The 71480-nt window shown below is 44.5% G+C and overlaps 1 protein-coding gene, 2 long non-coding RNA genes and 1 other non-coding gene across 5 annotated transcripts in view; 2 read left to right on the top strand and 2 right to left on the bottom strand.

The window, feature by feature from the left end:
* LOC139030212 (uncharacterized) overlaps window positions 1-1291 on the bottom strand; it is a 5952-nt gene extending 4661 nt beyond the window's left edge. For both annotated transcript variants that reach the window (XR_011482496.1, XR_011482497.1), the window contains exons 1-2: window positions 1203-1291; window positions 310-470 (exon numbers count right to left, since the gene is read on the bottom strand). This is a non-coding gene — a long non-coding RNA (uncharacterized lncRNA). The remainder of the gene's footprint in view (window positions 1-309; window positions 471-1202) is intronic.
* A 32603-nt stretch (window positions 1292-33894) lies between these two features.
* Window positions 33895-36142, bottom strand: LOC139030211 (uncharacterized). The gene is made up of 2 exons (XR_011482495.1): window positions 35747-36142; window positions 33895-35020 (listed from the first exon to the last, which is right to left on the bottom strand). It is a non-coding gene; the product is annotated as an uncharacterized lncRNA (long non-coding RNA).
* Window positions 36143-36296: 154 nt separating this feature from the next.
* SMIM20 (small integral membrane protein 20) lies at window positions 36297-48382 on the top strand. The gene is made up of 3 exons (XM_020897617.2): window positions 36297-36518; window positions 46900-46956; window positions 47708-48382. The coding sequence occupies exons 1-3, from the start codon at window positions 36410-36412 to the stop codon at window positions 47743-47745; spliced, it is 204 nt and encodes a 67-aa protein (XP_020753276.1). The 5' UTR covers window positions 36297-36409; the 3' UTR covers window positions 47746-48382.
* Window positions 48383-69483: 21101 nt separating this feature from the next.
* Window positions 69484-69558, top strand: TRNAA-UGC (transfer RNA alanine (anticodon UGC)). Its single transcript has one exon. It is a non-coding gene; the product is annotated as a tRNA-Ala (tRNA).
* Window positions 69559-71480: the final 1922 nt, after the last annotated feature.

Raw genomic sequence — 71480 nt, 5'->3', positions numbered from 1 at the left:
GTGAGCATGGCTGCAGAATGAGCCGGGTAGCCATGTGCCTCCATGGGCTAAGACCTCTTGGTCAATTACAGGAACAGACTTCAGTTCACTGAATCCTACAACTGATAAGCTGGAACCCATACACATAGAAGAAGAGGTATGGTCCTTAGAGAGATCAAAGTGATTAAAACCACAACATGTAATCGTTCACTTACATATCACCCAGGGACACACAGCCCAGCAGCTAATGTTGAGATTTGGCCAATTAGCCTACAGAAAGTCTCAGTGTGGGAGAGAGATGGTAATGAACAAGAAGACAGGTTTTCTTACCTCCTTAAAATGAAAGATGACCTTACCCTAAGTCCATTGGCAGGAAATTCAAATAAAAAGGAAACGGTGGTGAGTTGCAGGGGAAGACACACTTTTAAAAAGTCATTCTATGGATCCCCAACTCCATCTGGAATCTTGACTGCTTTCAATTTTTATTTTACCTTTAAAAAACAAACAAACAGGGATTTATCTTCCTTGGTATGTGGGATAGAACTGGTTCTCCACCAACTCCCAATCAAGGACCTTTGAGCAAGTCCCTTCATCCTCCTGAGCAGGCTTTACCCATTGAAAAAGATGCCAGCCACCCTCAGGATTGTTCCTAGGATTAAAGGACATGGTGGCTGAGAAGTGCTTCGCAAACTACACAGATGTGGGGTTATTTGTATCATTCTGGACAGGGATCAAAGTCTTACTATTCAGGACACACACATCTGAGCATCAGGAACGAAACCTCAGAGGTCTCTGCCTCCCACCTTTTTCCATAGACCAACATCCCACGCTACTACTACTGAAATATTCCAACATCATGCTCCGGTTTCAAAGATGTTGTCTCGTTTTAATTGCTTGCTTTCCCTGTGGACTCATCCCAGTTTACCCGGTGAAGTTCAGCCTTAGTCAGGGAGCAGTTTTCAGCCTTCACATAAATGGACCAGCATCTTCCTACCTAACCTTCCTCCTTCCATCAGCACAGATCACAAAACAAAACCAAACAAGCCCTGTCCCTGTATTCTTTCAGGGACTGTAGATAAATTCTCCTTCCCCCAGATAAACACAGGCCTGCCTATTGGTCTTCCCTGGTGGTTCAGTCAGTGAAGAATCCGCCTGCACTGCAGGAGACCTGCGTTCCATCCCTGGGTCGGTAAGATCCCCCAGAGAAGGGAATAGTTACCCACTCCAGTATTCTTGCCTGGAGAATCCTCATGGACCGAGGAGACTGTTGGGCTGCAGTCCATAGGATCACAAAGAATCAGACACAGCTGAAGCAACTGGGTACACACACACACAAGCTCTATTATTAAGGCACTATTAATATTTTAGGTAATATTTTATTATCATTTACATGAGGACTCTATTCAGGGAGATTTGCTATATCTATAGTTTGAATCTATTTTATATATTACATATAGAAAGCAAACAACTATATATTAGAGATTCAGATTAAACTTATTTAATCTTATTATACAAAATAAGATTAAATTTATTGTATATATATAAGTTTATATATTTTATATATACACAAAATTCATTTAAATTTGTCTATACCTAATCTCAACTCACCAGATTTAAAGTTAGGATGGTTGACAGGTACTTCCCTGACATTTCTAAATCCTGCATCTCCAATTATACAGAAGAAACACCTGCCTACCTAGCCAATTTAACAAAAATAGGCAAAATAAGGGGAAAGCTCTGGCAGCCTCAAGGTGAGAAGCAACACTCCTTAAATGATAACGCCAGATCCCCCAACTGTGATCTCATTAAACCTCACCACACTAAGATGAAGGATTCACTCACTGCTTTTATTTTTATTCTCAGGGAAAAAGACAGTGGAGGTCCAAGGAGATTGAGCCAATTTTCAAGGTCACTCACGTACAGCACAGTAAAGAAGCTGAAAGCCAAATATCTTCAGTCTGCCTGGCTGCGGCAGCCCCCGCTGGACACCAATGCCTGTCCCAGCAGAGGATGGGAGCACTGGGCCCCAGTCAGGGCACCTCACCCTCTTGGGAAATTTCACAAAGCTTTTCCAGCTCCTCCGGACTATGGGTAAGCATCCAACTGATTGTATTACAGCATTTAATATCCTCCCATTTCCCACCCAAACTGAGAAATATTCAAAGGCTTAAGAGCACAGAACATGAACAACCAGTTATTTTTCAGTGCTGCTGTTCTTCAGCGAAGGAAGAAATGGCAAAACCGTCTTTGCACTTCCAACTTAAAATTAAAAAGTGGACTTGCAAAATCAAAAGTTCAACTTCCCTCAGTGAAGAGAAAGGGGTTTGCCCCTTAGCTGGGAGTTTCAAGTAGTCATTTTCACACACGTGCTGTGTGTCTAAATAGTTTGAGAAGTAAAACTGATTTCAGGTTGAAAAACCTCTGGCCACATTCCATAGAAAAATTCAAACATTGTTACATGGAACAATCTTCAGATTGTTGACAATGCATACTTTTATTTCACAACAGTCTCTACACCATGTATATCAATTATGGATCCTCTAGTACAGGGTTTCAAAAGTGGGGGGTGAACTTTTTCCTCCAGGGGACATTTGGCAATGTCTGGAGACATTTTTGCTGATCACAACCAGAAGAGGGGATGTTGCGCTATCGGCATCGAATGAGGGGAGGGCAGGATGCTGTTAAATATGCTATTCACCCAATGCATAGGACAAGCCCCACAACAAAGAATGACCCAGCCCCAAATGTCAACAGTGCCGAGGTTGAGAAACTCTGCTCTATGACCATCACATCCAACATTCAGGAAATAGGTGCCCCTTCCCTTCTGTCCCCGCCCAGAACTCTGCTCGAATTCTTATTGTTGTTACTGTTGTCTTAGCAGGCTCCACATTAGAATAGCTTGAACCAAAAATCTTTTTTCAGATCATTTGCATCTCCAAATGTTGAATACCTGGAGTCTGAAAATGCCATTTGCGATGTACTTTATGATTTGTATTATAAATGGAGTCAAGAACGTTTATATTCTGCATTTGTCTATATTTAATCTAGGTTGTAAATGGAAGCTCCAGCACACAAAGGCCACACGTTACCTTTCTGGGGAGAGATTATGTCAGTCGGTTGGGTGCACTGTGTTCTATTAAAGTTGAAACCAGGCTTCCCTGTCAGACTCTTACAGCTCAATTTGTTTGGGTCTCCCAGCAGAAAGCACAGGAGTCCTGCAAATGGCTCCTTTTGCACAGAGGAGAGAGCGGATCCAGACCACTGGAGCGTGGCCTGCCACCACCCCTTAGCATCCTCCCGATTACCCACTCAGGCCTGGGAGAGCAGCCTGCCTGACAGCTATCAGGGGACATCTGCAATTGAGTCAAGTAAACACCCTGGAGCTGTGTAAGGCAAGAACAAGAGGTTCTGAAACCCTCTTCCTTGCACACCTCTGAGTCCCACAACTCACACTGTGCCATTGGATCTCTTCCTGTCCTCCACCTATTCTTCGCAGGATGTCAACTTTGCTCTTAAGATAAAGACAAAGCTCCTTTAGTGCCTGCAAGGTCCTGCCCACTGCCTTTATTCTCTCTGCTCCTGCCACACAGACCTAATCTTCACATAAGGCACTGTCCCACCGCAGGGCCTTTGCACAAGCCATTCCCATTTCCTCAAGCTCCCCTCCACTCCCCCCACTTTACCTAATTAATTCACTTGCTGGTTTAACAGACATCAGCTCAGCCCATCACTTCCTTAAGAACACTTCCCAGACCTCCCTAAATCAAAGCCTTCAAATACACATCTCCATCTTGCTCTTCCTTCAGAGAGTGCACACTGATGCAGGTTTACAATCATTTGTGTAATTATTTGAATAATGTCTGGCTAGGACATATTATTGTAATCTGAACAACAAGCACGATACCATGTCACAGATGCTGGGTAAGTATTTGTTATTTGACCATTTAATTAGACATTAAACATAAAATGAATGAAACAACATGATTGAATGAATGAAACTTTCTAAAATGTAAAATCACCAGCCAAGATATAGGTGTGAAACTGTGTGTGTGCTTAGGTCCAGGTAACCATTTGGATTGTCAGTCTTTGGCATTTAGATTATTAAAAGGAGCAGAAGAGAAACCTTGCCTACAAAACAACTGAGAAAAAAATTGTATACCTCACTTAGAGCATCATTAAGTTAGAGAACAACTCCCACACTGTGCTTTAGGATGAAGCCAACATCCAGATTCTCATTGCAAATTTGGCTCCCCTAGAATTCTCTTCTTCTCTTCCCTGGTCCTGCTGCTTCCTAAACGTGAAATAGTCACAGCTGCACCATTCCTTTGCTTTTTTTCTCTTTTTTTGGCGTGGCTAAACTTCCTTCTTTAGTTGTATGTTGTGAAGTACCCAAGAAGCCAAGAACACCATTTGAGATATTTAAATACGAATTTGAGAAATGATTCTGACTTAGACATAAAGCCTACAGTCACCATGATGAACATGACTGCAATGTTTAAAATCCCTAAATAAAGAGTTGCAGCACTTTCTGCATATTCATTGCTGAAATGAATATTATATATGATTTCTGATTTTGTAAGCATTCAAACCAGGCAAGAGGGGAATGAGGACTTGCTTGTTTTTATCAATGAAAACAGACTGCACTTGACCGAAGAAAGAACTGTTTCCTCTAGGATAAAGAGTGATGTGTACATGGAAAGCAGTTCTGTGTATTAGTCTCTGAGCAAAGCTTTATTTTTATATTATTGTGTCATTTTATGCACAGTCCCCAAATGCCTTGTCAGTGACAGCCACTCATTAAATCACTTAAACTATCATATAAAAATAAAGATGGAATTTAAGCTACACTAAGCCAGGCAGTCCATTAGCAAATACTGATGGCTCCCCATGGGGTCCCAAGAATTCCTGCAGGTGATGGAGGTATATATTAAAGGAGTATATGGTCCGTTTCCTTGAAAGGACTTGGAGGCAAATCTAAGTGACAGAGAGATGAACATGTGATCAAAATAAGATTATTCAGATAAGAACTGTCTTGGAAAAACAAATTGAAGGTCAGCAGCGGGTCCTCCTTACAGACAGAGGAGGGAAGCTGGGCTCTGAATAAGACAGTTGGTGAAAGGCTAGAAGGTAATGACTCTGGTTAAAGAACCTCTAAGAGGTCAGTTTGGTTAAGCTCCTCCTCTTTGGGATGCGTAGAGCCACAGGATAAACTTGGTACATCTTCCAGAAAGGTCAATATTCCCTTTCTGGAAAAAAATGTATAATATTTTTCAACATGGAAACAAACATGGCTATATCATGGGGGATAATTTTTTTAAAAACGTAAGAAAATGTGGAGCCACAAGAACTTTTGCAGACTGACAGTGGGTGCACAAATGGGTTCAGTCACTCTGGAAAACTATTAGGGAGTTTCAATTAAGCTGAAATATACAAAACCCATCATCTAGAGGTCTACTTCTAGATATGAAAGTGAAAGTAAAGTCGCTCAGTTGTGTCCGACTCTTTGTGACCCCATGGACTGTAGCCTACCAGGCTCCTCTGTCCATGGGATTTTCCAGGCAAGAGTACTAGAGTAGGTTGCCATTTCCTTCTCCAAGGGATCTTCCTGACCCAGGGATCGAACCCAGGTCTCCTGCAGATTCTTTTACCATCTGAGCCACCGGGGAAGCCCATAAGCAGATCATGGAGTCCTCACATAATGCACACATGGCAATGAAAATGGATGAACTACAACCACACGTGGCATCACAGCCAAATCTCACAAATATATTGAGTGAAAGAAGCCATACACAAAGGAATAAACAGTGCATGATTCCATTTACATAAAATCTCAAAATAGGCAAAGTGGACAATAGTGGCTGCTTTCCTTCAGGGAGAAGAGAGTGTAGTACAAAAGGGTGACATCTTATGGGGCATTTGTTTACCGGTGGTCATAAGCCTTGTGATAATTCATTATGCTGTTTATGCTTTGTGTACTTTCTAGAATGTATGTTATACATATTTAATCATATTCTAAAGATTAATTTTTTTTCCTTAAAACGTGTGACCCTTTGAAAATAAAAACACTAGCTTTTGGAGACGTATGTTGCTTGTAGGTGGGACTACCTCCCACCCTCCCTACCCTAAATTTGCTGAAGTATGTGCTCATCCTTTGTGATTAAGTTCAAGAGATATTGACAAGGCAGAGGGGTTATCATGGAAGACCTGGGAGCTAGGAAGTGGATGGGAGTTGGCCAGGTTGTTTCCTAGCTCTGGTGGGGGAGTCCATCAAGGACATAATTTCCTGGGGATTGCCAAATATAAGTCCTAGACCAGGGTTACCTGAAGAGACTGAAACAAATTAACCCACAATGCAAGAGGAATTGGGTTTAAGTATAAAAGTCAGAGGAAAGAGCCAGATAAATGATACCAAGTGACAGATACAAGCAATGAGACAGTAAAGAGGAAACAAGTTGCTGGAAAGAAGTTGCTGAGGAGTCCAAGTAAGGTCAGAAAATAGAAAGATGGGTTCATCTCCCAGAAAGCTGAAACCCAGGGGACTAGGACTGTTTCCCATGCTGCCTGTTTTCCAGCATTAACACTCTGAGGACTCAGAGAAATTGAATTTGAATCTAGGCTTCCAGGTGGCGTCAAGGTTGGAAGAAAGAACACACTTTGTCTGAAAGTTTGTTAGACTGATTTATAATTTCAAAGTCTTTGGCTGTATGGAATGCTGGTCTGCATTTGTACTTTCGCCCCAGGGCCCAGGAACGTTAGGGGTGGATGTTCAGGAGTCTCACATTTATCCCTTAGTAAAGTACCACTCTAGCTTATCAAGAACTTTCTGAAACAGTGATGCTGACAGATCAATGCCCATTACTAGCTATCCCCTATCCCCCAGCTATGGGCAAACTTCACATTGATAGCATGACTTCTGAATTATTTGTGCCAATAAAAATGCTGAGCAGGGCAGGAGTTAAGTCCGGAGAGTCTTGTGAGAACTTGTTAGAGACCTCCAAGATTGATGTCAGCCCATTCATCTGTACATTGTGTGGGCCATTATCTGGCCATCAACACAACCACCTAATCAGTTCCATCCTACCTATATGGTGGAAGGTTTTTGAACTCTGATGCAATCAATATACTTGGCAGGCTGCTCATCTCATGCTCGGGTACTCCTGCTGAGAAGAAATGAAGTGGTTTGACCAGACTTGCCTGGTTCCTGGTGTTCAACCTCCTTTGTACGTGATACTTTTCACTCTGTTTCCTGCTACTGACTTAAACAGCACAATTGAGTTTGGCCACTTGTTAAAGGCAAAGGTGAGCCGTACACAAGGTAATGAGACAAACCTTCAAGATGATCTCCAAAGTTTCTAGTCTGATGGGATAATTGGCATAAACTTCAGAGAACCAAAGGGCAAGGGTCAACACACTTTTTCTGTAAATCATCAAATCATGAACATCTCAGACCTTGCAAGTCATACAGTCTATACTGCAACTACTCAACTCCACTTTGAGATCAGCCACAATGAGAAAGCCACAGTGGAGAGCACAAAGAAATGAAAAGACTGTGTTCTTTATTGATAAAACAGGTGGGAGACCAGATATGGCCAGTGGGTCATAGTCTGCAGACCTCTGTCCTAGGGTAAACACTCCCTGAGAATAAGCAAAGAATTTTAGGAAGTGGATTAATTTTCTGAATCAGTAAAAAACAAACAAACAAACACACACACACACACAAAAACAGCACCATGTATCACCTTTAAGGTGAATCTCACTGAGAGGCTCTGCTCTGCAGATCAAAGACTGTTTAAAACACCAATCTGCTTCTGCCTTTCTCAGCCTGAAAAATCTCCAGGATTCATATCCACACAGAGCCGGCCCAGCTACCCTGCCCTCTTTTCCAGCTTCACACACACCATCAGCCATGCAAATCTCTTCCTGTTCCCTGGTTAGTTGTGCAGAGTCACGTCCCCAAACCTTTGCCCACACTGTCACCCAGCAGAGAAGACTCCCCAGGCTGTTTTCAAACTCTTATTCATCCTTCAAGACACTGTTCAAAAGTCTCTGTCTTGATGTTTCCCTGGCACCCCTGGGTTGGGTTAATTTTCACCTCTTCTGTGTCCCCAGCACACTCTGTATATAATCTATACTTCAGTGCAGCTTCAGACTGATCCCTTCCAATTGATGTCTAATGGTTTAAACTCATCTTGTACAGTATTTTTAAAACCTGTTCTCGCCTCCCCCCCTGGGTTGTGAACACGCTCAGACATGGCAGTGCCGTGTGAATCATCCTTCACCTGGAGATAGCACTGGATCTGCCATGGAAAGGGGCTGAGTTCATGTTTGCGCAACTGTTTAACTCAGTGCCAAATCCAGTCTGGGCCACCAGGGGTTCGTGGAATGATTCACAGTTTACACTGTCTGTTATTTTTATACTTTCAGTGGCTTAATAAGCCACCCTTTTTGACAAGGCACTTGGGAACTGTTCATCAATGACAGAATGACATGAAAATCAGGTTCAGAGGTAAATACAGAAATCTCTCCAACATTATATGTTCCCTTCAAATCAGGAGAGATAATGGTTTGGGTTTATCCATGTTATTTCTGCACATGCATTTTTCTTTTTGGAAGATAGCTCATGAAAATCTCATTCCTGTGTTAGATATGGGAATGTGTTGCCTTTTCTTTTATTAATGGCTTTCCCAGATCTTGTTGTCTTGCTCTCCGCTTCCATTTAAAACACTAGAATGATCACTTCTTCAGTTGAACCCTAGCAACTCAAAAGTGTGGCTGCAGTTTTCCAGAGTGCCTCCTGGATGATCTCTTACAGAATTAAATCCAGGGGAGAATAGAGCCCACAAAATGCTAGGTGTTCCCGGGCCTACTGTTACATTATTTGTCCAAGGAAAAGATCAATATTTAAGATGGACATACATTAAGTACTTAATTTAACCTCCCCCGCACCATGTCATCCAGCTTTCTGCAACACCCATTTTCCAGATGTTGCTTTTTCTGCAAATTAATGTAGAGGGCAGTCTTCCCAAGTGGCTCAGTGCAGGGGAAAAAAAAAAACTGCCCGCTATACAGGAGACCTAGGTTCAATCCCTGGGTCTGGAAGAACCACTGGAGAAGGAGATGGCAACCTACTCCAGTATTCTTGCCTGGGAAATGCCATGGACAGAGGAGTCTGGTCAGGCTACATCCATGGGGTTGCAGAAAGAGTTGGACACGACTTAGTGACTAAACAACAACAACGAATGAGGCACACACGCCTGGGGTCGGGGGTCGGGGGGTGGGGGTCGGAGGCAGGGGTCAGATATGCAGGTGTGCTCTGCCTCCAGGCTCTCTGAAGGGGGAAAGTGGGGGGCTGCTCACTCTGCTCTACCATTAGTCCTAGCCTCGGGCTGCCCGGAGGGCTGGGGGGAGAGGGGAGCCAGGGACAATGGGTCATATTTTTATAACTTACACGCAAGAACCTTACAGTCCAGGACTGACCCCAAGGAAAATCGAGGCAAAAATTTCAGACTAGGCATACCCCAAACCTCGATAAACCCTTGCTCTTGCTCCCTGTAAGCTTTTGGACAGCCTCACACTTTCCCCGTTACTTGCCCTGAGAGTTCTTGGGGAAACAGTAGGTCTAGGAGAATCGAGCCCCTCAGCTAGCAAGTTGACTCATCCTCCTCCCAGTTAGGTGGTGGCATCGTCACCTCTCTCTCTTCCTCCCAGTCTCTCCCTCCCTAGCACCCCCTTTCCCATAAAGAACCAGCCCTGCCTGGAGCCCCACGCCAGCAGGAAGCCCATGCAGGCTAGTTCCTCAAGGTTACAGAGACCACGAACAAGAACAAGGAAAAGGAGAAGTGCTGGAAATCAGTTTCTTTCAGGCTTGTCTGATATCCTCTGGGCTCTGAGTTTGGCAGGGCATAAATAGATAATCAAAGATTTTTACTTTCCCAGGTTGGAATTGTGTAACCAGGAGCGGCTTCTATCCTTTGTTTTCCTGAAACTTCTCTGGAAGGAAATTCCCCTTTCGTTCTCAATCACAACAAGTGTTTTGCCTTGCGCTTTTACTTGGAGGTCTTCAAGTCAGCAGCCTCTGAAGCTAATCAGATAATTCTGTGTGAATTAATGCACACACTGGAGTCTTAAAAATATATCCTTCATGATCCTTGGGAGTGCGTGTGTGCGTGTGTGTGTGTGTGTGTATGTGTGAAGAAATATCATATACTGATATGGATAACCCTTTCCAAAAATAGCCCTGATTCCTTTCTCCAGATCTACTGATCCAACTTGGTCCCACTCCCCTCCTTCTCACCCCCTAAAGGCTTCAAAGATGAGTAAGTGTTCTACCCCTGCTCTCATTCTGAAAAGGTGAACTGTTCAACTCCTGTTGACAGAGGGAATAATCTCTGCCCTTGGTACACGAATTCGGATTCTCCGAGGTTTCAGCCCCCACTCCTACTCACTCTAAACTCTGTCCTTGGCTCTGAAGACCCACCCTCCTCCTGGACATCTCCACATAGTTATCCCCCGTGCTGTCTCCAGCTCCACCTGTCTGTCCCACCTTTGGTCCACCAGACCTGCACTTCCTCTGGCATCTCCAGCAGCACTGGGAATATACCTGGTTATCCAAGGGAGAAACACACTGCCCCTGGCCAGGAATTCTTTTCTGGGAAACGAGCCTTACTCTCTTTGTGCCCCAGGCCCGAGCCCAGGTCCACACACATCAGGACAGCCAGGGGAGCCTCTTTCCCTTCCTGCTTGTCTCCGAGTCCCGGCAGTTTTCTCTTCATTCCTTGTCACGTTGCTATGGCTCAGGTCCTCAGCTTCTTCCCTAGACCTCCTTAAATTAGAATGATGCCTCATGGGCATTTGGAAAGGACAAGGGTTGGCAGGCTTTCCCCATAAAGGGCCAGGTAGCATTTCCAGTTTTGTAGGTCAAGATGCAAAATTAAGGCTATGATATGGGTACTTATATAACTAGAGAGAGAATAAATTTCCACAACATATTTTACTGATAAAATTCAAAATATAATAATAATTGAGGATTGAAGACTTTTTTTTAATAATAATACAGGTCTGCTAATGAGAACAATGGAATTCTTTTGGGGGAAAAGATAATACTTTGCTTAATTAGGTTCAGTCTTAGTATTTCCTATCATCAAAATCTTTTGCAAATATTCGTCTGTGAAAAATCATGCTTAGCTTAGCTCTTAGGCTAAAAACAAAAATAGGTGGTAGACTAGATTTGGCCTGTAGTTTGCCGACTTCAGGGAAAGAATAAGAGATAGCAGAGAGTACTTAACATGCTATGGGTATTCAGAGGATGTTGGTTATGATAATTATTTCTTATCTTCCTATCTACGTTCACCCTTAGCTTCAGACATGTAAATACTTGGGGTTTCCTGGAGCTGTTTCATCCCTCTGAACTTTGCTCATCCTGTTTCTCTCCCTTCTTCCATATCTTTCCATCCAACTTCCCCCTCAAGGTCCTGCTCAGAGTGACTCTTTACAGAGGTCCCTCCCTGCCACGTAGCATTCAATGGTTTACTTCCTCCACTTCAAACTGTTAATAGAAGCCATGCATTACTCATAAGGTCCCCAGCTCTGTGCCCAATCATAGTATGTGTTCAACAAATATTGGCTGAAGAAATATAAAAAGCTCCTCCCACGAATGGAAGACAGCAGAAAACTTCCTTGACTGCCCCAGCTCCCTGGGAGCTCTGTTCTCTGCATACCTAAAGCCCTTGAGGATTTTCTTATAGGGAACCTGGGCTCTGGGTACAAACCCCAGTTCCGTTATTTCCTAGCTCTGTGGTTTTGTATAAAATATCACTTAACTTCTCTGAGACTCCACTTCCTTACTGATAAAACAAGGATAACACTGGTGCCCGTCTCACATGTTGTTTGCAGACTAGATGAAATAGAGCATACAAAACACTCAGCACGGCAAATACTCTACAAATGATTGTTGCTTGGTCATGTTTATTGAGTAATGACCATGGTTTAAGCCCTCTTGTTAATATGTTTACTCCTCACAATGACCCTATGAGGTAGGTACTGTTGTTATCCCCATCTTACAGATTTGAAAACTTGAGGTTTTAGAGGTTGTATAATTTGCCTAAGGTCACATAGCCAGTGTGGTAGAGCCAGGATGCAAAACCCAGGCTGTCTGACTTCAAAGTTGTGCTGCTAACCCTGGTTAGAAGAGATGTACCTCTTCTGCAAGATTGTAAACTCTTTAAGGGTCAGAAATGTGTTCCAGAATTTTCTGTACCTTTCCTAGCTTCCAGCACAGCATCTTGCATGAGATGAAGCTCCATAGACACCTCTCATTCATTTACCCATCTCTCCTCCACCATGATCCAGAGGAGGGATCAGAGTGTTCTAGAGACATTTCTTACTGTCTGGGATTGACCACCAATAACCACCTTTGTGTCTCAGAGATGGTGCTAGGAAGGGATGCAGAAAAGAATAGTGTAACTAAGGAAGCAGTGCAGGTGGGTTCTGGAGAGAATTTCACCTGTTCAGAAGGTGACGGTGGGCTTTCAGCCTATCTCACAGAATTCATATTCCCCGTGGGAGCCCCAAGGCCACCATCAGTAAGCCATTCTAAGGACACTGACCAATGGAAACGAACTTCACTGATTGTCTGTAACGTGACTGTTCCTCTTAATCAAAGTGATGTCATCCTTTGATTTCAGAAAGTGAAGGATAGCAAAATTAACGATGGCTTCAGTGGGCTTCTGACGGCCAAGGCCGCCGAGGGGCCGTAGGGCTGCAAAGCCTGCTGCATTTCAATGATGTGCACCGGGATTTCTTCACTAACGAGGGTGCTGTAAGTCTTAATTACCCAGAACCGAAGCCTCACCTTGCTGCCTGTCCCCCGGGAGCACTCTGTGAAGTCAGTGGGAGCTCTGCCTGCAGTTCAGCCTGGTGAAAACTTGCCTGAAAATATTTGCAAATTACCTTGAGCACCTCAGTTAGAAACGGGAGAGAACTATTTCTTTTTAAGATGTTGGCATAGCCCAGTCCCTGCCTTACCTGACACTGCAATGCTACTTCAATCCCACTCCCTTTTATCTGATTAATTTGGGACTATGGGCCTCTTTTCTTTGTGGTTGATGACCCACCTCTTTGGTCTCACCCTCAGCCAAACCGCTGGTAATCTCCCGTTGTTCTCACCCTTCACTTAGCTGCTCTTTCTAAACAGCCTAATGCATTTTCCATTAGAGAAACCGATTTGCCCTTTTGTTTCCAGCAACAACAAGCTGCAATCTTCCCCCTTGGAAGAGGTCAAGACCCCCTACATGGCTCTTCCTTCCCTCTTGGAGTAGATGCTCTTGGTACCCCACCCATGTCCCCCTGACCAGTGGCTACTAACAGCTCACAGCTGCTCCCTTCTCAGAGACTTGCCCTGGGAGAAATGCACCAGGCATTTTTGTGGGAAATGAGTGGAGGTTTTGCCGGGACAGCCTGATAACAAGGCACAAGGCCCCCATACCCAGAGCTCCACCGGGGATCAGGCTGGGGCTAGACCTATCTCTGCCTGCCCTATTCATGCTTCCCACACACATGCTTCCCACTTCTTCCAGAAACTGCTTGCCCAGAAAGCCAGTCTCAGGCTCAACTTCTTGGCATCCCAGCCTAGGACACCTCTCTATGCCACCCTCCCCATTGCAAGCAAAGTAGTCTTTAGAACCTCAGCCTGATCTTGTCATTTCCTTTCTTAAAATTGGCCGTGACTCCCATCTGCCAAACTCCACCCCATGGGTCTATATCCCGCAGACCTGGTGCTGTTTAACCCTCCTGCCTCACCTCTCATCACATCTTCTGCCTCACCTGAGAAGTCACTTCCTCCAGAGGGACTCCCCCAGACCCCCTTCTGTTAGGCCTGAGACATCCGTGCATGTCCACACAGCCCTTTGGGCTGACCCCACCCCCACCCCATAAATCCTGTTGTATTGAAACTACCTGCCTCCTTGTCTTTCTCCTGCTCTAGTCCACACCCCCCTCCGGTATTCCCAAAGCCCACCATGCACCCAGCCCACATGAGACTTTCAATAATTATTAATGTTTGTTGGTTGATGAAATGAACTGATGAATGAATAAACTAGATACTGCATAAAGGTTTACTAATGACAGCTAAATTCCCACTTCAAGTTAATATGTCAGCACTTGCCTACTTGTGGGTTTTCTAAAGTCTTCCTAAATAGAAGAATTCACTGGAAACATATTAAAAGAATTCAATGCCTTCAATACTTACAGGTATATGCAGTCTGGTTAGGGTGTCTAGTCTAACTGAGCTATGACTAGGCCCAGATGTTTCAGAAGGTTTGTTTCTTTCAGATTCTGAGCCTGACAATCAAAGATTTCCCAGCCCTACCAGCCTCTGACTCTCGGTGATCCTCTGCTGAATTTTAAATCCCCTTGCCTTCCCTGTCTGCTCCCAATAATAACAAAAATAAACAAATAAGCAAAAGGGAAAAAAAAAAAAAAAAAAAACCTTTGCAATTCCAAGTGCCAGACAGCTCTGCTCATCTGAGGAAGAAACCCTTGAACATCAATGAACCATGATTTCAAACTGCCATTTCACTGCCGACTTTTCAGAAAAGCATCACCCTGCGAAGAAGTTGCTCTTGAATGCAAACCTTGTGACTGCCAGGATCATCCAAGGTTCTGACTTACCTCGTTCTCTCTTTGGAATTGGGTGTATTAGTCAGTAGAGGTGCATTAATTCTCCACGTGACCTCAGATGGAACACAAGCAGCTTTAACAAATTACCAGTGATGGAGAGGCAAACGGAGCAAGGACGAATATTCAACCAGCCCTGTCTCTCTAGGCCACTACCTCGTCTTGTCCAAAAGTCACAGAAATATTAATCCTCCTGGAATGCTTAGCAATGCATATACAGTAATATTCCCGAGAAAGCTAATAATTATCTCTTGTTAGCAAGATCAACTTACTGCAGTCTTTCACTGCAGGGACAGAAAAATATTGTGACTTGCTATGCTAAGTGAAACACGATGACAGGGTAAATTAGGACATTTAAACTAACAGTAATAAAGACACACAGCTCTGGCTCCCCTCTTTATAGAACTGATAAAATTCACTGAAAATAGACATGGTGGTAAAAGGAGAATGTGTTGTGAATAGCTTTTGGAAACATAAAGGGACAAACTTTCTTCCATTGCTTTTATTGTTACAGCTAATATTTATTGAGCACCCACCATGCATGGTATGACTCTTATCAGGGACAAAGATAATAATAAATTACTACCTGTCAGCCTCGTGCACAGTGACTTCATTATGTGCCTAGGCAGCACTCTTATTAAGTCTTCAGAATCTATTAAAAGTTTCATTTTGAAACAATGAACCACGAGGAACAAATTTATGAATTGTGGATCCCTGGTATTAACCCAAAGACTCAGCCTTAGGGAAAGAAAAAAAAAATTCCTAAGGAAAAAAAAATTAATTTCTGCCAAAGAAAATCTAAGAACATACGTTAGTAGGCCCTACCAGATGCCTCTGGCTGTGCTGTAACAGAGATGAGGCAAATATCTAATTTCACAGGAAAAAATTTATAGAGTAGGTTTGGAATCAGACGGAGCCCTAAACCTTTCCCTGCTAGGTTCTCAGTCAAATGGCTAATAAACAGCCATACCCTCACACGTCTGAGATGCCCCTCTGATCTCTGGCTCTGATTGGTATCACGCTGTCACCTCCACTGATGTATCCAGGCAGAACTCATCCTGTATATTCACTAGTTTAATTTGCTCAGTGAATGTGGTAGATCATCTGCAAAACTGTCACAATAAATTCTCATATCACTGCATGCACATTCCTTTATAATGTCACTTTGAACTGCTTCCTGTCTATTTTATGAAGGTGGGGTCTATTCCTCCTTGCCTTAAACATAGGAAAGCTTTGTAACTTGTTTGACCAAAAGAATACAATGGAAGTGATGTTTTGGTGACTCCTGAGCCTAAGTCTTAAAGGGCCTTGCAGCTTCTGCTTTGACCTTCTTAAAACACAAGGTGTCACCAGGTAAGGAAGCCCCAGTTGGCCATCCTGAAGATGAGAACTTTGAGTATACAGTCAACAACCAGTACCAGTTGTCAGATGTGTGAGTGAGGTCATCTTGGACCATCTAGTTCCAGTGCTATGGAGTGAATGGTTCTGTCCCTCCAAATTCACAGGGTGAAGCCCTAATCCCCGGTGTGATGGTATTTGCAGGTGGGACCTTTGAAAAATAATTAGGTCATGAGGGTGGAGCCCTCATGAATGGTTCTAGTACTGTTATAAGAGGGCTTCCCCTGTGGCGCAGTGGTAAAGAATCTGCCTGCCAATGCGGGAGAGACAATAGATGCAGGTTCAATCCCAGGGTAGGGAAGATCCCTTGGAGAAGGAAATGGCAAACGGCTCCAGTATTCTTGCCTGGGAAATCCCATGGACAGAGGAACCTGGCAGGCTACAGTCCATGGGGTCCAAAGAGTGGGACCACAACTAAGCACTCATTCAGCCCTTATAAGAAGAGACATGGGAGAGATGATCTCTGTCTCTATCATGAGAGAAGGCAGGGACACAACATCCCCTGCAAACCAGGAATAGAGCTCTCACCAGGGACTGAGTCAGCTGGCCCCTTCATCCTGAACTTCCCAGTGGTTGTGTAAGCCACCAAGTCTATGACACTTTTGTTACAGCAGCCTGAACTTTGTCATGCTTCCAGGTGACAGAAGGTGCCTCAGTGACTCCAGAAGAGATGGGGCTGAAGAACCAGCTAGTTGAGGCCAGCATGAACTGCTGACCCTCAGAGTCCTGAACAAATCAAATAAGTACAATTTTAAGCCACTCAATTGTAAAATAGTCTGCTAGACAACAATAGGTCACCAGACCATGAACTATGTCTTTAACATTTCACGCAATGTTCTAAAAGAACAGTTCCGCTCTCACTCCTCATGCAGGACAGTAGCTTCCAGAACTGTATTAACTTGGAAGCAAAGGAATTTCTTCTCATTTCTTCCCCATCATCTCCCACAGCAATTCACACTGGGACTGAACGTTCAACCTTCCTTTGCCGAGGGAATAATACAAGTTGAAGGCCCAGAAATGCTTGTTCAGTGGTTCAGGGATAGTTTGTTTACAGTGAAGTGGGCTGAAAGGCAGCCTCGGGCATTCAGCTCTCTCTAGGTGAGGCATTGCCACCCTGCCAAGACGCTGTGGCCTGAGGAGGAGGCTGTCAGGGACAGGGATCCTAGAATGGGGGGTTAGTCAGGGCTCTTCAAAGAAACAGACCATGCATAACTATTTATATCTATATGGGGGGTGGGGTGGCAAGAGAGAGAATTTGTCCTAAGGAATTCACTCACAAGATCATGGAGGCTCAGCCAGTCCAAAATTTTCAGGGTGGGCTGGAAGGCTAGAGATCTGGGAGGATTTCAGCTGGAGTCCAAAGGTGGTCTGCTGGCAGAATACCCTCTTCTTCCAGACAAATCAGTCTGTTTCTATTAAGGCTTCAACTGATCAGATGGAGGGTAATCTGTTTTACTAGAAATCTCCTGATCTAAGTGTTAATCTCGTCTGGAAAAACAACTTCTCAGAAACATCTACAATAACGTTAGATCAAATATCTGGGTACCCTGGCCTAACCAAGTTGACACATAAAGTTAACCATCACAAATGGTGTTAGGAATTGAATTGCATCTCCCCCAAAAAGATACACTGAAGTCCTAACCCCCAATCCTGAGGAATGAGATATTATTTGGAACAGGGGCTTGACAGGTAATTCAGTTCAAATGGGTCATTGAGGTGGGCCTTGATCCAATATAACTGATGTCCTTGTATAAAGCGAAATTTGGACAGATGGGCGGATATGCACAGAGGAAAGACCACATGAGGACACCCAGGGAAAAAAAATCACATGACTGAGGTGATGCATTTATAAGGCAAGAGAGGCCAAGGAGTGCTGGCAAAGGCCAGGAGATCCAAGAGGCGAGAGGAAGGAGTTTGCCCTGCAGCTGTGACAGAGAGCTCGGCTCTGCCAGCACCTCGATGTTGGACTCCAGCCTTCAGAACTGTGAGACAATACATTTCTATTTTAAGCCATGGAGCTTTGGGTACTTTGTTATGGAAGTCCCAAGGGGTTGATACAGATGGATAACTGGGAACCTTGCTTCCAGATCTGAGAGACCTCGGCCATGTCTGGGGCAGGCAGGAGGCTAAGCAGAACCTTGAAACAGTCCCTTTTTTGTGAGCTCCTGTCTCTTCCCCATGGACCTTTGACAAGCCCTGGGGGATAGACAGGCTTCCCTGGTGACTCAGCGGTAAAGAATCTGCCAGCAATGCAGGAAAGGAGACATGGGTTTGATCCCTGGGCAGGAAGATCCCTTGGAGGAGGCCATGGCAACCCACTCCAGTATTATTGCCTGGAGAATCCCATGGATATAGAGGAGCCTGGTGGGCTACCGTCCACAGGGTCGCAAAGAGTCGGACATGACTGAAGTGACTGAGCATGCACTGGGGAGAGAGAGACCTAAAAGAATCCTGGAAAGATTCTACTTTCCCCCAAAGAGGCAAGGATATTCCCTCGATTTCTGGATCACCAACTGGAATGGGAATATGGTGGTCCTTGGCTGTGAGTTGGGAGGCTTAGGTGGAGGGAATCTGTGGAGGGAAATAAGCAATGATGCTGGCTCCCCATCTGTGTGACTACTCACCCTTTGGTGATGAGCAATCCAGTGGAAGTCACACTGAGTTCCCCAGATGGGCAACCACGGGGACACAGGACCAGACAGGCCTGGGTGAGTCCCAGCTCTGCCAATCACCAGTTAATAATAGCAATAATGGCTGTCATTTTCTTGAATGCTAAGCACTTTAGGTACATATCTCATTGACACATTCTAACAGCTTGTTTAACAGATGAGAGGCTGAAGTTCAGAGAGGTTAACAAACCTTCCCCAAATCACACAGCCAGCTAACATTCTAATACAGGCAATCTGACTCCCAAACCCCAGAGTCCAAATTCTTAACCACCATACTCCCTCAAAAACGTAGCACGGCCCAGATTAAATCTCTGTACTGAGCCTACCAGCTGGTCAGAAGCATTCACTCTGCTAGACGTTCTTAAAGGTACAACAAAAAAAAAGCAAGATAGGGCCTTGGCCTTGAGGTGTTAAAGTTCTCGTGACAGAACACCCATATGGAAGTACTTGTGACTGACTGCTGTTGCCCCTTTCTTCGGGAGTATGGAAAGTTTAAGTTCACCCACGGGGAAAGCTGTAGCTACTAGGAGCATCACCATTTTTAATGAGTTGGCATTTGGCCTGCTATACACATCAGCAGGTGAATGCGTTTTATTAGAAGAGTTCTGTGGGCATTGAGAGAAAGTTGGCAACTCATGGAAGTTGGATCATTGTTTAAAATTCTAGGCAGCAAGTCCAAATTGTAGCTCATCACTACCCTAGGCAAATCACTGATTAATTTAGACTTTATTTCCCCTTGTCTTTTGTCTTCTTTCACATTGGTGCTGCCTACCTGACTCGCAGGAATGCGTGGGGGTGAGGGCTGGTCAGATAAAAGCACTGTCACATTTGCCAACCGAAGGCTGTGTGCCTTCACCAAGTTATTAAGACAGTACATCAAGGAATGGCTTCAACATTAATCACAAAGGAGAAATCATGAAACCCGTATCCTGGAAACGGAACAGCCTTGGAATATAAAGGAAGGGCAACGCCCTGGTATGAGCTGTCCACTGCCTCCAGGCTCCTGCCCGTCCGGAGCAAACAGTGGACCCCTGGGCAGCCAAGGAGTTCAGAGTGTGTTCAGAGAGCCGTGGAGGGAAGAGCTGTCACACGGGGTGGGTCCTTGTGCTGGGATCTCCAGGACCTGGTGGCTTCACGCAGTGGTGGCAAAGAGGGCGGGGAGCTATGGCTAAGAGGAGCCCACCTTCAAGATGCAATGGAAGGAGAGGATGGGACACCTGTCTGCAGAGGCTTGTTCCTGGAGGGCCACTGGGGTGGGGGGCATGGGCAGAGCAATCTTGTGTGAACGTGTATGTACGTGCTCGCTCAGTCGCTCAGGCATGTTCAACTCTTTTAGACCCACCAGGCTCCTCTGTCCATGGGACTTTATAGGCAAAAATACTGGAGTTGGTTGCCATTTCCCTCCTCCAAGGGATCTTCCTGACCCAGAGATCAAACCTACGTCTCCTGTGTCTACTGCATTGGCAGGCGGGTTCTTTATCACTGCACCACCTGGGAGCAATCTTAGGCAAGATTCAAATCAATGTACCTTGCTGGAGGAGAACCCTGATGACTGCATTTGTTTCTTATGGCCGCCGTAACAAAATACCAAAAACTAAAACCTGAGTGGTTTGGAACAACGGAAAATTCTTGTCTCAGCCTTCTGGAGGCTGCTGCTGATGGTGGTTTAGTTGCTAAGTCGTGTTGGACTCTTGTGACCCCATGGACTGCAGCCTGCCATGTTCCTCTGTCCATGGGATTCTCCAGGTAAGAATACTGGAGTAGGTTGCCATTTCCTTCTCCAGGGGATCTTTCCAACTCAGGAATCGAACCCAGGTCTCTGCACTGCAGGCAGATTCTTTACCAACTGAGCTATGAGAAAAGCCCATTCTGGAAGCTAGACATCCTAAATCAAGGTGTTGACAATGTTGGTTCTTTCTGAGAGCTTGCAGGGAGAATCTGTTCCAAGCCTCTTTCCTGGCTCCTAGTGACCGTAGGCAATCCTTGCTATTCCTTGGCTTATAGAGGAATCGCTCCAACCTCTGCCTCTGTCTTAACGTGGCCTTCTCCTTTTGTGGCTCTGAGTCTAAATTTCCCTCTTTTAAGGACACCAGTCAAAACAGATGAGGGCCTGCCCTTAATAATGAACTCATTTTAACTTGATTACATCTGCACAGACCCTATTCCCAAAGAGGGTCACATTCACAAATACCGGGGAGTTAGAGTTTCAAAATATATTTGGGGGGATACAGTTCAAACCAATGAAGGCCCTAATGAAGTTCCCCCCACTGGACTGTGAATAGTTGAAGGATGTACACTATCTCATTGATTTCATATCCCCAACGCCTAGGACCTCCCAGCAAATACCTAATGTCTGATAAGTACTGAAGAACTGAATCAGCAGTAATCTTTGCTTGATCTGTATGATATGGGTAATCTGGCCCAAATTCTGAGTGTAAAATTCTGGCTCCATTACATTCTACCTGAATGGTCTTTGGCATGTTTCTTAGTTCCTCTAAGCTTCGATTTTCTCCTTTCTAAAATGAGTATAACATGCAAGAAAGTGGTAAGAAGCCAAAACATAGAGTATATGAAACAGCTGGTACATTGTAAGTGTTCAGTAAATAGGAGACACTATTTTTAGAGGAAATCCAAAACTTCACCCTACATGCTACCCTCTAGTTCACATTTCTTTACAATACATTCATTCCATTATATCAATTCTTCAAGATATTTTAAAAGCTTAATATACAGGCTAATCTAACTGTGATTTTCAGTATGCTTTGGAAATTAAAAAGAAAATAAAAACACTTTCAGAAAATGGATTGGCAGAAACTCCATTCAAAAACGACCATGGGGACTTCCCTCTTGGTCCAGTGGCTAAGACTCTGAGCTTCCAATGAAGGGGGCTTGGTTTCAACCCCTAATGGGGAACTAACATCTCACAAGCTACAACTAAGACCCAGTACAACCAAATAAATAAATATTAAAATTAAAGTGATTATTTTTTAAAAAGCAGCATGGAAGGTGTTTATTAGCTCACATAATGCCCTACCATTCTTGTTTCAGGAAAGGCTTGATCCAGAGTGCAAATAATGCTGTCAGGGATCTCCTGTTTCTCTCACTGTAGGTATCAAAGCCTCAGACTGAAATCCTCCGAACCTAACAACCCCCAGGAAAAGACACAGCTTTCCTGATGGAAGCATCAGAAAAGATACAAAGATCTCAATTTGTTTGATTTGGATCATGGACCTGTCCAAACCAGTCATTATGGCCAAGGGCATGGGGTACCCAGACTGGTCAGCTGAAGTGGATTTCCTACAGAAAAGGAGGTTCTGTTACAGAAAGAGGTGCTGGAAAGATTTAAATAAAAAATGTCCCTGATCCTTATAGCCCTTAGAACAGAACATTTTAAATGAGGCTAAAAGCCATCAGTCTTCTGGAAAAGGACCCAGCGTAGTTTTTGAGAAAAAAAAAAAAAAAAAAACAGAAACTATAGCTTATATATAATAACTTGCAGCTTCAATATAGAAATGCTGCCTTTGAGATTTCCCTGGTAATCCAGTTAGAACTCGGTGCTTCCATTGCAGGGGGCATGGGTTCAATCTGATCAGGGAACTAAGATACCACATACCTCATGATGAGACAAAAACAAAAATTTTTTAATAAAAAATAAAATCAAGCATTATCATTTAGGGATTTAAAGAGGATTAAAAGTTGCATATATGTTAGTTCATCCTAAGAACCCAACCCCAAAATATAAAAACTAAAATAAAAATACTGCCTTTGTAGTCCTCATAGCACATCAGTTACTGCTGGGGATGAGGAGGGCTGCTGGGAGTGGCATAGCCTGGGAGGGTCTATCAATGCATCAGCTATTAGCACTGGATGTCCCTGCAAGGGAGACAAGACCATGGGCAGGTGAGGCAACTCCAATGGATACACTCAGGTTCCCCCGGGATGAGGATGGAGTAAGATGACATTCTGTGGCAGGCATGCCAGTGCACCCAAACAGCCATCACTCAGGACAACCTGTCCAAATCCACTTAAGTTCGCCTGACAATGTTTTTTTGTTTTATTTTTAGCTTGTTAGTTTTATAATAGACTTTGCTTTATGAAAAATACCCCATAACTCAGGTTTAATTTCCCTGGGGGAGACAGATTTGAAATAGCCATCAAATTTTTGTCCCCTCTTTTTGCTGCTCTAAGCAAAGTGGGAAATATTTTCCCCCAAGGGACGATAGTCCAGTCACTCATGCAATAATCACTTAAATGTTATTTGCTTTTTTCTTTTCTTTTTTTTTTTCACTTCTCAGCAGTGTTTGCATACAGCCCTCCCCATTTTACATTCCTACGGATACATTTTTTAAATGAGTAAGACAGACAGGATGTCCATGTTCAGGGCTTTGTTGAGAAAGTCAACTTAATAGCCAGGGTAGATGGAGATAAGTCACTGATGAAATTAACTAGGATTTGTCCAGTTTAGCAATTTATCAATAAATTGACTTTTTATCTTGCATTCTCATTTCACCATCACACAAATCACACTGGCCTCATTTTTAGATAAGGAAACTGAGGCCCAGAGAGTTGAATTAACTTGTCAAGGTGCCACACACTAGGGGTGAGGGGCGTGTGCCTCAGTTATATCCCACTCTTTGCAACCCCATGGACTGTAACCTGCCAGGCTCCTCTGTCCACAGAATTTTCCAGTCAAAAATACTGAAGCAGGTTGCCATTTCCTTCTCCAGGGGATTTTCCCAACCCAGAGACTGAACCCATGTTTCTTTTGTCTCCTGCCTTGGCAGGCATGCTCGGGTATCAAGGAAGCTGAGCCACCAAGAAAGCCCTCAACCACAGGCTTGAATGCAAATAATATTAGCTGACATTTACTGTTCTAAACAGTTGCATGCAGTGTCTCATTTAAAGTGCTCAAAAAAAATTGTGAGGCAGGATAGAGTTATCACCTCCATTTTGCAGATGAAGAAATTGAGGCTTAGAAGATTTAAATACATTGGTAAGATTGAAACCCAGCTCCATCTCTCTACAAAGATGCACCTAAATGCAGAACTTTCCCAAGCTCCCAGTTGACTGTGAAAGCTTCAGATTAGGGAGAAGTAGAAGCAATGGGTGTGCCTGGAGCCAGAGCGGGAGTGGTCAGATTTACCCCCACGCTCCAAGCAGAAGCCTTCGCCTGCCAGCCAGCTCTGTGGATGAACTATTTCCAGAACTTGCTAGTCAGAAGTGCTGAGGCAGCCTGGATGGAGGCCCAAGCCCTGAGACGAAGTTGCCCATGACAAAGTAACAGAGTGAGCTGCTGCCTGCTGGCCTCAATCACTGAAAACATGGGGACCCCCATGTCCACAAAGATGCTGTAGACAGACAGAAATGCCTGGTCAGCAAAGAAGTCCCAGTGAGTCCAACCACCCACCGCAGCCAACAATCGCAGTGCATGCCCATCTTCCCATATGGGGTGTGGACCACACGGATATGGGGGAGGCTGCTGGAACACACTGATTCCTTTACCAGCTACTAAGGGCAGCCTTAGCATCTCTCATCAGCCCTAAGCATCCTCCTCCAGGCTCCTCTACATGACAAATCTCCCACTTAGAAGTTAATCAAAATCCTGACCATGAATAGGAAAGGAAAAAAATACTCCATTAATTAAACTCTCAAAAGATGCCAATAGTAACAGTCTGCAGATACTTTCTTGCTGTACTAATCCTTTGGGGAGACCAGAGACCAGCAAGCAGCCTAAGAGTCACAGGTGCTGTGATTAGGCTTGAGAGCATGTAGCTGTGACAACAGGAATAGGGAAGGTTTTTAATCTTCCTGAAATCCCAAGCTTTGAAGGTAATTAAATAATTAATGAGAAGCAAAGCTTTCCCTGCTTCCCCAAGAGAGGTTAAACTTCCCAAGTATCTTCACTGTATAATAGTTTCTCTACAAAGACTGGAGAATATAAGAAAACAGGTATCTAAAGTCATTCAAAAATTACTTATTGAGTAACTACTATGCGCCAAGTATTCTGAAAGGTGCTACAGACACAGTGGGAAAGTAGGTAACATCTCTGCCCTCGTGGTTCTTACATTCTAGAATAAGGGGCTGTGGGGAATGTATTAACAGATGGGTTGAGGGCACTGTAGAAAAGAGAGCAAGGAGATGAATGGAATGTGAGTGGAGGGAGATGAGGTTGGAAGAGGTAGGCAGGGACAAGTGATCTAGAATCTTCTAAGGACATAGTAAGATGTTTGGCTATTATTCTAAGTGATTAGGGAGACTTGGAGGTATTTCAGCAAGAGATCATACAATCTGGGCTTTCCTGGTGGCTCAGACAGTAAAGAATCTGCCCGCAATGTGGGAGACCTGGGTTCAATCCCTGGGTCAGGAAGATCTCCTGGAGAAGAGAATGGCTACTCACTCCAGTAGTCTTGCCTGGAGAATTCCATGGACAGAGGAGGAGTCTGGTGGGCTACATTCCATGGGGTCACAAAGAGTCAGGCACGACTGAGAAACTGAACTGAACTGAACTGATAGGTGAAGAATGGTTATGGGGATGAGTGGCAGGGGTCAAGGGAGCAAGAGTATTCAGTAGGACCAGCAGTCCATGTTAGAGCATATTGCCTCTGATAGAGCCAATTTTTTATTGACTTGACTACACAACCTGTTGGTATTTTCAGAATGAATTTTCTCTGTGGTTTGAGAGTTCCATCATTTCAGTTAAGACTTTCTAGGGTCTTAACAAGTATTTTTATAAGCTGATCTAACCTTTTATCCTTCTAGTGGCTAAGGAGGTGGTGCTTTTGAGAGGTGCTTAAGACATAAGGGTGCACCCTTCATGAATGGGATTAGTTTCTTAAAAGGAGGGGCATTCAGAGAGATCCCTCCCCCTTCTGCCACATGGTGAGAAGGACCCAACTTATACAAAATTAAGACCCATATCAGCCATGCTGGCACCATGATCTTGGGTGATGATCCTAGTCTCCAGACATGTGAGAAATAAATGTTGTTTATGAACTACCTGGTCTATGGCATTTTGCTAGAGCAGCCTGAATGCACCAAGATAGGAACTTAGTCTGTTTTTTTGACTTTTAGCCCATCCATGCTTTTATATTCATAAAAGAATAGAGGTATAAAAGGTGGTTTAATATAAAAATCACTGAAACTTTATTTGTCATCTGCCTGGATAAGAAATTTTCACTTATTTTTTGTTTCAGTCTCTCTTCTTCCACAGAATAAGGACTTCTACACATAGATTGATATCCCCAGGATAAAAGCCGAATCTTCCAAAACTAGGATCTCACAGGGCATTGTGATGGTGCTTGTTGCTGATGGGAAGTAAATCTAGATTCACTTTTAGCTGGAAGGGAGCAGGCCAGAAATTCAGAGTTGTAGGTCCCTGGCCTGGGCAGATGTGCTTGAACATGAATCATCTCCATCACCTATCTTGGCAGATAGAAAACTGGGATTTGGGAGGAAAATTGCATCAGGCACTCAGACCAAATAAATACTCTACTAATTGCTGAACTCCCATACACTCTGTATTCCATCTAGCAGACTGCAAAGGATGCTCAGCGCTGGACCTCTGGAGCCACTTGGAGCACTTGATGACAATTCCATGCCACCTTTCACTTTCTGTATTGCTGTTTCTTCTTCTTCACTTTTGTTCTTCTGCCCAGTGACACTTTGGTTATGCCAAGAGGGATTGGCTTGAATACATTTTGTTGGTACCAAAACTGTAAGATGACAGTAGAAGAGAGAATGGGAACACAGATTCTTTAGTGGGTTCAAATCCTGACTCAGCCACTTGCCAATTATGTAGGTTTGGGCAAGACTGAATTTCTCTATGCCTCAGTTTCCCCATCTGTAAAATGGGGATAAAGTCTGGCTGGAGATTAGATGAGCTCAAACATATAGCAAGCAGGCACTAAATGTTTGTTGTTGTTACTGTGGTTATTACACGGATAGAATTCAGTTAAATAGGATGTAATCTCAGGACTTCCCTGCTGGTCCAGTGACTAAGACACCACACTCCCAGTGCAGGGGGTCCAAGTTCTATCCCTTACCAGGAAACTAGATCCCACATGCTGCAACTAAGACTTGGCACAAATAAATAAAATTTTTAAAGAAGATATAATCTTTCATGCAGTTCAGTCACTCAGTCGTGTCTGACTCTTTGCCACTCCATGGATTGCAGTGCACCAGGCTTCCCTGTCCATCACCAACTCCTGGAGCCTGCTTAAAGTCATGTCCATCAAGTTGGTGATGCCATCCTACCATCTTATCCCCTGTCATCCCCTTCTCTCCCTCCTTCAATCTTTCCCAGCATCAGGGTCTTTTCAAATGAGTCAGTTCTTCGCATGAGGTGGCCAAAGTATTGGAGTTTCAGCTTCAGCATCAGTCCTTCCAATGAATATTCAGGACTGATTTCCTTTAGGATTGACCAGTTTGATCTCCTTGCAGTCTAAGGGACTCTCAAGGGTCTTAGCCAACACCACAGTTCAAAAGCATCAATTCTTCAGCACTCAGTTTTCTTTATAGTCCAACTCTCACATCCATACATGACTACTGGAAAAACCAAAGCTTTGACTAGATGGACATTTGCTGGCAAAGTAATGTCTCTGCGTTTTAGTATGCTGCCTAGGTTAGTCATAGTTTTTCATTCAAGGAGCAGGTGTCTTTTAATTTCATGGCTGCAGTCACCATCTGCAGTGATTTTGGAGCCCAAGAAAATAGTCTCTCACTGTTTCCGTTGTTTCTCCATCTATTTGCCATGAAGTGATGGGACCGGATGCCATGATCTTAGTTTTCTGAATGTTGAACTTTAAGCCAACTTTTTCACTCTCCTCTTTCACTTTCATCAAGAGGCTCTTTAGTTCTTCTTTGCTTTCTGCCATAAGAGTGGTATCACCTGCATATCTGAGGTTACTGGTATTTCTCCTGGCAATCTTGATTCCCGCTTGTGCTTCAACCAGCTGGGCATTTCTCATGATGTACTCTGCATGTAAGTAAAATAAACAAGCAGCCTTGACATACTCCTTTCCCAATTTGGAACCAGTCTGTTGTTCCATGTCCAGTTCTAACTGTTGCTTCTTGACCTGCATACAGATTTCTAAGGAGGCAGTAAGGTCGTCTGGTATTCCCATCTCTTTAATAATGTTCCACAGTTTGTTTTGATCCACACAGTCAAAGGCTCAAGCATAGTTAACAAAGCAGAAGTAGATGTTTTTCTGGAATTCTCTTGCTTTTTCTATGATCCAATGGATGTTGGCAATTTGATCTCTGGTTCTTCTGCCTTTTTCATTAGAAACTTAAAATCTAGTATGTGAGATAAAAACACAAATGATTATAATACAGACAAAAGGAGATAAACATCCTAATCAGTATGTGGGTAAAGCACCAAGAGAGCTGTGGTGGATTAAAGTTAACTGCAGAACTGAGGTCTAGCCCGCATCCCATGCTCCAACCCCCTGCCCCTTGAATCTAGTCCATCCATGATCTTTGCTAAAATGACTCCAGGTATGCCTTCCAAGTCTTAAACCATCAAAAGTCTGTGGCTCCCTCCTGATTTCCTTGGGATGATCCCTCTCAGGACAGAATCTCCATGCTGGGAAATGCCACCTATGGGTGCTCCCATTGGCCCTCGCTGAACATCAGCTGTCAGCCATGGGAGTGAGCCATCTTAAGATGGTCCAGCCCAGCTAGGACCCTGGTCGACTTCAGTTGTACCAGTGCCCAGACACCCCTGTGATGCAGAAGAAGGTTTAGTAAAGCCACAGCATTTCAAGAGACGGTAAAACATCATTTTAATATTTAAATGCTAAGTTTGGGGTAGCTAGTTATGAAGCCAAAAATAATTCAAATGGGAGTTTTGGAGAGACCAGTTCATTTAAAGTCAAGTGATCTAGAAGCTTTCCTAGAAGAAGAGAGGTCTGAGAGTGTTCTGGGAGAGGACTGTGACAAGAAGCTCTGAGAAGAAAGTCACCCAGACACACCTAGGGAAGACTGAGAGCAAAGGCTCCCGGCAGGCAAAGGCGGCGGCATTTAGCACCCGGCAAACAGATCAGGCTGCCGGAGGTAGGTGCTGGGAGAGACGGGAAAGAGAAACCCAGAAGGTCGTTGGGGTCAAATAATGGGCAGGGGATCACTTGGCTTCCAGGAAGGAAAATTGATTTCTGCTCTTCTGAATAAAAGGGCTTTGTGGGAAACAAGGGGGCCCCGTGGGTAAGGAAGGCGTCCGTGCAAAGAATGAAAACCATAGAGCAACTGGCCTTCCCCGAGATGGCAGCACTGGAAGGTTGCTGCGGATGGCGCTTGGCTTACCGCCATCTCACACACAGTAATATCCTGAGTCCTCCGCGCGGCCTCTGATGCCCCTGGGCACCATGCTCCTGCCTGAGCCGCCCCCGTGTCCCACCCCCCCACCGCCGTTCACTCTGCTCCAGCCACACAGACCTCCTTTCTGTTCTTGGAACAGCAAGCGCACCGTGCGCTCACCACTTCTGCACCCAGGACCCTCCACTTGGATGGTTCCTCCTCCAGATAGTCACAGGGCTCCCCCTTCCCTTCACTCAGATGTCTGCCGCCTTCTCAGAGAGGCCCTTCTTAACACCCAAGTAAAAACAGTTGCCCTCCCACCCCCACCTCCAACCCCAAACCCCAGCCCCCTTGCTGGCTCAGTTTTTCTTTCCAGCACTTATTTTGTCCATCTATCAAATATCCCTTTATTTTCTTTTCATCTGGAATAAGCTCCACCCCCATCCCCAGGTTTGCGTTATAACATGGATTTTTTTCCCCCTTCAAGGTCCGTTTCTTTTCTCTATAGATCCTGGAAAAATTAAAACAGCCTACTAAACCTCTTCTAAGGGTGGGGGGAGGGGTTTTTAAAAATAGACTTTATTTTTCCAGAGCAGTTTTAGGTTCCCAGCAAAACTGAGCAGAGTATAGACCTTTGCCCTTTGCCCTATGCCCTTTGCTCTCAAAAGACACACAGCCTCCCCCACTATCACCATCTAGAGTAGAATGTGTGTTACAAACCATAAACCTACACTGACACATAATTATCATCCAAAGTCCATAGCTTACTGTTATGATTCATTCTTGGCGCTGTGTACTCTATGCATTGGGACAAGTGTATAATTACAGGAATCCATTATTACAGGAGCATAAAAGTATTTTCACTGCCCTTAAAATCCTCTGGGCTCTGCTTATTCATCTCTCCCTGTTCCCTAACCCTGGCAAACACTGATCTTTTTACCATCTCCATAGTTTTGCCTTTTCTAGAAAGTCACGTAGTATATAGACTTCAGAGTGGCTTCTTTCACTTAGTAATATGCATTTAAGGCTACTCCAAGTCTTTTCCTTCATAGCTAATTCTTTTTAGTGCTGAATAATATTCCATTGTCTGTACCACAGATAATTTATCCATTTACCTACTGAAGGACACAGTGATTGCTTCCACATTTCAGCAATTTTGAACAAAGCTGCTACAAACATCCACATGCAGACTTTTAAGAGGACCCATGTTTTTGGCTCCTTTGGTATTGTATGGGAAGAGTATGTTTAGTTTTGTCAGAAATTGCCAAACTGTCCCCATTTATTTTTGTCTATTTATTATTTACCTCCCCACCTAGAATACAAGCACCATGAAGGCAAGGACTTTGTCTAATGCTTGAAATTTGTTATTGCTCTTCAGTCGCTCAGTTGTGTCTGACTCTTTGTGACCCCATGGACTGCAGCACGCCAGGCTTCCCTGTCCTTTTCCATCTCCCAGAACTTGCTCAAACTCATATCCATTGAGTCGCTGATGCCATCCAACCATCTCATCCTCTTAGAATAGTGTCTGGCATATAACAGGTGCTCCATAAAACTGGTAGCAATCAATGAATGAGAACATGAATCCCCGGCAGCCCTTGAGCTTAAGGTATCTCATTACTTCTCAGCAGCAGGACTTGTGAATCTTGGTTTTCACTCTCCTCCATCGTGCCCTGCTTCCTGTTACTCCCAGGCAGTTCCTCCCCCATCTACTCAACCCAGCTTTGCTCTGACAGCTTCTACTAACTCGTCACCCTGGCTTACTCAGAGCTCCCCGCATGCTGCCACCACCTCCTCCTGCTCAGCTGTTCAACTTCTACTCCCTCTGCTGAGCTCCAACTCTCCCTGACCTACCAGCTGAAATTCCAGGGGCAGAGAGGCTGACTGGGTCAGCCCATTCCCCATTTAGACAGAGGTTTGGGGTCTTTGACTATGGTCTGGGCTTTTCAACCCTGCTGATTCAATCAACCATGGCCACGGGCACAGAGCAAGACGAAGAGCACTGTTCTTTCATGCAGCAGAAACACATGGAGGCCAAAGGGCTTTAATGGCCTGTTGACCAGAGCCTGGGGTCCTGGATGAAGAATTTACCCTTTAGAGAGACACTGAAGGCTTCTGAGAAGAGCAGGATTGACCAGATCTATGGTTTCAGAAGATAACTTTGGCTGTCCCACAAATGAGATAGTTGGTGGCTGAAGTGGGTGACACATGCAAGACAAGTTGAACAGCCGTAGCCAAGGTCAGCAGGTGAGACCTCAAACCAAGCCAGTGCCATGAAAGTGATGGGCGGGGGAAGCAGGAGTGAGTGGGTCTTGAACCTGAAGCTGGCAATCAGGCACATGAGGCTGGGTCTAGACACCTGGAAGTCATAAAGGCACTAGTTATGACTGTAAGGTGGATAGTGTGGCAAGAGAGAAGCCAAGGTGGATATTTGGGGGAAATCTCTTAAGGGCTTTGCTTGTGGCTCAGCTGGTTTAGAATCCACCTGCAATGCAGGAGACCTGGGCTTGATCCCTGGGTTGGGAAGATCCCCTGGAGAAGGGAAAGGCCACCAACTCCAGTATTCTGGCCTGGAGAATTCCATGGACTGTATAGACCATGGGATCACAAAGAGTTGGACACGACTGAGTGACTTTCAATTCAATTCAATTCAATTCAATTCAATTCAATTCTTAGATATAAAGAACACATCAAAGCAGAAAAACTTGACAAGTGATCTAAATTGGAAATATTTATACAGACAGGTAGGGACTGAGACAGCCACAGAGCTCAAGAATAACAGGGAAGCATTTCCCCAGCTTCCTCTCGTATTCTCAAAAGAACAAGTCCAGAGGGTCCTGTGTTAGATCTCACTCCTCTCCAAACCCCAGGCTTCTAGTCTGACTGTTTTCTGGCAGAAGGTGATGCTACTTCTTGGGAATCCACAATAGTCTAAAAATACAGCAGCTGGGCTGCAGTGCCACAATTAGTAGAGCTGCTGTCCCAGGAAACCCTCGTCACATTTTGCTCAGATCAGAGAGCGGATTAACTTTGATGTCTGTCTGAACTCCGTGCGAGACACCACTGGTGGTCTGCTTCCTGCAAGCATTCAATCTTCACATGCAAGGCAAGAAGGAGGAAGTGCCGCATAGGAGCCCAGACTTTTATTTTCTCTCAGTGATTGAGATGAAAATATGCACCCTAGGACTCCTGACATATTTGATTTGCATCCCGTCTCCCTTCATCCCTTGAGCTCTCTCTCCCTTTGTGTGAATACCTTCCCAGACCCGAACTTCCTTTGGCATTCACAAACATTAGCACAGCTGTGAAGCCCCAAGCCCTTCATCTCTGCTGTGTGTTGGAGGTAATTGTGGGCATTTCTTTATCTATTAGGGCTCCTAGTGGCATGCAGCTGAAACTGACTCTGACTAACTGAAATCCAAAGGGAGTTTACTGGAAGCATATGGGGTGACCTGTAGAATACAACAAACAGTTGAGATCAGGCTGCAAGACGGGACAGTGAGGCAAGTGCACATCTAGGTCCCCAGGCAAGTGGGAGATATGTCATAATCCTACAAGAACATTAGCAATGGAAGAAATCCACTGCAACAGTGCTGTCTGTCTCTGTGTCATCATCCTCATGATTCTTATTTCTAGGAGAAAAAGAACAACTGGGCCTGGTTGGAGCAACCCATACTCAGACAACATGAGCTCACTGACTTTGCAAGGCAGTTTAGAGGGGTGGTAAAGGCCGGTCTCTGCGGCCAGACAGCATGGATTTGTATCCAGGTTCTGCCACTTACTAGCCATGTGACCTTGAGCTAGTCCTTTTTCCATTGCTCCAGATTCGACCCCTGCAATGGGGATACCTATCTATGGGGGTTGGTGAGTGCTGATGGTGTAAACCTGTCATAGTGACTGGCACAGGGGAAGTGTTCTACAGCCTTGGTATCAGTACTGCTAGGAACGCACAGGGCGCCTGGATTTACAGGCCAACCAAGAGTGCCAAGATGAAAGGTCATCCTCAGAAAAGAACCAGGAGGTATCATTAGGAGAGGCTGAGTGTCCAAAAGGGAATTACTGTCCACGGCCAACAGCTCGTCCCTCTGCCAGACTGTAGCCACCATGAGGACAACAGTTCTCCTCTCAGTTCACTGCTGCATCCACCAGCAGCTGGCTTGGTGAACCTCGGTCAGATATGCAAAGACTGATCTGATTGCTTCCTTTTTGTGTTCCTGATCAACCAGCACAGGGCTTTGCCTGGAGTAGGCTCAAAATAAGTGTTTGCTGATTGAATCTGTAGATCAATGGGATTCTCAGAAAGGGGAATAACTTTGGGATCAGAGTTGTATCTGGTAGGAGTCAGTGGCAGGCAAGTGACAATATAACGATGCTAATATATCATTTATCTTGTCATTTGTACATGTCAATCTGTATGTGACATTTGTATAGATTACAGGCTGATACCTCCACTTCAACAAGAGGGGGCAGTGGACCCACCAGTTATTTGCCACACCGCCTTGGGGAGGGGGGTGGCTCATCTGTCCCATGTTGGTCCTGTTCCTGCCTTGGAGGCGCCACTGGTCCCTCACAAGGACATCCTGGCGCCCTCTGCACTGGCTTTAACACACTCCGTGGATAGCACTCGGTCAACCATGTGCCAATCTGCTCACAAAGACAGCAGGATGTCATGGAAGAGCCTATCCGCTTAGGAATCCTGAGAGTTCAGCCCTGGCCCTGGCTCAGTCAGTGGTGTGAGGTCTCTGGTTCTCAGTGTTCTGATCTAAATAATAGGGTAATCCTTGATTTGGAGCTTGTGGAGGTGTTGAGCAAATGAAATCACACCCATGGTGATTTCATCTGGAACTCCTTCTGTTTTAAAAGACAGAAGCCAACTCAAACTGGCTTCAGTGAAGAGGGGACTTTATTGGCTCATGTTACTGAGAAATCTGTTTGGGGGCACAATTGGCTTCAGGAGCTCAAATGTAGTGTCAGCATCTGATTTCTCCCCAACTCTCAGCTCTTCTGCTGTACTGTCCTCATTCTCAGTCTCCAAACGGTGGTCCCCAGCAGCTCCAGGGTCTCATGCCTTCAAGTTCAAATCCAGCCTCCCAGCAGCTGGGATCGACTATGGTTGGCTCTATGTGTGTCATTTGGCTGGGGGGATGCAGCCACATTGGAAAATCAGACCTGAGTCCAGTGCCGGTCAATCCCTATGATGAGTAAGAGAGCTTGGTCAGGCTTGGCTGTATGGTTAACATTCGGAACCGGGAAAGAGTAAGGGTTGGAGTTAGGGGGAGAAGCCCTAGTTTACCTCGCAGATCGAGAATGGGAGAAGAGTGGTCTGCCAAAAGATATTTGGGGTACTATTAACAGAAGTGGATGCTGGGAGGCTAAAATGTGCACTATAACTGGGATTTTTTTTTGGTTCATTGGGTCTTCTTTGCTGCCTGCAGACTTTCTCTAGTTGCAGCATGCGGGGCGCTACTCTTCATTGTGGTGCTCTGGCTTGTCACTGTGCTGGTTTCTCTTGTTGCAGAACACGAACTCTACCGCACGGGTTTCAGTAGCTGTGGTGCACAGGCATAGTTGCTCCGCAGCATGTGGGATCTCCCAGGATCAGAGATCAAACCTGTGTCCGCTGCACTGGCAGGCAGATTCTTAACCACTGGACCACCAAGGAAGTCCTATACCTGGGATTTTTATATCGTGTGATATAAAGCATGCATTGCAGCTTCCCTCTTTGCCATGAAGTCTTCTGTCTTCATCCTAAAAAGCTCCTGCAAGCGCCCCAGGACCAGCTGTCTCAACCTACAGTCATCTGTCTTCCTCTGAATTCCTGTAGCCCACAGGACCTTGTCACTCACCAGCATCGGGCTGAGTTGGGTCATCAGTTATCTTGTTATGTATATGTCCTTTCTCTTCATCCACTTGGCAGGATCCTGGAGAACAAGGGTCACGTCTTATTCATCTTTGTGCCTCCCAAGCACTTTGCCTGATGCTCGGGGGATAGAAGACTGTCCATGAACCTGCTGACAGATCAAACACCTGATTTACATGCTTCTGGAAGTATGGAAGTAAATAGTAACTTGATTCAACTACAAAACTACCAAAACAGAGGAAACCTGTGCCCTCTACACCATTTCTAAAGGATCGTAGATAATTTCCTCAACTAATAATGATGCTGCGGTCAAGACTTGTTGGGATTTTATTTGCTCCACAGCCCCCAGTAGCTGGTGTCATTCTTTTTTAAAATAGGGGATTGAGTGAAGGCCCAAGGAATCTTAGTCTCAGCTGCCAGTACCCCTGGGTGGGTCCTGTGCCGGCAGAGCAGACATAGAAGCCTGGAGAATGGCAGTCACAGGAAGAGGAAGCAGACGTCTGTCCTCAGTGGCTCCCCGCTCAGGGAACGAGGCAGAGCCCCAGGGTCCCTTCAGTGGGACTGGCTGCTGGCTCCCAGCCCTGTGCTGATCTCTATTCACTCTCTATCCTCATCCACAAGCCTGACATCCAGCAAGGGAAAGGAGAGAGGAGGGCACGGAAAATCAGTCGGAATAGATCTGCTTTGTAGCTTGAATGTTGAAATATCATTCCTCCCGGGTTAATCTTGGTTCTGAAGCTCCTGTGGCTCCGACTTCAGAATCCCTTGCAGGCCTTCTTGGCCAGGCATTTTGCACTTTTGTCTCTAATCCCCTCAAATCGCCCTTTAGGCCAAGTGACTTGTCCAAATCCGCGCAGCCAAGCCAAGATTCCCTCACCTGTAAAAGATATGGAGAAGGAAACGGCAATCCACCCTAGTATTCTTGTCTGGAGAATCCCATGGACAGAGGAACCTGGCAGGTTACAGTCCATAGGGTCGCACAGAGTCAGACACGACTTAAGTGACTTAGTAAAACATACGAGGATTAAATCAACGAGCTTTAGAGATCCTCCACCTCCTAGTGTAGTCAGGAAAATCAGTTGCGAGGAAAGAACCAAGAACCGTGGTTGGTAAAGGAGGGAGTGGTAAACGAGGTCAGAAGAGCGGTGGGTGGGGCAGCTGAGAGAAAAACTAGGCTGGGCGGGTTGCGGCTGGGGGAGGGACTGGGAACCGAGAGCAATGAGCAATTAAACCTCCACTCTTAGCTGCTGGTTCTCGCTGGGCACTAAGCGGTGCCGGGACAACCGGGGAGGCGGTGCGCCAGGCCTGAGGCCCCGCCCCACGTCGCCCTAGCCCCACCAACCCCTAGGCCCCGCCTCTGATTCCACCCCTGCTCCCGCCTCGCTCTACCTCGGCCCCGCCCCAACTTCTAGCTCCGCCCCCAAGACCCGGAAGCGAAAGCTGTTCCTCCTCTTCCGAGCGGGGTCACGGCCCAGCCGGCGGGAGCTTGGTTTGGAGAGTCCCGGGCACTCGGAGAATCCGGGTAGCCCCGGCTGGAGCCATGTCCCGGAACCTGCGCACTGCTCTCATTTTCGGTGGCTTCATCTCCCTGATCGGCGCCGCCTTCTACCCCATCTACTTCCGGCCCTTAATGCGGCTGGAGGAGTACAGTGAGTGACCTCTGACCCCACGCGGCGTCCCGAGCCCGCTGACAGTGATATCTGACCCCACGCGGCCGCCTGGCCCTAGTAACTCCCTGCTTTCCCTTATCATCCCCACGTGGGGCCATGGACTGAGGTTGGTTCACGAGTCAGCGAGACCCGGGTTAGACTCTGGCTGTGTGCACTTTCGTGACCGGGGTCAAGTGACTCGACCTCTGAGACCTTCACCATCCTCAGTAGTAGTTAACTGTGTGTGTGCGCGTGCGTGCTGGGTCGCTCAGTCGTGTCCAGCTCTTTGCGATCCCATGGACTGTAGCCCGCCAGGCCACTCTGACCATGGAATTTTCCAAGCAAGAATACTGGAGTGGGTTGCCATTTCCTACTGGGATCTTCCCAATCCAGGGGTCGAACCTGCGTCTCTTGTGTCTGTATAATATCTTTAAAACTGGCATCTGGTGAGACTCAAAGGTGGTAATAAAAGCAGTTAACATAGTAGGTCAACACTAAATACTAGTTCGTACTGGTATTCACTGGAGGCTTTTTAATGTGTCTTCATTAAGCACGTTGCCAAGATCTCCTGGAGTAGGAAATGGCAACCCGCTTCAGTATTTGTCTTGAGAATCCCAGGTACAGAAGGGTCTGGGGAGCCCCAGTCCATGGGGTCACAAAGAATCGGACACGACTGAGCGACTAATACTGGATCATTTAATTTATGCAGCCTCATTTTGAGGCAGGTTATTATTAAGTGTTTTATGGATGGGGAGTCTCAGAGAGGTTGTATTACATGCCCAAGGACACACAGCTAGTAAGTGGCAAGACTAATATTCCAACTTCCGCCTTCATTTCCGGGCCTTCTTACACACCCTGAAGCTGGGAATGGTGATGAAGCTGGGGAGGGATGGCCCCTCATTATCCTGACCTTGAAGGTGTTTTTATGGCACTTCATTTCCACTCCCAAAGATGTCATTGAGCAGACATGTTTCAAACCTAGACTGTTAACCTGGATTTTTGAGTTTTTCCTCTCCTTTCTTCTCAAATCTTTTTTTCACATTCTGCTGTCTTCCTTCGTTTTAAGCCGGCTGCTCACATGACAATGGCGAATATCCTGGGAGTAATTTTCTTCCTTAATCATTCAAGTCCTATCATTCTAAAAGCCAAACTCTCCTTCCTTGAGACCTATACCTCAGCAAGGATTAGCACTTTGGTACGTCTGAAACCATCTGTCAGAGAGAAAATATCAGGCATTAGAGGCTCATTTTGTTCTCCAGGAAACCTGAATCATCTTGAAGATGGAAGAAGGCCAGCCATGCCCCTTGAGAATATTAGCGGAGGCTGAAAGCTTGGCGATCTAAAGCCGAAAGCTCCGTGTAAATGCTCTGCCCATTACAAATGCTACAACATTTGGTTTCTGAGACAGAGCGTTTTAAGCACACGCTCAGATTTCCTTGCAGCTTCTTTTTTATCACCCGGGATTGAAATGGTCTGCATTCTGCCTTCCAGCCTGTCTCTGTGCACCATGCATGGGGTAAATAAAAATGGGGTTGAGTGAAGCCTTGCATAATCTGTTAACCCTCCTTACAAAATCCTGTTCACTGTTTTCTGATAGCCTCTAGAGTTGAACTTGGGTCAAGAGGATTCCCCAGAAAAGTTTTAGTCTAGGACGACTAGAGCAGTGGTTTTTCAACTAGGGGTGATTTTTGTCCCCCGGGGACATTTGGTTCACAAAATGGGTGCCATAGGGTAGGGTGGGGTGGGTGAGTGTGCCACAGGCATCTAGCGCGTAGAGGCCAGGTTCCTAAAGTTTGTGCAACACGCGGGACAGCCACCCATAACGAAGAATTACCCAGCCCAAAGTGCAGATGTGCCAAGATTGAGAAACCCGCCTCTGGTTCAGGGTGTGGGTTGTGCTGTGTCTCGCAACAACAGTCTTACAGGTCCGTGGTCTATGGTTATCTGAGTCACTTTCAGACAGACAGATTAGGCCTTTTAAGTGAACACTGAGTGTGTGGCTGCAATATCAGCATTTTTAAATGTAAGGCAGTCAACACCTGCCTACGTTTCTGGTTCAATTTTAATTAATTTGGACACTCTTATCTGAGTTATAACTGAGTCCTTCAACAGGTAAATGATACTGTATAGCTAATATGTATTGAAAACGGATTATATGTCTGACACTCTTCCAAGCACTTTTTATATATTAACCCATTTGGTGCAAACAGCAACCTTTTATGGTAGTTGCTATGTGATCATCAGCCCCACTTTATACGTGGACAGACTGGGGTATAAAACAGTTAACTTGTACAAGAACCCACAACCAATGAGTCCCAGATTTGAACCAGTGCCGTTCACTATTACATCAGGGCACCATACTGCCTCTCTAAGAAGATAGAGGGAGAAAGTCAGATGAGGGTCTAAGTCCCTTCCTAGAAGAGGATCTTAAGATGAGCTACTTAACCTCTCTGAGCCTGGCCTGTTTCCCCATCTGTAACAGTGAAGTTTGCAGGACTGAATTTACATGTTCTGAAGTGAATTAAATGAGATAAAAGGTGTAGAAATACTGATTTTTTATTTTTGTTTTGGTTGTTCAGTTGTGTCCAACTCTTTGCAACCCATGGACTGTAGCCTGCCAGGCTCCTCTGTCCATGGAATTTTCCAGACAAGAATACTGGGAGTGGGTTTCCATTTCTTTCTCCAGGGGATCTTCCTGACCCAGGGATCAAAACTGTGTCCTCCTGCATTCACAGATGGATTCTTTGCCGCTGAGCCACCAGGGAAGCTCATATTTTTACATTAGGAATCCCATAAAAACATTTCAAAAATAAGGAGCTACATGGGCAGGGAAGTGAGACAAGGAGATTTAAGCAGATGCTCAGACCCAGGTGAGGTGTTTGTGACCAGGTCATGGAGATGCGCTGTGAGGACGGAGCTTCGATTCATTTCAGCATATTCAGTTAGCATTTATTTAGCCTTCTTTTTACTTTTAAAAACCTGTATTTTAACAGCAGTGTGCCCGGCACTGTGTTAGGTGCTGGATGTATGAGACTGGACAGGTCAGGCAGCGCTCTTCTCATGCCTCTGTCCCCACCCGCGTCCGACCCCTCTCCCGCCACCCACTCCTGGTGCTCTGAGTGGGTCTCCCTGCTCCACCAGCACCACAACCACCCCGTTCTCTACCCTGCAGCCACGCTGGTCTTCCTGGCTGCGTTGTCGTTGCATTTGTGATCAGAGAATTCAGACCGTGTGATTTTGATTCTTTGATACCGGTCAGGACTTGCTTTGTGACTTGGTATAGGCCAGTTTTTGTGAATGTTCCCTGTATGCTTGGAATGAGGTATGTTCTCTTTGGGGGCACAGAGTTTTGTGTATGATGGTTCCAAATCATTCTTAATTCTCTTACTTATATATCTTGAGGCCATATTAGTTGTTGCTCACAATCTAGAATGTTCTGAAGAATTTTTTTTTTCAATTATCGTTATGTAAGAGTCCTCTTTATCCCCTAACATGCCTCCACAATTCTGTCTTATCTAATATCATCATAGTAACCAGCTTTCTTTGGGTTAGTGTTTTGCTGGTATACATATTCTCTTATATTTAGCCTTTATTTGTCCTTAAGTCTTATAAGCAACCCAAACTGGGATTTTTTTTTTAAAAATCGAGTCTGATAATCTTTAAAATTTTGGATTATTTTCCCTATCTTATGTTTTCTATTTAATCTTGTCTCTACTTTTTTTTTTCTCTCTCCTTTTCTGCTTCAAGGCTTCTTTATTTAATTTTCTTGCCCTCTACTCATTTGAAAGTTTTACATTCTGTTTTTCTTCTTTTGTTTTGACGATTTAGAGCTAGTCAGTATCTTTACCTTCTATGAAATAAACAAAGACCTTAGAAGGCCTTAGCTCTTGTCCCACACTCCCCACCCCTCCTGCCTTGTAAACACAAGAAACTTGCTTCCCAGACCACTTAGGACCATCACTGTTTTACATAATCACTAATTGTTTCTCTAGACCACTTAGGACCATCAACATTTTACACAGTCACTGATTGTTTCTCTTGACCCACATTCTTTATTCACTGATCTTTCTGTCTCACACCTTTCTAGTTTCAGTTTTCTTCATTCTGAAATACATCTTTGTGTTTCTTTGGTGAGAATTTGTAACTGGGAAAATACAGGCGTGTGTGTCAGAAAATGTATAGAACCCCAGGTTTTCCACTGCGCCTGTTGAAAAGCCTATTGTTGTGCCTTTTGCTCTTGGAATTTGATCATCTCACTTGCTTATTTTAAAACACTTGAATAACCCTCTGCTGTCCTCAGAGTCCAGCTGGTGGAAAATCATTGAAATGTTCTAATCAGGAGCGCAAGGTGATCAGATTCAGCCTTTCCAGGCAACTCTGACTGTATGTGACGAAGGGGCCGGAATGGCCAAGGTTGAAGGTAAGAAGGCCAACACCCAGGCAGGCTGTGCTTCCTGTGACTTCAGGAGAGATGACTGTAGCCTGCACCAGAGTGCCGGTGGTTATGAGACTGGGCAGAAGGACCGAATTCAGGAGCCAGGTTTGAGAAATAAACCCTCTGCAGGGGTTTGTGACTGATTAGCTCAACGGCAAGCAAGGGAGAGGAAGGAGGCTGGCCCCAGCTTTCCGGCTCCAGCAGTTGAAGAGGTGTGGTGCTGGGCGTTAAGGAATACATGAAGTCTGTTTAGGGGGTGAGGGGACACGCTGGTTCAGTTTGGGATGTATTGAGTGTTAGGTACCTGGATGTGCTCCTGGAGATTTCCCCTAGGAGGTGGGGCGTGCCAATCTGGAGCCGAGCCACAGGATCTGAGCTGGAGCTAGAGATGGCACACCTTCAGCATCGGATGGGAAGCGGAGTCCCTGCAGCAGGTGGGGCTCCGGGCAGCATTCCGAGATTGAAGGCGACAAGCTGGTCCAGGACAGAGTGCAGGTGAACACTGGCACTTGAGGGTCTGAAGAGCAAGTGGTCAGAGGAGGAGGGGCCTCCTAAGGAGACTGACAAGGAGTGGCCAGAGTGCGAGCATTAAAACTGGCAGAGGCTGCAGTCATAAGCCCCAGGAAGATAGCTCTTCATGGCAAAGGGTGTGATCAGCAGGGCTCGGCTGCCTAGAGACAGTAAGGAAGATAAAAACTGAAAATGTCCATCGGATTTAGCAAAAAGAAGGTGAAGCTCAGTGGCTGTTTTGTTAAGAGTGCTTTCAGTGGTTTGAAAGCAGAAGGCAGATTGCAGCGGATGAAGAGTAAGTAGTATATTAGGTTGACTATATGAAGACGTTGGGCTCTCTGAAGAGGAGAATGAGGAATTGTATTTGCAGCTGGTCGAGGGCGCCAGGGGAGCGGTGGTTCTGTTTTGTCTGGGAGCATTGGGGAGCCAAGAGGGTCTCTGGATAAAGAAGGCTGCTGGAGGAGTTAGGGGAATCTAGACGTCAGATGGAGGAGGAGCCTTGGACCCAGGGCGGGACACTTCTTCCACCAGCGGAGGAGGAAGGGCTGGCCTGGATACAGCTAGACGGCGGTGTGACTTTGGGAGGTTGTGGGTCCTTCCTTGTCACCTTATCTTCTGTTCTCTTTGTGACGCAGGAGGTCTGGTGACTGCACGTGAGAGGCACGACCCCCAGCCAGGCTCTCCCACCTCGGGACGCTTTCTTCCTCGGGCCTGGTGGTCTACCTCCACCAGCACTCCTGGCTTTGCTCTTGTTCCTGCCTTTCATCCACTCCTTCTTAGCCTTTCTCGTTGGCTCTTTTTCTTCTGAGCTTGTTTCATAGCTCTGTGGTCCCCAGAATTCTGGGCAGACCAAGGAGAAGCCCATGGTCACTGGAAGGCCTGGGCAGACGCCCAGTCCTTGACAAGGGGAGCCGGAGGCTGGCAAGGAGCGCTGGCCGTGTAGGGCCCAAGAGTCACTGCAGGAGCTTTCAGCCGGGCCAGGCTGACAGATGCCGGCCGGCCTGGGTAGAGGGTAGGTGGGCTTCCGGGCCCTGCTGGAATAAGCCCCAGGGCGGTAGGAAAGAGGCAGAAGGCCCCTTATGTAAAATACAGCCAGGATCTTCTGCTTTAAAAGCAGACAGGCCACCGTTGTAAGGCTGCCATATTGAATTTCATCTTGACATTCAGTGTGACCTTCAGCTCTTTCAGTAACTCAGCCAGACTTTACCAAGTGTTAGGTAGCATACAAGGTCAGTTCACTGGTGATTCCTGATACTGAAATGAGCCCTGGGGAGATGGCAGTTGTCAGTCTGAAACCAGGAGTATTCAGTTAGTTCTGCAGTCCTGCGGGGGAGTCGGATGTTACTTTTTAGCTCTCAGCCCAGTGTGGTTTGTGGGAAGAGCCCATGTTTAGGGAAGCGCGCAAGTGATACAGCCTGAAGCTTAATTGCGTTTTGTCTTAGAACCAGCCAGGGATTCTGAATGTGGCCTTTTAAAAATAATAGCATTTCAGAGCAACCTATGAAATGAGACAAAATAAGATCATTTCCTGCGATCCTGTACATTTGTAACTAACTTTAGTTAGATGTGGAGAAGCGTAAAACCGTAGGGTTTTGCCAGGAGCCTTGCGCTCATTCAGCCCCCGTGTTTAGGTGACTTGCTCAGGGCCACTTAGCACATTCGTTGCTGGCTAAACTCTCGACCGAACTCCCCAGCCTTGTCTGCTGCTTGATGAAGCCCAGTTGCACCTGCGTTTAGGACAGAGGAGGGCCTGCCAGCAAAGCCAGGGTGGAGGAGCATGCCCCCTCAATTCTTCCTCTCTTTGTGCCCCCATCCACAGCGTGTGGTAGTCGGGGCAGGCCTGTGAGAAGCCACTTGATGAGGAAGTGGCATTTTCCCTATTCCGTGGCAAGTGCTCAGAACATGCTTTTTATTCCTTTCACCTTGAGTAAAATGAATTGCAGACTAAAGTGTTTTTTTCTAACAGGCCCTACAAAGCTGTCTGGATTCCATCACACACCCTGGTGAGAAATAGAGGTGTTCCCAGGATGGGGAGGAGCCCGTGCTTCCAGTGGCCCCTTGATGCCCTCAGCCACCGGCTCAGACTCGCTCCCATGGCATACACATCCAGCCGCAGACTGCAGCAAAATGGGAGCACTAGAAGAGTACTTTTCCATTTTATATTTGCTATTTTAAAAGAGACTTTGACTTAATCATCATGAAATAGTCAGTGTTGGACTTCCTTGTTTGTTTTGCAGTTGTGTTTTTTTGTTGTTAAAAAAATGCAACTGAGAAAATCTAAGGATAGTACAATGAATCCCTTTATGTTCTTCACCTAGATTTACCAGTTGTCAACATTTTGCCACATTTGCTTTCTCTCCCGACATGTATGTGACACATCTATACACACATGCATACATAGAGATATGTGTATGTTGACATATTATATACATATTACTGTTACTATTATTTTGCTGAACAATTTGAAAGTTAGGTCGCAGGCCTTGTGAGCTTTGATACCTAAACACTTCAGCCTGTATTTCCTGAGCACAGGGACATTCTCTTACATAATCATAGTTATCCAATCCAGGAAATTTAATATTGACACAATACTATTATGTAATATACAGTCCATATTCAGAGGCAGTCATCTGGCCAGTTAGCTCAAGTGGTGAGTTGCTTGTACTTTAACTGGTTCATTGGCAGGAGATGGAAGGGGTGTTCTTGAGGTGGTGGTCTCGCTGCAGAGGGTCCCGAGCTGACGTTCTGCACCTGCTTTTACGTTTCTGTCTGCTAGTGCTCCCCAAGAACACCATCCCGAACAAGACTGCCGAGGGGGCTGGTGCATGGGTGTGCTGCGTCCATTTGCTGTAAATGTTAAATAAAACAGTAAGTCACACAGATTTCACAGTATGGACATTGAATATAAGGATGGGTTTAAGACTTTAAAAAGTCTTAAACTTTAAAACTTAAAGAAGTCTTAAAAGATGGGTTTAAGACTTTTGCTACTGTACAAAAATGAGCCCATCTGCTTGTATTGCTAAGTTTTGAATAATACAGCTAAGGAGCCTCGGTTAAACTGCAGATCAGCTCGCTGCCTTAGCACCAGGGGGCAGGGTTGGACTTGCTGAGACACTGGAGAGGGGGCTTGTCTAACTGACTTTGCAAAGCTCCCAGCCCAGTGCTGCGTATTTGCATTTTAACCATTTCACTCCTGATGGAAATATGCTCACTACCGAAAAGTCAGTAATTAATTTATCCTGATTTGCCCACATAGTTAAACCCCTAACTTCTGTGTTGCCCTTTTCCTGAGGCCCAGATACATCTGCTGTTTCTCTAATGACAGCAGAATAGACACCTGTCAGCTTCATCAAGACATATTTGCTAAGTCCCGAGGGGCCAGTTTGTTTCCCTTTAGCATATCCCACATTCACAAATAAAGTGTCTTTGTGTCATATTGTGAATTTATATAAGACTGTTTTGGTCTTCAAGCACTTACAGAACATTAATGGATAAAAGAAGCAGGGGATGTAGATAGGATGCTAATACCAGTTTTCACTCTGTACAAACTAGTTCTGCAAATCAGTTTAAATTGCCCGTCCAAGCTGAAAAAAAGAGGTGGTTGCATAAGGACAAGGATTATAAAGAGATTATGGTCTATTTAAAATAAATCCTCAGCCTCTCTCCAACCTCATTAGCAATTAGCAAGGAAGTGTAAAGACAGGGATTCCTTTCTCTTCTTTTGGTTCTCTATTGCATTATAAGAGGTGAGAACACAATTAGGCATTCTGTTGCCACCAGAAGTCAACTTCCTTTGATGCTTGGCAGACTGCCAGTTTCTTTGGCTTTGTACAACCTGCCTCTTGTAGCATGTGTTTGGTACACCAGGCTATCTGATTGTCTTAAATCTGGACATCTAGAACGCTTTCTGGCAATCAAGTGTTTTTTAAAAAACTCATCTCTTCCTTCTTCCGTAATACTGGAGAATGGACCTTTTAGGTGTGAAAAATGATATCTATTTTTGTTCCTGGCACTATTGATGACAGTGTAGTCTTCTCCTAGTTGGCATTTTCTAAGATCATGTTTGAGACACATCCCTACTTGGAGACTTACATGGTGACAGCGTGGTGGGGCTCAATCCTACAGGAATTCAACTTCTTAGGAAATAAGATTGTCTTTTGTGTTGAGTTATTTTAGAAAGTCTGACACCTTAGAGGCTCCATTATCACCCACTCTAAATGGAAGACATCCTTTGGCATCTCTTGGTCCATAGGGACTTGGTTGTCATTTACCTGCTATTTCAGAGAGGCCTGGTGAAACGGTCACCGTTGTCTGTAAGGGGCTTCTTTGTGCTGTATCTTCTCTGTCTCACTTAGAACTGGATGTCAAGATTCAGATGATCCCTACTGCCCAGTGTTTTGGTTGCCAAAGCAAAACTTAGCATTGATAAAACCTCAGATAGGTCCCTTAAGATTGACTTTCCGTCGTATCACCAGAGAAGCAAGTTCAATGAATATTCGATTTGGCAAAGCCCTGTTTCTTGTAACTTCATGAGAATCCAGAGGCCAGAGTAAAGAAAATAGCCTAATATTAAAGAAGAGTTAAATATGGATTTAAAAGAAACACTTTTAGCCTGATTAAAACAGAGGTTTGATTACAGCACTTAATTACTATAATATCGTAGTAAACAGCCTTTGGCTCCAAGTCTTTCTGCTGAAAAGCCACAATTTGTTTGTCAAGATACTTAAAATAATAAGTCTTTGTTTTTACAGCCCTTGGGTTTATTTGAAACCACTTAGAAAGATGTGTCAGAGTGCTTGAAGCCCACAGACATGAAATGCCCAGTTTCTCTTGGCCCTCGCCTGTTGGACATCTCCAAAGAGATCAGCTAAGCTGCTGTCACTAGAACGCGCTTACTAATTGGTGCAGCACCTGCAGTCAATTAGGGAAGCTTCAATTATCCAAACCAAAGCCACCCACCCAAAGATTAATTTTCTGCTCTATTTCCTATCAAAAACATAGCATATTTAGCTCTGGGTCTAGGCCTTCAGTGGAGTACATTTTAGACACATAAACTGCATCCTTTCCTTGTTAATTGTACTTGTTCCATCAATTCAACAGCCCTGCCCTCATCGCATCACACCCACTAGTTCTTTCAAAATTGTTCTTTTTCTGTTGTTTTTGTTGCCTTTCCAAACTGCTGAGATCACCGAGAAAAGATGTTCATTGGGAGTTTTTCTTCTGAAGTATGGCTTGCTTTCTTTCACTGAAAATATCCAGTCTTTTTGCTTGATAGGATCCAACTTCCATTACCTAAAAGCTCTGGGCAATGGCAGCTCTGAATTTAATAGCACTCAGATATACTGTTCTCTTATTGTCCCATGTCCATACAAAGAGTTCCACCACTCTGCCCCCCACCCCCTCTCTGAAGAGTAATTTTTCTGTTGTGTTTCTCAGAGAAGGAACAAGCCATTAATCGAGCTGGTATTGTTCAAGAAGATGTGCAGCCACCAGGTAAACTTAAAAATCAAGACAAAAATCGCATGTGAACTGCTGCGTTGTTGGGGGGAGGGATGTGCTTTGCAGAGAAATCTTTTTTACTTTGAGGCTAGATTGTGATTGTGCTATTATTTTTCAGCAGTTGCCATTTTAGAGGTTGCCACCCTAAGACTTCCTCTTAATATTTCACTCCGGAATAGTTTTTGCAAGTTTGCATGTTTCTCTTGAGTTTGATAAGTGGGCATAAACATGTAACAAGTGTGCAATTAACTATGAAGCATAAATAGCTATTTTGCAGACTTATTTACCCAGCACCTATTTAAACACAACCCTCATGGGAAAATACTGTTTACTTGTGAGCTATTTTAATTGATGCAGGATTCTGCTTTATACAGAAGCTCAGAAGTTCCCTTTATGGCTGAATGGTTAGTTACTTTGAGACAATCCAAGTTGGCTGAGAATGAGAGGTTTCTAGCTTATTAGCCAAAACTCTTGTGGCAGCAGTCTTTTTTTAATTTATTTTTTAACTAGGCCAGATACATATCTCCCTACTGTGGGGCAGATTCTGAGCCATTTAAAAATCTCTCTTGGCTGCCAGGGCTGCCCAGCCATTCATTCTAGGTTTCCAGCAGCTTGCCCAGACTACCTCAAACTCCGTGGAAATTGCACAACTTCATTCTGATGTCGTCTTCTTTGTTTGGGGTTGAGGGAAGTGGTAGGAAATTTAAAAATGAATCCTGTTTTTAATTCATGTTTCTTTCTATAGGGTTGAAAGTGTGGTCGGATCCATTTGGCCGGAAATGAGAAGATTAACACCACCTCTAATGATGCAAGTAGACAGAGACGTCATGCTTTCAGTTCTGCAGAAAGTGCAATAAGTCACCTGGCTGGAGAACACTGGCTGGAGCAGAAAACTCTAGAAGGCCATAAAGAGTCCTGTGCGTGAGGATTACGTCCTTTCTTAAAAGAACCCTGGAACAAATCATACTATTAGGAGGGTTTTCATGATTTGGTTTCCTTTCTAAAAATGAAGCTGTCTCACTCAACTGGGCTTGAAGGCTATCTACATATTATTCAGTCTCTACCTCTTAGCCAGCCACGCTGTGATATGAATACAAGCAACCAGTAGACTGGGAAAGATCCTAGACTGTTTTGCCATCCTCCAAATAGGAAATTTCAGGGGAAAACTACCATATTGAGCAGCCTCATAGGGCTCTTTGAAAATGTTAAAGTTGATAAAACTCTTTGAGGACAAGGTACATTGTACTCTTTAGGAATAAATAGTTCAGCTTAACTATCTCATTCGGAAGGTTGCTGCATTTTGAGAAATAAATTTGAAGCAAACTAAATGGGTCTGCATGCCTATTAGAAATCATTGTTGAATTGACTGAAGTGAAAATGTATATATTAAAATGATTTCTCTTACTTCATAATGGTGTAAGTTTTTTGGAAATCCTTTTTTATAGGCTCATTAATTATACCAAGAAGTACTGTTTGACTGGATTATATTTGACCAGACATTTGATTATGTGGTGTTTGTCAAGTAAAAATCTTACAGGTAAATAGCAAATATGTTGAGACAAATGTTCATTGAATGCAATTCTCTACCAGATACCTCGCCAGGTGCTGCAGAGATGAGATGATACTTCTTTCCTTCTCTGGTCTCTGTCTGACCTGTAATCTAGATTCTGTGTTTTCAAAAAGACACGTCTTTTTCATTTTTTGATTCCCCAGAGTGCCTTGCCCATTGCTGTATGCTCTCTTTTATTTTTATTTATTTATTTTTTGTATGCTCTCTTTTAGATGAGCTGCCTGATGACATAATTTTATTATTGTGAACTGGGAGTAGGCCTAATAGAAAACTGGCATGTTAATTACTGTCAGAAAGATTGATAGTTCCAAAGTCATCGTTTCTGGTCAGCATTCCTTAACATTTAATTGACTCATAGTTAACAACCCAATAAAAGAAGTTGACTCATTCGGGGTACATTTAACCACTCTTCTTTGGAGGGGGCACCAGGAGGTGTGACTTAAGAGTCAAGCATCCTGTGGGTGCTTAATTGAGATTTCTCTGTGACTGAGGCCAATGCCTGTACCATCTGCTTTGGAAGACATCCAACTGAAATGACTGCATCTGAGCGTCATAGACGAGAGGGGCCTCGATGGTCTGTCGGCTGGAACAGACTCAGTTTATTCTGAGTGGGCTCTTTGTCCTGGCCTTGACCCTGCCCTTGGTCTACCTCTGCAGAGATAAAGAATCTTTCTGTCCTGCTCGGCTGCCTCGATGTTTATAAAAGGCTCACTTTTGATGGTATCAGAGGTGTCATGTCAGACTGTGCTGCCCACACTTGAAAGAAGCCCAAGTTGTAAGAGATGCTACTTAACGAGGGTTGAATGAAGGCCTGGTAGTTCATCCATGGCTCTCCAGGTGTGCCTTCAAGATAACAAGGAGAGCACTTGAAAGAGGGGATCTCGGTCACAGTCACATACAGTTAGGAAACAGAGCCATTAAGTTCATCTGCTTCTCATTTCACAATTTCCAAGAGAGACATGACATTTCCCAAGTGTATTTGATCACAGAACATTTTTTACCAGTTATCTTCTGGGCCTCGTGACTTTTGGGGACATTCGCCAAATAGTCTCATGACCCTTTATCACTCAAACATTTTTGAGAACTCCCAAATGTTTTTTCTTAAGTGGATTGTACCTATAGATGCTTAACGTGTTAGAAATTAAAATAATTTTTTTTTTAATATTTAAAAATATCCATAGGAGACCTAAAGTATATGACATTTTTGTGTGGAAAAATTTTATTTTCCAAAATTAGTTTGCAAATTTCTTCAATGTCTGGCTTAATAGAAGACTTTAGATTCTCTTATCTACTTCTGCATCTGATCTATTGCTGTATCACATGTCATATGACCTCTGGAGAACTACACCCTCATAAGATGAGAGTAAAAAAGGCAAAAAGCCTTTGGTAGGATTGTAAAAATATTTTTGATCGTGCAATACCCCTAGAAAGATCCTAGAGACCCCTCCAGGCACCTGAACCACACTTTGAGTCTAGTTTATTTTTTTTCTTGGTCTTACACCTTTGGAGAAATATGTATCTGGTTGCATTAGTTCTCCTGGAGTTGCCCGTTGAGGGAGATTATAACCGGAGGGGAGAAACAGAATTTCCTTTGTGGTTGTCAGTTGAAGTTGTTGGATCCTTCATTTTCAATGCCAGACAGTATCCTCTTGAGGAAGACTCTGATTGACTTTTTTTAAATCTCAGCACTAGAAATAGCCACACTGCTGAGCAGTTGGTACATTTATCCTGTGAACACTGATTTCTGTAACTTGTTTCCCTCTTTGTATTGGCTGATAGGAGGCTCCACCACATTTGTGGTTCAACTTGTTGAAAAGTACCTTGTGGAATGTATTCGAGCCATTACATTACCTTTATTCTTTTTTCCTCTGAACTTATTTTCATTTCTGCTTTCTCACTTGTTTTCCATCTTATATTGTATGCTAGATCGGTCATTTTAAAATGAGCCGGAGCACAGTGTTTATTTAATTGAAAACACTTATAATCTGTTAAGGAAAAATGATGTAAATTCACAGATAAAATAATGTGGAATATTAAAAGTGCCTTAAACAAGGTTCAGGGTATCTACTGACATTGGGCACATGCAAACCCCATGTCCCTGCAGTTCTACTATTTATGCAGTAGAAATGCATCTGTAAAGCCACCAGTAGGCATGGACTGTAAACCCAGCAGCTCTGGAAACTCCCCAAATGCCCATCACACAGTACAAAGAGTAAACTGATACATTCACACAATAGAATACAATACAGCAATGAGAATGAACAACAATGCAATGAATCTTGCAAGTGATGCAGAATGAACAAAAGCAAGCTGCAAGAGCTCTTTGAGATTCCATTTAGATAAAGAATAGAAACAGGGTAAATTAAGCCATGGAATTGGGATTCAGGGTAGAGACTGCTCTTAGGAAGAAGTGGGGGTAGTGACTGGAAAGAGATACAGGAGGTCTTCAAGGTGCTATGTTCTATATATATATATATATATATACTTTTTTTTGGGGGGGGGGTGCAAGTAACACCAAGTCACATGGGTGTAGTGAGTTTTTTAATACTTCCTGAGCTGCACAATTTCACATACTTTTCTAAATATATGTCATGCAGGAAACTTTCCAGAAAACCACATTGTCCAGGAGGAGGAGCACAGGTTTCAGGAAAGATGATAAAACTTCCCCTTTGTTGTTGTTGGGGATATTAGGAATACCGTATGTGAGGTACCTAGTGAATACCGGGAACTGGCAGAGGTCAGAATAATGACAACTTTCATGGATGGAATAGCTGACATTTCAAGAGAGCTGTGAAAAATGCCTGGGATTCACACACATGGTGAGAGACAGGTGCAGAGTCAGCAAAGCTAAGCATGCATTTGAGAGAGGGTTAGACTGGGATGCAGGGCCGTGGGAGGAGCCCAGTGGGAACTCGTCAGTATTTTGGATAGATTGAATGAGAAATGGAAAGAATGAGTGAGGGAACAAATGAAGGGAATGGTGTTTACGACCATGTGGTGAACACTCTCCAATGTCCACTGACAAGCTTTACTTACTTTTCAGACACATACTGGAAGCAGGAAGTGGCCTGAAAACTTCCAAACAAAGCAAGAGTGGTTTCCCCAGAGCACTGGGAGACAGTTACCTGTCCATGTGAACAAAGTGCAGAAACAACAGTGAGAAGCGTCAATAGCAGTTTTTATCTTTTGAATCCGGTTTTTTAAAATTGGGCTTTTCTTAACGAGGATTTACTGTATCTTATATCCTACAATGGATAAGAATTCAAAGAAGAATATATAGATACATATATGTATGTATAACTGAATCACTTTGCTTACACCTGAAACTAACACAATATTGTAAATCAACTATAATTTTCCAAAAGGTTGGGCTTTCCTTTTGTACTTTTTTGCTTTTTAAAATTTTTTAATAAAATTAATTTTATTATATGTTATAGGTGTTCGGTGGATTGGTGGTTAGACAAACAACTGGGCTTCACCCCAGGTAGTCTGAAAAGCACTGACAGGAGGATGGGTCTGAGGTGCCCTCAGATCTGGGTTCCTGGGCTCAGCTGCCGGTGACCCGGGGTTCTGAAGCATCAGCAGATGAAACATCTCTGTTTCTTAGCCCTGGGCGGGTCTCCGCGGCAGTCATCTCAATCTCCCAGACTCCCCTCGCACCTGCTTGAGTGCAGAAGGCCCTCTACAGTTTATTCTGCCCGTTGATAACAAAATACATAGCTCACTGGCAGCCCCCGTGTGTGGGAAGGCAGCAGGAGCAGTGAGGGCCCTGCTGCACTGCTCCCCTGAATGTGGTCTGAAGCGGGACATTAACTCCACCGCGCTCTTTCCTGGAGCAGGTAAGCCAGGCAGTGGCAGGAAGTCGCCCTCCGCTAAAATCCCCCAGCAGATTGGCAGCAGCGGAAGCGGGGCGGGGTTTCACTCCTCCGCTTCCGCTAAGTGGTTCCCGAACTCTGATCTTCTGAATACTATGCAGAGAAATGAAGTGTCACGGCTTCTTACAAGACTCAGGCCACCGTGCACGACAGTATCTGCCTGGGTTTCTGTATCTCACCATACATGATTAAAATAAATGCCAAAAAATAGTGTTGGGGGTGGGGGGAGGAGGAGAGATGCGTTGTCCAGAGCTTTTTGGTGGCAAGTGACAATCAAACTCCAAATAGTGCAAAAAAGAGAATTTGGTCATGTAATTGAAAACTCGAGTCACAATCATTTCCTACTGTCATGATCATATCTTGAACTATAAAAATCAGTGACTGACAATCATTTCTGAATGTAAAGAGTAATTATATCCAGCATCCTCAAGAAAGAGCCATGCTGGATATCCTAAGTGGTTACAGGTTTTCTCTCCCGGTTGACATTAGCAGCTCTTGCTCTATCTAACATCTTACTCTGTCTCTTTCGTGGGGTCATCTACTCCCACCTCTAAGTCTTTTGTTCATCTTTCTCCCACTCTGTCTCCCTGCTTTGGGTAGAGGTGACTTCACCCCATGAACAAGAGCAGGCATATGGCCCAAATTTGGCTAGTCAGACCTCTGTGAAAGCTCCTGGCCAGCAGAAATTGGATCTTGGATGAACGTGGAGCACAAACCAGGTAAGGCAGGTCTAGCTAGAGTTAGTCTTGCCTGTTGGCTTCTGTGGTCAAACTAGAGAAGGATCTCTTATTCACCAGATTTTGCAGCCATCTTGCCACCATTAGGGCAGAGCTGGTCTGAGACTAACATCCTGGAAGGAAACAACAGAAGGGACCTCCCGGTAGTCCAATGGTTAAGACCCTGACCTTCCAATGCAGGGAGCTTGGGTTCGATCCTGGTCAGGGAACTAAGACCCCCACATGCTACATAGCACAGCCCAAAAATTTAAAAACAAAACAACAGGAGATGGAAGCCAGGTTTTGATGCTGTTCACATCCCTTGGGTTCATTTGTGTCTGAAGCAAGGCTATCTCTGGATTAATAAATAATGTTAATAAATTTCCTTTCTGCAGCAATTTAGATTGGGTTTTGTCACATACAACCAAGAGAGTCTTGACAAGGCATCTCAACTTTTTATTTCAATCATTTTTTCTAAAATGTATTCCACATGTTATTTTCACCTTGCATAAAAGATGTTGAACATAATTCAGCCCTTCTTTACTGACTTGGGCTTATTATTATTATACACTTGTCCCTCAGGGACTATTGGGGTGGGTCAGACATTTACCTGCTGTACTTGTGAGATTTCTGGCTTTTCTCTTTTTCTTATCTCTGCCCCGCCTCACAGTTATAAGGAGCAGGCTCTGGCTTCATCTCAGATTTACTGCTTCTAGTGTGCAGTGAGGTTGGGAAGCATTAGCCAAAATTCTGGAATTTGGCATTGAATGAAAGTAAACGTCTTAATGTGGATTTAGAAGCACTGGTGAGAATAAAGTGCAAGGGCTTTGTGACATTTTGGCTCCCTGAAGTGGGTTTTTTTTTTTCTTTTCTTTCTTATTTTTTTTTTTAAATGGTATTTGCTTTCTGTTTCTGCATTGTTCTGGATAGATGAGGTTTCTAGATGTTCCTGCTGGTTGAGAATTTTACCGTAACAAAATATTCACACTAAAAATTGTGCCATGTGAGCAAATTAGGTAGGGCTGAAATGTCTTATAATTTAGCAAAGTTATTTAGTTTCTTCAAAGAAGGCACAGTAACCCACAGCAGTATTCTGAGCCTCAGGCTGATTTTTAACTTGTTTTTCTTCTTTTCTAAAATAGCCCCTTTATTTCCAACCTCTACTAGCATACACTGACTTGCAAGAGGAGGAGAAAAAACAAAACAAAACAAAACAAACACTTGTTTGTTTCAGAGGAAGCAGATTTACTTAAGGCAGAAGTGGAATCAATTTGGGCAACTGTGAATTGCTAGCTTCTGAACTTCCCTGCTAAGTACATGTGCCCTGGAATACTTTGGAGCCACTTAAGCCCCATAAATGTGGTGCTGGAATACAGGGTAAACACGTGTAGGGGGCATGGAGCTCACTGCCCTTGCTAAGTTGAGTGAAAAACCAAAGGGACACACTCCCTCAGAGAAGTTCAAATGAAGACAATTGTTTTCAGAAAAAATATAACCCATGTCTGGTTTTGAAATTACCAGGAAAACAGCAGCTCTGGTGATTTATCTTGTGGAATAAGCAAAATCTGCTTTCTAAAATGGCTATTTTTTTATTTTTATTTGTGCTCCCATTTGATGTGGACTCATATTACAGACATAAAATGCCCAAGCACAAAACCATTATTTGGTTTTCGCAATGAAGGGAGCAGGACTTGGTTTTTGCCAGTTCCTGCCTTTCGAATGTTTGGTGTGCAGCTTTGGAGAACAATTTGTTGTTAGGCAGCAGATTGAGAGTCCCAGAGGGTGACTCCTGTTCTTCACTGACTCAACATGTGATTCCTCTGCCCGTTGGGGCTCTCCATTAATATTTGCACCAGCTCATGCGAAACACAGTTGTTTTCAGTGATGATGAGAGTCACTACAGGGAGTGAGTGTCAGAGGATGCAGCATAGCCAGTCCCCCAGGCCCTGGCCTTCAGGGTGTGTTTCCAGTAGAGGTGTGGGAAGACAAGGAGGGTGGTTACATCTCTATTCTCTAGAAGACTTAACACGATTACACCAACTAACAGGTGGCATGGGCTCATTTGTGTCCCCTCAAAATTCATAGGTTGAAGTCCTCACCCTCAGCATCTTAGGATGTGACTGCATGGGAGACAAGGTCTTCAGAGAGATGATTAAGAGAAAATGAGGTCATATGGGTGGGTCCTGATTCAACATGCATGCGTGAGTGTGTGCCCAATCATGATCGACTCTTGTGACCCCATGGAGTATAGAGCCCACCTGATCCACTGCCCATGGAGCTTCCCAGCAAGAATACTGGAAAGGGTTGCCATTTCCTACTGCAGGGGATCTTCCCGACCGCAGGGATCAAACCTGCATTTCCTGCCTTCGCAGGCAGATGTTTTACCATTGAGCCGTGTGGAAATCCAATCCAAATGACTGGCTTCCTAATAATAAGAAGCGGTTAAGACATAGAACCACACCGAGGAGAGACCACATGAGGATGCAGGGAGAAGAAAACCACCTGTAAGTCAAAAAGAGAGGCGTCAGCAGAAACAAACTCTGCTGATCACTATGAACTTGGACTTCTAGCCTCCAGAACTTTTGAGAAAATTAATTCCTATTGTCTGAGCCAGCCAGAGACTGGGTCTCTATACACTCACAGGGCAAGTCAGAACTCCTAGGGAGTTGACCCCGGTGAACAGCCCCCAGCAGCAGGGGATGGGAGTGGGTGCAGAAACAACCCAGGGCTCTTGCCCTGCTATGGGGTTGAGCCCCAGACGTACACAGTAGCGGTCGACACACTTACACCCCTTAGCTAGTATCCTTCTCCCTTCTGTCCTACTTCTCCCTCCTCATATCATCTCCCAAATTAATGACATATCTTTAAATCTTCATTTCAGCATCTGCCTTTAGCCTAAAGGAACCTAAGCCCATTTCCTGGTTCAAAGTATTAAGGTTGCAAGCCTCTTTCTTAAAAACAGCCTTTGGAAGTGACCAGTAGTTCACTTAGTTCAGTTCCCTCACTCAGTCATGTCCAACTCTTTGCCACCCCATGGATTATAGCACAAGAGGCTTCCTTGTCCATCACCAATTCCTGGAGCTTACTCAAACTCACTCCATTGAATTGGTGATGCCATCCAACCATCTCATCCTCTGTTGTCCCCTTCTCCTCCCACCTTCAATCTTTCCCAGCATCAGGGTCTTTTCAAGTGAGTCAATTTCTTGCATCAGGTGGCCAAAGTAATGGAGTTTCAGCTTCAGCATCAGTCCTTCCAATGAATATTCAGGTCTGATCTCTTTTAGGATGAACTGGTTGGATTTCCTTGTAGTCCAAGGGACTCTTAAGACTCTTCGCCAACACCACAGTTTAATAGCATCAATTAAAAAAAAAGCATCCATTCTTTGGCGCTCAGCTTTCTTTATACTCCAACTCTCACATCCATAGATGACTACTGGAAAAACCGTAGCTTTGACCAGATGGATCTTTGTTGGCAAAGTGATGTCTCTGCTTTTTAATATGATGTCTAGGTTGGTCATGGCTTTTCTTCCAAAAAGCAAGCATCTTTTAATTTCATGGCTGCAGTCACCATTTGCAGTGATTTTGGAGCCTTTATTTTCTTATAAGGTCTCTCACTGTTTCCATTGTTTCCCCATCTATTTGTCATGAAGTGATGGTACTGGATGCCATGATCTTAGTTTTCTGAATGTTGAGCTTTAAGCCAACTTTTTCGCTCTCCTCTTTCACTTTCACTAAGAGGCTCTTTAGTTCTTCTTTACTTTCTGTAAGTGTGGTGTCATCTGCATATCTGAGGTTATTGATATTTCTCCTAGCAATCTTGATTCCAGCTTATGCTTCATCCAGTCCAACATTATCATGATGTATTCTGCATATAAGTTAAATAAGCAAGGTGACAATATACACCCTTGACGTATTCCTTTTCCTATTTGGAACCAGTCTGTTTTTCCATGTCCAGTTCTAACTGTTGCTTCCTGACCTGCATACAGGTTTCTCAAGAGGCAGGTCAGGTGATCTGGTATTCCCATCTCTTTCAGAATTTTCTACAGTTCGTTGTGATCCACAAAGTCAAAGGCTTTGACATAGTCAATAAAGCAGAAGTAGATGTTTTTCTGAAACTCTCTTGCTTTTTCAATGGTCCAGCAGATGTTAGCAATTTGATCTCTGGTTCCTCTGCCTTTTCTAAGTCCAGCTTGAACATCTGGAAGTTCATAGTTCATATACTGTTGAAGCCTGGCTTGGAGAATTTTGAGTATTACTTTGCTAGCATGTGAGATGACTGCAATTGTACAGTAGTTTGAACATTCTTTGGCATTGCCTTTCTTTGGGATTGGAATGAAAACTAACCTTTTCCAGTTCTGTGGCCACTGCTGAGTTTTCCAAATTTGCTGGAGTATTGAGTGCAGCACTTTCACAGCATCATCTGTTAGGATTTGAAATAGCTCAACTGGAATTCCATCACCTCCACTAGCTTTGTTCGTAGTGATGCTTCCTAAAGCCCACTTGACTTTGTACTCCAGGATGTCTTGCTCTAAGTGAGTGATCACACCATCGTGATTATCTGGGTTGTGAAGATCTTTTTTGTATAGCTCTTCTGTTTATTCTTGCCACCTCTTCTTAATATCTTCTGCTTCTGTTAGGTCCATACCATTTCTGTCCTTTATTGTGCCCATTTTTGCATGAAAATTTCCCTTGGTATCTCTAATTTTCTTGAAGAGATCTCTAGTCTTTCCCATTCTATTGTTTTCATCTATTTCTTTGCATTGATCATTGAGGAAGGCTTTCTTATCTCTCCTTGCTATTCTTTGGAACTCTGCATTCAAATGAGTATTTCTTTCCTTTTCTCCTTTGCCTTTTGCTTCTCCTCTCTTCTCAGTTATTTGTAAGGTCTACTCAAACAACCATTTTGCCTTTTTGCATTTCTTTTTCTTGGGGATGGTCTTGATCACTGCTTCCTGTACAATGTCAGGAACCTCCATTCATAGTTCTTCAGGCACTCTGTCTATCAAACCTAATCCCTTGAATCTATTTGTCACTTCCACTGTATATTCCTAAGGGATTTGATTTAGGTCATACCTGAATGGTCTAGTGGTTTTCCCTACTCTTTTCAATTTAAGTCTGAATTTTGCAATAAGGAGTTCATAATCTGAGTCACAGTCAGCTCCCAGTCTTGTTTTTGCTGACTGTATAGAGTTTCTCCATCTTTGGTGCAAAGAATATAACCAATCTGATTTCAGCATTGACCATCTGGTGATGTCCATGTGTAGAGTCTTCTCTTGTGTTGTTGAAAGAGGGTGTTTGCTATGACCAGTGTGCAAAACTCTGTTAGATTTTTCCTTGCTTCATTCTGTACTCCAAGTCCAAATTTGCCTGTTGCTCCAGGTATTTCTTGACTTCCTACTTTTGCATTCCAGTCCCCTGTAATGAAAAGGACATCTTTTTTTGGGTGTTAGTTCTAGAAGGCTTTGTAGGTTTTCACAGACCCATTCAACTTCAACTTTTTCAGCATTACTGGTCAGGGCATAGACTTGGATTACTGTGATATTGAATGGTTTGCCTTGGAAATGAGCAGAGATCATTCCATCATTTTTGAGATTGCGTCCAAATACTGCGTTTCAGACTCTTTTGTTGAGTATATGGCTACTCCATTTCTTCTAAGGGATTCCTGCCCACCATAGTAGCTATAATGGTCATCTGAGTTAAATTCACCCATTCCAGTCCATTTTTGTTCACTGATTCCTAAAATGTTAATGTTCACTCTTGCCATCTCCTGTTTGACCACTTCCAGTTTCCTTGATTCATGGACCTAACAGTCCAGGTTTCTATGCAATATTGCTCTTTACAGCATCAGACTTTACTTCCATCACCAGTCCACAATAGGGACTTCCATATCCACAATAGGGTGTTGTTTTTCTTTGGCTCCATCTCTTTATTCCTTCTAGAGTTATTTTTTCACTGATCTCCCCATACCCACCAGAGATGCTTAGAGGGTTCAAACAAACCTTGTGCACACCAGGACCTAGAGACCCCACAGAGACTGAGACAGAACTATGCTTGAGTGTCTCCTGTGGAGGTATGGGTCAGCAGTGGACTGATGGAGGGGCAGGGGCTGTGGATGCAGTATACCTGGGTGTGGCATAAGCCCTCTTGGAGGAGGTCGCCGTTAACCCCAACATAAAGCCACTGAACTTACACAGGACTGGAGAAACAGACTTTTGGAGGGCACAAACACAACCTTGGACCCAGAAGAAAGGAGCAGTGACCCTAAAAGAGACCGACCCAGACTTGCCCATGAGTGTCTAGGACTCTCTGGTGGAGGAGTGGGTCAGCGGTGGCCTGCTGCAGGGCTGGGGGGCACTGAGTGCAGCAGTGCATGCTGGGACCTTGTGAAGGAGATCGCCATTATCTTCATTACCTCCACCATAGTTTGGCCTCAGGTCAAACAACAGGGAGGGAACACAACCCCACCCACCAACAGAAAATTGGATTAAAGATTTACTGAGCATGGCCCCGCCTATCAGAACAAGACCCAGTTTCCCCCTCAGTTAGTCTCTCCCATGGAAGCTTCTATAAGCCTCATCCTTCTCCATCAGAGGGCAGACAGAATGAAAACCACAATCACAGGAAACTAACCAATCTGATCACGTGGACCACAGCCTTGTCTAACTCAGTGAAACTATGAGCCATGCTTTGTAGGGTCACCCAAGACAGACGGGTCATGGTGGAGCGTTCTGACAAAACGTGGTCCACTGGAGAAGGGAATGGCAAACCACTTCAGTATTCTTGCCTTGGGAACCCCATGAACAGTATGAAAAGGCACAAAGATAGGACACTGAAAGATGAACTCCCCAGGTTGGTAGGTGCCCAATATGCTACTGCAGATCAGTGGAGAAGTAACTCCAGCGATCAGTAGAAGTGAAGTGAAGTGAAGTCGCTCAGTCGTGTCCGACTCTTTGCGACCCCATGGACTGTAGCCTACCAGGCTCCTCCGTTCATGGGGTTTTCCAGGCAAGGGTACAAGAGTGGGTTGCCACTGAGGAAACCTCAAATATTTACCCCTGAGGAAGATCACAGAATTGATGATCACAGACAACTAGCCAATCTGATCACATGGACCACAGCCTTGTCTAACTCAATGAAACTAAGCCATGCTGTGTGGGGCCACCCAAGACGGACAGGTCATGGTGGAGAGGTATGACAGAATGTGGTCCACTGGAGAAGGAAATGGCAAACCACTTCAGTATTTTTGCCTCAAGAACCCCATGAACAGTACAAAAAGGCAAAAAGATAGGACATTGAAAGATAAACTCCCCAGGTCAGTAGGTGCCCAACATGCCATGGACAGGGAGGCCTGGTGTGCTGCAGCTCATGGGGGTGCAAAGAGTCAGACACAACTGAGCGACTGAACTGAACTGAAAAATCTTAGAACCAGAAGACTAAAGGTAATTTTTACCTGGGGGATCTCAAGACTTCTTGGAATGGGTTGGAGATGGAGTTCCATCAAGTTAGCAATGAAAATCCAAGAACTGCACTCAACCTTCTGATAGCCTGAGAGAAACCATCCTTTTACCAATGGCTTCCCTGGTGGTTCAGATAGTAAAGAATCCGCCTGCAGTTCAGGAGACCTGGGTTTGATGTCTATGTCAGGAAGATCCCCTAGAGAAGAATACCCACTCCTTAGTATTCTTACCTGGAGAATTCCATGGACAGAGGAGCCTGGCAGGCTACTGTCCATGGTGTTGAAAAGAGTCTAACACTACTTATTGTAACACTTTCACTTCCAGACTTTGTGGCACCTCTAGACTCCTATTTTCATACTCCTCACTTCATGCAGGAAGATGATGGCTTACTGTGGAGAATGTGAGATTGTTGTTTCATCTGAGGAATACTTTGATGGAGCCAACATTTTCCTTGAAAAGCACAGTGAATGTATTTTGCCCATTAGGAGATGAATTAGCTGCAATGACAGAATGCTGACTATTTAGGACAATAAATGAGCTTCTCTGTAGGAAACAGCTGCATGGCATCCAAGGAATAGAGTGTGGTATGGTTACACACCAACATGTACCTGACATGTAGTAGGCACTTAATGCCTAACTCTTTAAACTTAGGCAAGTGACATGACTCCCTCCAGGCCTCTTTCTCCTAATGTGGAAAATGTGGGGAGGGGAAGTCCACTGATTTAGTGGGAAAATCTGATTTCTGGTCTTAACTTTGCCACGGGATCTTGGGTGAGTCCCACCACTCCTCTGAGCCTCAATGTCCACATCTGTAAACAGAAAATTAATTATAAGCTCTCTAAGGTGATTTTTAGCTAAAAAACTCTGAATCCGATGGCTTCAGTGTGTCCACATATCCCTTTCCAAATCTCACAATCTCTGATTTAATTGGATTTAGAATTGATTTGTTTCTGAGATGGATTTTTTTTTTTTTAACCTGAGTAAAAATGAAATGCCACCTTCCTTTCAGTTGGGCTAATCCCAAGCCGGCAGCTCAGAGATGAGGAAAGAAGTTTCAAGCAGACAAATGAAAGTGAGGGCAACCACGGCAGGGGCGTTCTGAAACCTGTCTCCTTTCAGCCAGAGGTGATCCTTGGGCCAATTACTCTCAACTGTGTGCTTGCTGATAGGAAGGGAAGACTCACAGCCTCAGTCTGACAAAACTCAGGCAAGGTGATAAGCAATCTATTGTTAAAATATGGATTTCCTCGAATATTTGTTTTTAGATTCATTTTTGAAGAAAGAAGACTGCTTCAGGGTGTCTTGCTCCTGATCAAGCTCTTCCTAGAACTCTAGGCAGGATGTCATGTTTCCATTCCCAACCTGGCCTCACTCATGGTGGGTGGTGGGTGCTCCAGGGGCAGAAACAAAAGTTTTTTAAAAAAAAGCACTGCATACAGTAAATCCTGCATTAGGATTTAATTTTTGATCTGTTTACAATATTTGTGTGTGTGTGTGTGTGTGTGTGTGTGTGTGCACGAATGCACCTGTGAGGGTATGGTAGTTAAATAACGCAATTGGAAAAAAAAAATAGTGCAATTGATTTCCATTTTACTTTTAGAAGTTATATGCCCAAATGATCAGACACCTGAGGTAGCTATGTACTTATCCTAACAATGCCACCCCAGAGAAATAATTTTGAGAATTCTCTATTCATTCTTGCTTTTTGAGTCGAAGACACAGTCTTCAAATTGTCCTCAGTGGTAGAGAAACAGTCTCTTAGGAGTGATTTTGAGTTTAAATAACCTTAAGTAATTCAGAGGAAGACTTGTGGATAAGGTAGGTTCTCCGGCTCTTTAAAAACATGCCTGATAAATGTGGAAGGAATGAGAGACTTAGAAAATCATCATTTCGTAACTCCTGGGGAAATCATCGATTCAGACAATGGTCATCAATGCATAAACTCGTAAGATAAAAGATTGATGGGAAACTTGACCACAAAGGGATCAGGCTGTCACTATCTAAATCAATGATTAATCTTTGTGTCACTGAAAGGAAAACACTGTGTGTTTCCCAATGTGATATAATATGTAACAGCACATGGTACCTCCAGGACAGGTCCCTGCCACAAATGCCAGTTGCGCCTCTAGAGCCCATTTCCATTCACAGGAATCATGGAGAATAAGTAAAATCACTCGAATGGCACTACAAGAAGAAAAGAAACAAACCCGAATGTGGGTCATTTTTCAGGAAAACTGACCCACTTTCTACAAGTTAGTGGTGGGAAATAAAGATGGTGGCAGGAGTATTTATGGTTAAAAGAGAATGGGGGAGGGAGAGATTAAAAGAAAATGAAGAGACATCAAATGAAAGAATTTTTTTTAAGAAACCAACTACTTAGGGGACACTAAATAAATGGGGAAATTTGCTGGGAACTGGGTATAAGGCAATATCAGAGAATTCTTGTAAATTTTGTTTGGTGTGATCATAACTTTGCGGTTATGTGAGACAGAATTGACATATTTTAGAACTGCACATTGAAAAATGTAGGGGTGATATACCCAATGCCAGTTTTGGTTTGGACTACATCAGCTAGAACAAAAAACAAAGAACTTTTAGAGGGATCGAGATAAAGGACATGTCACAGAATTTTGATAATCATTGCATCTGAGTGATGAGTGTGTGGGACTCCATTGTACTAGTCTCCTCCTATGGGAGGAGGAAGTAGGGGTGACTTTCCAAAGCTGGTCATTCTCAAGGTGGGGATCAGATGTCACAGGCTCCCCGTGGTCCTGCCCATGTCAGTTAATGAGACATATTACTTTAAAAAGAAAGGAGGAGAAGAAGGGAGCGGCAAGGAGAAGAAGGAGGCATATCTCCATATACGGGATGAAATGATCACCAGGATATAATTTTTAGTGATAAAACAAGAGACAGAATAATGGGCTTAGAATGCTACCATTTGAGTTCTTAAAAAAAAATGGGGAGAGGGCAGAGGTAAATCTACCTTCCAGAACGACACAGAGGAAATCAACGGTTGTTGCTCCCAAGAAGAGAAACTGGTGGCTGGGCCAGGAAAGAAGGGAAATTGACTTGTACACCATGTACCTCCTGTACTTTTTGGATTTTATAGTATGCATGTATGTATCGCCTATTCGAAAGTAAAATGTGAAATAAAAGCAACCAAGAAAGAGATGCATTTATTCCTCTATTTCAAACAGGGCATTTCTAGTCTAGAGTAGGTCTTAACCGTTGAGGGATTTTAGCTTTGAGGGGATGCTTCGTTTTTGCCTCTCCTTCTCAAGAAACACTTCCCGTAGAACGTGCCAAAGAAATGGCCTGGGCGTGCATCCCAATGTTCATTGCAGTACTGTTTATAATAGCCAGGACATGGAAGCAACCTAGATGCCCATCAGCAGAAGAATGGATAAGGAAACTGTGGTACATATACACCATGGAATATTACTCAGCCATTAAAAAGAATTCGTTTGAGCCAGTTCTAATGAGATGGATGAAACTGGAGCCCATTATACAGAGTGAAGTAAGCCAGAAAGATAAAGACCATTACAGTATACTAACACATATATATGGAATTTAGAAAGATGGTAATGATAACTCTATATGCAAAACAGAAAAAGAGACACAGATGTATAGAACAGACTTTTGGACTCTGTGGGAGAAGGCGAGGGTGGGATGTTTCGAGAGAACAGCATCGAAACATGTATATTATCTAGGGTGAAACAGATCACCAGCCCAGGTTGGATGCATGAGACAAGTGCTCGGGCCTGGTGCACTGGGAAGACTCAGAGGGATCGAGTAGAGAGGGAGGTGGGAGAGGGGACCGAGACGGGGAATACATGTAAATCCATGGCTGATTCATGTAGATGTATGACGGGAACCACTACAGTATTGTGAAGTGATTAGCTTCCACCTAGTGAAAATAAATGAGAAAGAAAGAAAGAAAAAAGAAACGGCCTGGGCGATACCATTTACCCGGCAGGCAGACGCAGCTCGCTGACCACAGCGGAACGGGACATGGGTTTTCCTCCCCCTCCCCCTCACTCTCTTGAGTCTCATTTCTTCTTCCTCTTCTCTTTCCCCTTCCCCTTTTCCTCCTCTTTCCTCTTTTACTTAGAAACATTTTTACCTAGTTTTGGTAAAATGTACTTAACATAAAATTTACTATGTCAATGATTTTTAAGTGTAAAATTCAGTTGTTAATATATCCACATGGCTGTGCAACCAAATTCAAGAACTCTTCATTTTGCAAACGGGAACTGTGTACATTTTTAAAACTTATTTTTTATTGGCATATAGGTGATTTACAATGTTGTGATAGGTTCTGGTGTACAGCAAATTGTTTCAGTTACGTGTGTGTGTGTGCGTGTGCATGTGTGTGTGTATACACACACAGATACTCTCTTTCATACTCTTTTCCATTATGGTTTATCACAGGATATTTTTTAGGTTCTATTTTTAAATTTTTTTTTTAATTAGAGGAAAATTGCTTTACAATGTTGTGTTGGTTATCACAGGATATTGAATATAGTTCCCTGTGCTATACAGTAGGACCTTACTGTCTATCCTATATGTACTGATTTTCATCCACTGATCCAAAAGTCCCAATCCATCCCTTCCCCATCCTTCCTCCAGCTTGGCAACCACAAGTCTGTTCTCTATGTCTGTGAATCTGTTTCATAAATAAATTCATTTGTGTCATATTTCAGATTCCACATATAAGCAATACCATATGGTATTGGTCTTTCTCTTCCTGACTTATCTCACTTAGTATGATAATCTCTTGTTCCATCCATGTTGCTGCAGATGGCGTTATTTAATTCTTTTTATGGCTGAGTTGTATTCCTTTGTATGTTGTCGTTTAGTCGCTAAGTTGTGTCTGACTCTTTGCAACTCCATGGACTGCAGCACTGCAGGCCTCCCTGTCCCTCTCTATCTCCCAGAGTTTGCCCAAGTTCATGTCCATTGAGTTGGTTGATGCTATCCAGACATCTCATTCCATTGTATGTGTGTGTGTGTCCATTCATCTGCCGATGGGCATTTAGGTTACCTTCATGTCTTGGCTATTTTGAGTAAGGCTGCTATGAACATAGAGGGTGTATGTACCTTATAAATGATCATTTTGTCTGGATATATGCCTAGGAGTAAGGTTGTTGGATCTTATGGTCACTGTGTATTTAGTTTTTTGAGGAACTTCCATACTGTTCTCCATAGTGGCTCCATCAATTTACATTCCCACTGTGAAATTGTGTACATTAAGCAGTGACTCCCCGTTCTCTCCTTCCCCAGTCCCTAGGGAAGTTCTGCTCTCTGTCTCCATGAATTTGATTTCTCTAGGTAGGTCTTTTAAGCAGAATCAGAGTATTTGTCTTTTTGTGACTTACTTAGCATAATACCTTCAAGGTTTATGCATGCTTATTTCAGAATTTTCTTCCTTTTTAAAGCTGAATGATATTCTGTTGCATGTCTATATACCATTTTATTTATCCATTTATCTTTTGATAGGCATTTGGGTTGCTTCTCGCTATTGTGAATGCTGCTGCTTATAAATGCATGTTACAGTTATCTTCTCAAGGTCCTCTTTAAATTCTTTTTGGTATATACCCAGAAGTAGAATTGCTGATTTTTATTTTTTTTTAGAATTGCTAAATTTTATGGTCATTCTTTTTAATGTTTTGAGAAGCTTCCATACTGTTTTTCATAGCAGCTATCCCATCTTACATTCTTATCAACAGCGCACAGGGATCAAATTTCTTCACATCCTGCCAACCATTGTCATTGTCTATTTTTTCTAGTAGCCATACTCGTGGGTATGAGATGGTTTCATTGTGCATTTCCCTGATGTCAGTTTCTTTTTCTTGACTTGATCCCTTATCTTCAATCCTGCTCTCTTGGCTGTAGCTCTTAACAAGTCTGTCAGTTTCTTGAAGGTTTTTGTTTTCCAAGTGTACCACAGCAATTTTTTATTTGTTCTCTACAGATTTTGGAGGCCAAAGACTTTTCTGACAGCTTGTTATAAAGTTTCATTTAGGCAGTCAGTTTCTACATGAAGCAGTAGAATAGCTGATTCAGGAGAGTGAAGGTGAGAAAGCCGATTCAGTTTAGCTCTAGAATGTCGGCTCCTCAGAGTTATCTTTGAAGTAGGTTTGCCTTCTTATAGTGAATATTTGTTAAGATTTTAGGTATTGCTTTTTATAATGTTGGCAAATTTTGGTATTTTTCCAAGAGGCTCTGAGTGACTGAAGTGTGGGTGGTGGTCTTTAAAACCTTCCATCTCCCATGGGCTTCCCTGTTGTCTCAGCAGGTAAAGAATCTGCCTGCCGTACAAGAGACACTGGTGTGATTCTGAATCAGAAAGATCCCCTGGAGAAGGAAGTGGCAACCCACTCCAGTGTTCTTGCCTAAAAAATCCCATTGACAGAGGAGACTGGCTGGCTAACGCCCAAAGAGTCTGACATGACTGAATACGAGTGCGCACACACACACACACACACACACACACACACACACAACACACAAATGTATTATGAAGGAAGGCGTCCTGTGAACATCTAAGGGAAGTCACTCCAGGAAGAGTGCACAGCAAGTGCAAAAGCCGAAGGCAGGAACTTGCCTGGAGAGCCCTGACCACAGCAAGGAGGCCAGTGGAGCTGGAGCACTGCTGGGAGAGGGGTGGGAATAGAGGCGGTAACCATGGTGATTTAAGGGGCTGTTCCTTTCCTAGGGTTGCCATAGCAAGAATCACAAACTGAGCGGCTTAAAACAATGAAGATGTGCTGTCTCACAGTTCTGGAGGTTAGATGGTCAAAAGCAAGATGTTGGCCGAGTGGGTTCGTTCCAGAGACTGTGAGGGGGCGTCCATCCCATGCTTTTCACTAGCTTCTTGTGGCTGTGGGCCATCCTCGGCATTCCTTGGCTTGTGGACACATCACTCCAGCACGTGCCTCTGTCTCCCCACGGTATGCACCCTGTTCATGTCTGGTCCTAATTTCTCTCTTCTTATGCAGATACCAGTCAAACTGGGTTAAGGGCCCTCCCTACTTCAGTATGACCTCATCTTAAGTAATTACATCAGTAGCCTCCCGATATCCCCAAATAATCCACATGTTCTGAGGTACTGGGGTTCGGGCTTCTACAAATCTTTTCGGGAAACACAATTCGACCAATAACAAAGAGCAACACTTTGCTGAACTAGGGAGTTAAAAAATGCATTATTTAACCATAAGAGAGCAGAGCCCTCATACTGGATAAAGGTCCAGAGACCATACAACTGCAGCTTCCCTGAAGCCTAGAAGTTTAAGGGTCTGGGAACTAGAGTAATCAATGAAACCAGGAGTCAAAGGCCAAAGGAACACTTGGCAAGCCCACAGACCCCTACCTGTATGAATCACGGGAAGAGAAGGGAGGGGGGGTGGTCCACTGTTCCAATGTGTACCAGAGCCTATTCTTTAACTGGTGGGCTGAAGTGTGGCATGGTAGAGTAGATATCAGGAGCAAGGACTGCTTAGGTTCAAATTCAAGTGCTATGTGATTTTAGGCAAGTTACTTTTCCTCTTTGTTTCTTGGTTTCTTTATCTGAAAATTGAGGAAACAATATAATCTATCTCAAAGGGTTAGCATGAGGATTATAGCTGTCAACCCAGGAAAAGAGCTTAGGACCTTAGTGGGGTGCCTGGCCCCTCATCACTGGCCCCCACAGGTTAGTAGATATTGTCCCTGGCTGGGACCAGGAGTTAGTCCTGCTCAGTTGCTCCTTTCCAAGTGGGAAGATGGTTAATTCAAATGGAAGTTGAAAAGAGGTTAATGAAGATGGAGATGCTATTTTCAGAGGCTTGGGCGAAGTGAAGGGAACCAACAGAGGATTATGAAACTCCCGGGGACCAGCAAGAGCAGGATGCTGGAAGAGGGGAGAGGGGGTTTGTGAATATGAGTGTGGAAGGGACTGAGGCCACCTTACAGGTGCTGTAGCCGTGGGGAGAGGAAGCAGTGCTGCCAAATCAAGGCTGGCAGGGAGGGAGTGAAGGAGCAGCGCCTTCTGCCTCCCTCTCCTCCAGCTTCCCATTCTCTGCTGGTAATGTCCCATTCCTCTGCTGCTGATTTCCCATTCCTGTTGGTGATTTCCCAGCACTCATTTTCCCCTGACTGAACCCAACTGTAAGTCAAAGGACAGAGGAATCCAGTAGATTCCAGGTCCTAGAAGGATAGGGGATGGATCTAGGGTAAATACAGAATTAACAACCCCTCCACCCAACAAAGGGGTTTCCCAGGTGGCATCAGTAGTAAAGAGTCCACCTGCAATGCAGGAGATGCAAGAAATGAGGGCTCAGTCCTGGGGTCAGGAAGATCCCCTGGAGGAGGAAATGGCAATCCACTTCAGTATTCTTACCTGGAGAATTCCATGGACAGAGGAGCCTGGTAGGCTACAACCTATAGGGTTGCAAAAAGTCAGAGTGAGTACACAGACACACACATACCCCACAAAGACTGTTTCTTATTAGGGATCCAGGGAAACATATTGAAAGTGGTGTATGTTCCCTGAGCCACATCAGCTGGGTAGGGAGGATATCACAGCTGGAGCTCACCCCAAATTTCACGTGCTCCCTATGGAGCAGCTCAGGGTCTCCTGACGACTTTGGGCCAGTGGACTGGCAGCAAAGAGGACGTGTCACATTCTGGCCCAAGCAGTTAGGAGCCAGTGGGACTCCTCCACCTCTCTCTCCCTCTCTCACAGAGAGACTGCGGAGGCCACAATTTCAAGACAGTGCAGCTTCAAGATGAAAGAGGAATGCCCAGCCTGCATCAGATTTAGCCTAAGTTAAAAAGAAATCCTTTCCTGGAATAAGCCTGTGAGACTTGGGGATGGAGTATACCCTATCAATCCTGACATACAGAAGAAGATGGGGACTGCCCTGATGGTCCAGTGGCTAAGACTCTGCGCTTGCAATGCAGGGGGCCCAAGTTCAATCCTTGGTCAGGGAGCTATATCCCACAAGCTGCAACTAAGAGTTTGTGTGCCATAACTAACACCTTGAGCACCCGGATAAATAAACATTAAAAAAAAAAAAAGGAGGAGGAGATGACCCAGGCCAGGAGGTGCCCTAAGGAGTGGAGAAAATGTCCCTGATGAGATTTGGAAATACGTTGGAAAGAATTTAAAAGAAAAAAAATCACCCCACCCACCTCTATCCCAGAAGGCCCCTGGACGTCGACTATTTCCTGGGATCCTAACTGTGTCCTCCAAGTGAGTGGGCCTCAAGAAGGGGCACTTAGGGACAAGGAGTAGGGGGACTGAAGGTGCGAAGTGGGGATGGGGAGCAATAAACCAGGGTCTCAGTTTCCTGGGTGGGGAGGATAGAAGTAGGAGGGGGAGGGGCACTTCCCCGGAGGATAGAAGTAGGAGGGGGAGGGGCACTTCCCCGGAGTCCTCAGCCTGGCAAAGGCTCTAATTAGAAACGATGCGTTTCAACAATGAAGCATTTTTTCTTTTAGGGAGCTGAGGTGCTGAGGTAAATATCATAGCCTTTGAAGATCTGTTTGTGCCGTGAACATCAAAGGGTAAGGAGGGTCCCTCTCTGAAATTTAAATGTAAGGCTTTACCTCTCAAGAGCTTGCTGCTGTTTCAAATTAATGCCTAGAACATCACAGGATTCACGGAGGAAGCAGGAGGCCAGATGCATGAGCTGTGCCCAGAGGGAGCAGGCCACCGGGGCAAGTCTGGGGGTGAGCACCCACATGGGCCAGCAATAGGACAGCTGGGCCCACATCTGGTCAGATCCTGGAGTCTAGGGGGACCCAGGGGTCGGTGGTGGGGCTCCTGGCCCTAGAAGCCCCACACAGAGAGATTCAGACCCAGAGACAGAGGTCTGTCAGCAGGACCTGTTAGCTCAGTCAGCCTTGGCCTGGGTTTTGGGGCCAAGAACTTGGTTGGAGACCTCACAGGACCCTGACATGGGCAGTGGGCGATGTCACGTGGAGAAAGTGAGGGAGGCTGAGAGAAGTCACCAGGAGTGAACAATTCTCAGCCAAGTGTGGGAGCTGGATCAGATCCCTGCCCAGTGGGGAAATGTGAGGCTCAGCTGGCAGATCCCCCAGTCTCCTAACTGAGACATTGAGTGCATGGCCATTGCCCCAACACAGCCATCAGTACTGGGGTACTGATGCAGAAAAGGTGGGAAGCATAAAAGATGCAAATGCTTAGGCCACACCCCAAACCACTTCAGTCAGAGTCCTGGTGGTAGCCAGGCATGTATAAAGCGCTCCAGTGATTCTCAAGTGCAGTCAGGCTATGTGAGGCCAGGCGTTCTCAGGGTGTGGCCCCCAGGCCAGCAGCAGCACCTAGAAACTTGTTGAGAATGCAGATTCTCAGGCCCTGCCCTATTGCATCACAAACTCTGGGGCTGGGACCTGGTGAGCTGTTTCAGTGAGTCCTCCAGGTGATTCTCACGCACACTGAGGTTGGAGAACTGCAGCATTTTGGAGGCAGAAAGAACCACCTGTCTGTCTGTCTCTCCCCTGCGCAGACCGACTCTCCCTCTGCAGCGATAGTCATAGTAGCAGATGCTGTGTTCTGGCCACAGAGAGCTCTGATGGTCCCATCCACTCTCTGAGGCAGGGGCTTTATTTCTCTCTAACATCATCTGGAAATAGCCCAGCAAGCGACGATGCAAAGAAAGGAGGGGACGGACGGCTGTGTTGTGTGTTTGTAGGCTCTGTCTTCTCCTCAAGCCCTTGAGGTCTTTAAAGGGCAGCATCACTCTGGCAGGTTCCGGGTGGGTTGCTAAGGGAGGCTAAACTGCTCTGCTTCTCCCCAGTGGGCTGTGCCTTTGAAAGAGGCCCAGCTGTTCCATTTCAGCTCAGCTTCAATTTCCCTCCCAGCCGGGTAGCTCCCCTGCCTGCTTTGGAG

The sequence above is a fragment of the Odocoileus virginianus genome, chromosome 21 (genome assembly GCF_023699985.2).
Source record: "Odocoileus virginianus isolate 20LAN1187 ecotype Illinois chromosome 21, Ovbor_1.2, whole genome shotgun sequence".
Taxonomy (NCBI): domain Eukaryota; kingdom Metazoa; phylum Chordata; class Mammalia; order Artiodactyla; family Cervidae; genus Odocoileus; species Odocoileus virginianus.
The sequence above is the reverse complement of the archived record's forward strand: the minus strand, read 5'-3'. Positions and strand labels throughout refer to the sequence as shown.

Excerpts from the sequence above, each read along its gene's own strand:
- SMIM20 (XM_020897617.2), top strand. The coding sequence starts at position 36,410 with ATGTCCCGGAACCTGCGCACTGCTCTCATTTTCGGTGGCTTCATCTCC. Across the intron at positions 36,519-46,899 it reads AATGCGGCTGGAGGAGTACA|AGAAGGAACAAGCCATTAAT; the intron begins GTGAGTGACCTC and ends TGTGTTTCTCAG. Across the intron at positions 46,957-47,707 it reads AGAAGATGTGCAGCCACCAG|GGTTGAAAGTGTGGTCGGAT; the intron begins GTAAACTTAAAA and ends TTCTTTCTATAG.